Genomic DNA, 72,089 nt, shown 5'->3' on the forward strand with positions numbered 1-72,089 from the left:
GGTTAGGAAGGCTTTTATTCTGTAAAGTGACCCTAGTTTTTTATTGATGGTTTTGATAGTTTGGTTAACATGTAGGTTGAATTTTAGATTATTATCTATGATGACACCTAAAAGTTTTATAGAGGGGTCAGGGGAGATTATTGTGCCATCATTTGAATTTATGGTAAAGGTGAAAGTGGTTGACCTACGTGTTAGTGAAAATAGCCACATTTTAGTTTTTTTGGGATTTAGGATCAGACGACGTTCAGAAAGCCAGTTTTCTATTGTATTAAAGGTGGTCTGGGTAGCTGACCATAACTCTACTGGAGATGTGGCTGAGCAAATCAGAGTAGAGTCATATGTATATTGGATACAGCTGACTTTTAGGATGACAGTATAAAGGTCATTAATGAAGATGGAGAACAGCAAGGGCCCTAGTATAGAGCCTTATGGTACTCCAAGGGTGTTAGGTATAAGATTAGAGAGTTTGTTCTGCCAGAGGACAGCCTGCTGTTGACCATTCAGGTAGGATTGAAACCATTGAAGTGCTCTAGTATCTTGACAGAATGTGGATTAAAAGTTGGTGATCAACCATATCGAATGCCTTGGAAAGATCCAAGAAGAGGGCTGAGAATATATAATTATTGTTGCGATTATGGTTTATGGTGTTGATAAAGGCTAGGAGGGCTGAAGTAGTGCTGTGATGAGGACGTAAGCCATGCTGGGTGTCTGCCATAAGGTGATTCTGGATTAGGTGGTGCATGAGTTGTCTATGAATACATTTTTCCATAATCTTTGCAAGTGAAAAGAGTATAGCTATCAACCTATAATTGGAGAATTCAGTAGAGTTGCCTCCTTTGTGAAGTGGGATTACATAGGATATTTTCCAGATGTTGGGAATTTTAGCTTCTACTATGGTTTGATTGGTTAGTATTGACACATGGTAAGCAATAGCATCAGCTGATTTTTGTAGGTACTCAGCAGGGAGTTGATCAGCAGAAAGTGTAGTGGGTTTTAGTTTTTTGATCAAGGTATGGATAAGTGAAGTGGTGACTGGTTGGAAGCTGAACGCGAGTAGGTTTCTAGGGGTGGTACGTTCAGGACCAGGGGAGCTAGGATGTAGTTGGCTAGCTAGGGCTTGAATTGTCTCAGTAAAGAATCAGTTAAAACTGTCAGAAACATCTTCAGGGGTTTTATCAATAGTAGCAGCATGGATTGGGGTTGAAGTTTGTCCAGGATGTAGTAGATTATTTAAACCTGCCCAAAACTTCTGAGGGTTATTTTGATTTACTGTCTGTAAATTACAGTAGTATTGTTTTTTTGTCTTGTAAAATGGATTTTTTTAGTTTCGTTCCTGGATTGCCTGTATTTAATCTGATCTTGGGGGTCTTTAGAAGAATGCCATTGACCCCATGCTTTGTTTCTAAGGGTAATTTTGAGTTTAGACTCTTTAGAAAGCCATGGCGCAGTTTTTGCCTTTGTTCTCTTTGAACGAAATGCAAATCGAGGATCTCAAGGAATTTGTTGTTAAAGTATGCTACTGCTTCCTCTAAGGGGAGGTGTTTTAGAATAGACCAATTACATGAGTTTAGTTCTTGTTGGAGTTTGTCAGGGTCAAAGTTTTTATTGTTTCTAACCTTTCTGAGTAAGGGTCATTGGGAATTAATGGCTTTGTGCTTAATTACATATGTGAGAAGGTGATCGCTTAGGCCATCAGGGAGGGTACCAGAGGTGTACAGTTGGGGGTGACTATTTACGAGTACCCAGTCAAGTATGCTTTCTTTTTGGTTGGGTTTACGTATCCTGGTAGGGGTGGATATGATTTGTGTAAATGCATGCAGGTTAATATGGGTGGTTGGGGATTCTGAGGAACAGGTGCCCCAGTCTATGTTAAAGTCTCCAAGTAGTAGGGTTTCTTGGGGGTAGTGACATGATAGCCAGTGCAGGATATATTCAAGTGTAGATATATTGTTACCTGGGGGAATGTACATACAGATGATATTAATGCATTTATTTTTTATTAAGTTGCAATTTGGTGGCAAGAATCTCTGAGTTATTAATCTGAGGTGGTTGTATTACATCTATGGTGACATTCAACTCAGATTTATAGAATACAGCTACCCCACCCCCCTTCCTGGAAGCACGATCCAGCCTGTGTATATTGTACCCAGGTGGTAACACTTCATTGTCTGTAGTGTTAGGTTTTAACCAGGTTTCAGATAAACAGAGAATCTCGGGGAGTGGACATCCAGAAGTGCATGCAATTCATGTACCTTGCAATTAATACTTCTAATATTGAGATGACAGGCTAGGAGAGAGATAGTTGGCCTATTAATTGTAGGTTTGTAGCTTATATTGCAAGTAGAGAGGGTATGTGTATCTGAAGTGGGTGGGCCAGGGTTGGGGTGAATATCACCACCAAGTATTAGGTTAAGTCTATACTTGGTGATGAACTTCAAGAATTTGTTTATTAGTTTGTGGTAGTGTTTGGATCTAGAGCTAATGTGCCTGGGGTTGAGATGTTGATAGACTGAACAAGATGTTCGATAGGACTTGGTACTGTAAGTATGGTTGAAGGTGGGAGGAGTTACAGCTGGGGTGATAGTATGGCCTTACGGGACCTAAAATCCCGTGAGAAACTGGTTTTCATACAAGGTAAGGCGGTATGGTGCGAACAAGAGGGGTAGTAAAGAGGAGTATATCATTATTTGTGATTCAGCTAGTGAGTTAAGGAACTGTTTTACTTGGTGATGCAACACCAGAAGATAGAGTGGTGAGGTAAAGGTACTGGAAGGGGGATGGGAGAATGCCAGATGAAAGCTAATAGGTGCTATTAAAGTGTAGGTAGAAGAATGGGAGTGGGAGGTATTATCCCAGATGAAAGCAGATAGGATCTAGAAAGTGGGGGAGTGGCTATAGTACTTTAAATTTAGAGGTACTGGGGGTGGGAGGAAATTGGGGGCAGGGAGGGAAGCGAAAAGATCCCGAGCATAGTGAGGGTGAAAGTAGCGGGGTTATTGCAGTTTACAAGGTTTCCTAAGGTGTCCTAAAGCTATAAGGTAAGTATTATAGCTCTTAATGTAAGAGTCAGTTTACTTAAGTTACAAGGGAAGGAGGCAAACACTCAAGTAGAAAAAAGAGCCCTATGGCTGACCAAAATGGTGACCTGCTTAATTACACATCACTGTAAGTGAAAGCTTAACAAATGCTTTTTGTGTGCAACCTTCTCTGCTTAAATGCTGAGAGAAACTGATTTTGTTATGGTGACCAATTGCAGTCATGTAGACTGTTTTGTAAGTAAATGTACAGTTCAATCTGCTTAAATGCTGAGAGAAAGTGATTTTGTGATGGTGACCAATTGCAGTCCTGTAGACTCCGTTTTGTAGGTAAATGTAGAGTTCAATCTGCTTAAATGCTGAGAGAAACTGATTTTGTTATGGTGACCAATTGCAGTCCTGTAGACTCTGTTTTGTAGGTAAATGTAGAGTTCAATCTGCTTAAATGCTGAGAGAAACTGATTTTGTTATGGTGACAAATTGCAGTCCTGTAGACTCCATTTTGTAGGTAAATGTAGAGTTCAATTATATTCAGTTATCAGTATATTCTGATTCAATCAGTTATATGTATGTGCAAACCCTATGGTGATAAGGATGGCTGAGATACACAGTGGGAAACAATGCATATTGTATGTTTTGTTTTTGATTGTGCTGTATACAATTATACACCTGCAGCATGACTTGCCAGGTTAGGTAACTTGTGTGCCTTGTGGAGGCCTGGGCAGAAACACTCCAGACGCATGACTTTTTATAATATGCAGTAATGATACTTCACATAGTTTAACATAATTGCAAAAGTGTTCTAAGCAATTACTTGAAGAAGACGTTTTAAACCCTGGGCAGGATTCAATAAAGGCTACATGATAATTTTGACTGTGTGCACATCATGGAGTGATGTACACATGGCCACGAAAAGTTTTAATTTCAGTAACCTCTGCGTAGCAGTGGGCACTCATGCGCAAGCACAGAAACTTCCATGACATGCAAATTACAACATAATTAGCTGAAATGTATGCTCTTGAAGGAAATCAACACAGTGGAGTGATTCAACAAGCTGTAAAGTAACCATGTAGATTCCATGTTCGTGTTTTCATGTATTTGAAAGTTTACCGAATACAGCCACACAAAGGACTCTACACAGAAACTAGAGCAAGTAGTCGTCTGTACATTTGTACAGAACAGACCCTAACATGTAACCCCACACACACTATGACATTTCCAGACATATTGGATGCTAGAAAGTTATGTTATAAACAGCGACAATTTCTTATTAATTGTCATGACATAAATGCCACTTTGCACCCCCCACTTCCTAAATGAACAATGTAAATGTAACTAATGTAGACAGCTAAAAGTGTAAACCCCATGAAATGTAGAATCCCAAACCTGTTCTCATATGTACACATGAGTAATACCCTCCCTTGACTGTGCAACCCTGGGTTCCTCTTCAGTTTCCCTGCCTACATGGTTACCAACTGTGTAGATTCAGGGCTGTCAACACAGTGAAGATAAAATGGGGTCAAAACACATTAGAATTGCTGAATCCTAAAAACTCATAACCATGTACGGATGATCACTTCATGTAAGCACTTCCACAATGTTCATGTTGAATACATGGCAACAGTAAAGGATGACATTGGGGGGGGTATCAGGTTACACTTGCAGGTCTGTGAAGTGTTTGTCTGTGTCTTTTGGCTTTTCCCAGTTAGGGGTTGCCACAGTGGAACTCTGATTCGCTAATGAATGGTAGATGATTTGTACATGCCAAGTTGCCAGCCCTGACGCACAACCTTCAACGAAGGTACACCCATTCACGCATGTCTCCACGCAGAAGGCGCTCTAGCTGTGAATTGAACTGGACAGCGTCTTACTGTGAGGTGACAACGCTACCACAGCAAGGTCTGTGAAGTGTAAAAGTGATTATAAGTAGTGCGCAGTTTACAAGTTTTGTGTCATCCTCTTTATTGCTTATTAAAATGTATCTTATCTATCTGCATTACATTAAAATTTATTTTTTAATTTTTGTCCTTGTTTGAGAAATGAGGCACTTAGTGCAAGCATGGGAAATGGAGGAATGAATGGGACGTTTCTTGAGGCATGTTACATAGCTACTCTTGTGGCAGCATGTGTATGCATAGGGCTAGAGTACAGAAGGTCCTGGGTTCTGCTATAGTGCCTGCAGCCTTCCCTCTACTTTTTGAACTGCATGTTTGGTGATATAACAGGCACAGACAAAAGTAATAAGTTCCCTTGCATTCACCTTACTTCAGCATCAGTGCATGCAGTGTCAGTGCATGCAGTGGTGCATGGCTGACTAACAGGGCTCATTTATTCAGTAAAGTAGCAGATGTTTTTTCATAGCTGCTAATTATAGTATAAACAGGTGATTTCAGTATGGTGGAGCTATTCAACAAGCTCTAAAGCATCCATCTAGTCTATATTCTTCTTTTTCCTGCATACTTCCATCCCATTAGAGTATACACAAGGAAATTCTAGGCCTGCAATAAAATCAACTCAACTGCTGCATTTGCAAGGTAAGTCCTGAACCTAGAATGTATTCTGCAATAATATTATGGCATATTCTAGTATATCTTAACTAGGTGCCATAATAAAGTAAATAGTGCTGGATTTGTCCAAAATTACCAAAAAGTGCCTTAACATGTGACAGCAGACATTTATTTTACTCACACGTGTCCATTACCAGAAAGTGCCTTAACATGTGACAGCAGACATTTATTTTACTCATACGTGTCCATTACCAGAAAGTGCCTTAATATGTGACAGCAGACATTTACTTTACTCATACGTGTCCATTACCAGAAAGTGCCTTCACATGTGGCAGCAGACATTTATTTTACTCATACGTGTCCATTACCAGAAAGTACCTTAACATGTGACAGCAGACATTTATTTTACTCATACGTGTCCATTACCAGAAAGTGCCTTAACATGTGACAGCAGACATTTATTTTACTCATATGTGTCCATTTCTAAGGTTTTGTTTCTTATTCTTCTCCTTTTTCATTGCCCTTTTTTTATGTGATGCACTGCATAGTGCAACTAGCATAGGTTCATAGGTTCATAGGTTCATACTAGGCTATCTGCCCAAGGGCATTTATAAGCCTAGCCCATAGTTATTTGGCTTTCGCCACCCCTTTAGTTTGAATAAAACTATGCCTATTATTTTGCTGTGCCTCTGTCAAGCAGTGACACTGAAGTAATCCCTGGGGTATATCTGTGATCTCCCATCCATTGGTCAAGATTCCTCTTGAACAAGGCCAGCGAGGTGCTCTGCCTCACATGTACCGGGATTTTGTTCCACAGCATAGGGAGTCTCTGGGTGATGAATCTGTCCCTCCAGCACGTTCTATTAATAACCATGTCAAGGTTTAAGTCTCCCACCCTTGTGGTTCTGAGGATCTAGATTTTTGAGGTGAAGCATATTCATCAAATCTGGGTTTGACATGGCCTTATATGTCAGGCACAGGTCACCTCTGAGCAAGCGGTATGAGACTGAATAGAGCTGGAGTTCTTTCAGTCGGGCAGCATAAGACATATTTTGAGACCCTTTATCCTTTTGGTGAGGAACTTTTGGGGCCTTTCCAGCTGCTGCAGGTGTCGGGTCAGATACATTCCGAATGGGGCATTGTACTCAATCATAGGTCTAATGAGTGATGAGTACAGGGGACGATGACCTCCTTGATCTAGATGTGAATCCCTTCATGATCAGGTGGGCAATGTAGAAGGTTTTCCTAACTACTTTAGCAACATGAGTGTCAAACGAAGGCTACTGTCAACCTGGGTCCCCAGATCCCTGATGACTTCTTCTGTGCTCAGTGGATTGCCACCTATATGGTAGCTAGGGGTAACCTTGTTTTTCCCGAAGGGTATGACTATGCATTTCTTGGCATTTAACTTTAGGCCATGGCTCTGGCACCAGTTATCCGTTTCTGTGAGGCCCTTCTGAAGGATATCTGTGTCAGATGTGTTTTCGACTATGGCGCCCAGTTTGCAGTCATCTGCAAACTTTGTCAGCCATAACCCTCCTGCGTTTGCTTGTACTTCAGAAAAGTAGATGCCGAACAAGAGTGGACCCAGGACTGAGCCCTGTGGGACACCACTTGTGACAGGCTTTGAGTCTGACATGGCTCCAGCAACTCTGACCCTGTGGGTTCTGTCACTTAGCCAGTTTGCAACCCATCTTGTGATGTATGGGTTTACATTCAAGCTGATGAGTTTTTCGATGATACCTGAGTGGGGTATTGTGTCGAAGGCCTTTGCATAAGCAAGTAATGGCTGTGTTTATCAGGTTTGTGCGAAGTGCTGTGGACCACCTATGAAGCAGACAGCCAAAAATAGTAACCGGATGCGTTCAATTAATGCCCTTGGCCATTGTGAAAACCCAGCCTGGAGTACAGATGGTCCTGGCTGCTAGTACAGAGTGTCCAATCTTCATTTTACCACTGTGACATTGCAGTTTACAGCAATGAAGTGCAACATACACAGCTGTTTCTTTAACATTTTTGTGTAAGCAGTTGGAGGTGTAGGACTGGCATACACCTGGTCCTGGGTTCAAATACAATATATGCTATATAGTATTATTTTTACTGATGTCAGCAATGCTGCTTGCATTTGTGCAAAGCTTACCAACTCGCAAACAGGCATAATTCACGTGTGTACAATTTGTTAACTATCACACAAATCTGCTGCTCTCTGTGCTATGGAACTGTATATATATGATACTTTCTTATTGGTGTTTTTTGTCCATTTCCTTTGTATGACATAAAAGTACATGGGCACATTCTCAGTATACAGCGTATATAAAAAGTTTACACACCCCTGTTAAAATGCCAGGTTTTTGTGATATAAACAAATGATACCACAATAAATAATTTCAAAACTTTTCCCACCTTTAATGTGACCTATAACCTGTACAATTCAATAGAAAAACAAACAAAAGTTAGGGGAAAAAAATATAAAAAATAAAAAAATGTACAATAAGCTGGTTGCATAAGTGTGCACACCCTTAAACTAATACTTTGTTGAAGCACCTTTTGATTTAATTAGAGTATTCAGTCTTTTTGGATACACACCTGCCATCAATTAAAAAGACTGTGATTAACCCCAAATAATGTTCAGCTGTCCTAGTAGGATTTTTCTGACATTGTTTGCAAAGAACTTACAAGGCATCAAAGGGATCTCATCGTTGAAAGGTATCAGTCAGGAGAAGGGTACAAAAAAATTTCCACAGCATTGGATATGCAATTGAACACAGTAAAGACAGTCATCAAAAAGTGGAGAAAATATGGGACAACAGTGGCATTGCAAAGAACTGGACGTTCCTCTAAAACTTATGAAAAGACAAGACAAAAACTGGTCAGGGAGGCTGCCAAGAGACCTACAGCAACAATGAAGCAGTTGCAGGAATTTCTTGCAAGTACTGGTTGTGTACTACATGTGACAACAATTTCCCATATTCTCCATATGTCTGAGCTATGGGGTAGGGTTGCAAGACAGAAGCCTTTTCTTACACACAAAAACATCCAGGCCTGGATAAAATTTGCAAAACAATACATCATGTCTCCCAAAAGCAGGATGAAAAATGTGTTATGGTCTGATGAGACCAAGGTTGAACTTTTTGGCCACAATTCCAAAAGGTACGTTTGGCACAAAAACAACACTTCACATCACCAAAAGAACACCATCTACATGGTGAAGTATGGTGGTGGCAGTATCATGCTTTAGGGTTGCTTTTCTTCAGCTGGAACTGGGGCTTTAGTCAAGTGGGAAGGAATTATGAACAGTTCCATATACCAGTCACTTCTGGCCTAGGGGAAGGAATTATGAACAGTTCCATATACCAGTCACTTTTGGCCCAAAACCTTCAGGCATCTGCTAGAAAGCTGAAGATGAAGAGGAAGTTCACCTTTCAACACAAAATTGACCCCAAACATAAACCCAAATAAACAAAAGAATGGCTTCACCAGAAGAAAATTAAAGTTTTGGAATGGCCCAGCCAGAGCCCAGACCTAAATCCAATAGAAAATATGTGAGGTGACCTGAAGATGGCTGTGCACAAGAGATGCCCTCACAATCTGACAAATTTGGAGACTTTTGCAAGGAAGAGTAGACAAATATTGTCAAGTAAAGATGTGCCATGCTGATATTCTCCTACCCAAGAAGACTGAATTATGTAATTAAATCAAAAGGTGCCTCAACAAAGTATTAGTTTAAGGGTATGCAAACTTATGCAACCAGCTTAGTGTACATTTTTTATTTTTTATATTTTTCCCTTAACAGATTTGTTTGTTTTTCAATTGAATTGCACAGGTTATAGGTCACATTAAAGGTAGGAAAAGTTTTGAAATGATTTATTGTGGTCTCATGTCTTTATATCCCAAAAACCTGGCATTTTAACAGGGGTGTGTAAACTTTTTACATCCACTGTATGTCATATATTCACAATACATTCATGTGTTGTCCACCCCCAAGTAATACAACCCTGGGAGCTCAGTATTCTTTCCACACATATATCAACCAGACTGGAAAGTGTAATATATACTGTTGGGTGACAGGGCCAGTTGGTGGTGCTGAAAGCATTGGTCTGCTAAACCTAAATATCCATCTATGCTAAATAAGGGTACTTGCGTTTTTACACAGCTAGGCTTCTACACACCCATGACACATTCTACAGTTAGTTTACTTGCCTCATATGAACCTTTGAATCTATGTGCCTATGCAGGCCTCTCAACCTGTTGCCCCCCACATGGCCTGCTGATGTCATCTACCATAAGTTAACTCGCAGCCAAATATAAGTCTGACTTGTGCTGTGGTGTTTGTGTAAAGTATTGAATTCTATAATCTGTATACGTGCACCTGCCTACACATCCATTTCAGGCAGGCCTCACAACTTCTTCTCTCTAACATGCACTGCCTGTGCCATCCACTATAAGTTGACCTGCAGACATATGAAAGTCAGACTTGTACTGTGGCACTTCCATGCAGTACCATGCTCTATAGCCTGTGTGCTAAGATAGGTAGGGGTTCTGTTCTCACTGCAGCCAACTGTGTGTGTGTGTGTGTGTGTGTGTGTGTGTGTGTGTGTGTGTGTGTGTGTGTGTGTGTGTGTGTGTGTGTGTGTGTGTGATGTTACTTGACATTACAGAGATGGTTTTACATCAGCATGTGGAACACTGTTATCACCATATGCCGAACAAACAATGTTGATGGACCACCACATGCTCAACAAAGAATGCTGATGTAATATCAGATTATTGCATATTCAACCATCCCACCAGGCCAGGATCAGACATTGGCCTGGAGCCCAGGCAGATGTCATCTTAGGTTCATAGGAGGTTACCAGACTATTAGCCCTAGGGCCTTTATAAGCCTAGCCATGTTATACAATTATTCCCTTATTATTCAACTTGCATGGTCTATATTTGCATTGCAAGTGTATGATCATCATGGGCTGTCCCTATCCAAGAGAGACATGATTGACACGCCTGACATACATTTACATTCTCCCATCCAGTTTGCTAAGATTGCTTAAATAGGGTCATTGAGAAGCTCTGTTTTATGTGAACTGGGATTTTTTCATGAGGAGTGGCAATCTCTGGGAGACACATCTGTCACTCCACCATGTCTTTTTTATGTCACAGACTAGGTTAAGATCCCTAGAGTGAGTGAATCATGTTCCAAGTGAATTGTGGATGTACAGCATTTCTATTAGGCCAGGGTCTGAGACTGCTCTGTAGGCCAGGCATAAGTCACCTCTCAGCAGCCTATAAGATACAGAGTACAGTGACAAGCCCTTCAGTCTGTCCATGCAGGTCATGTGTTGCAAGCCCTGAATTGTCTTGGTGAGAAACTTCTGCGATCTCTCCAGCTGCTGCAGGTGTCTGTTGAGGTACATACACAAGGGAGCATTGTACTCTATAAGTAGTCTGATGAGGGATGAGTATAGAAGAATTATAAAATCCTTAGCTCTGGATATGATGCCCTTACTTATGAGATGTGCAGCACAGAATGCCTTTCTTACCACTTTGGACACATAGTGACTGCAGTTAAGGGTGCTATCAAGCTATGTTCCCAAATCTCTCACCACAGGGCTTCAGCTAAGGGGGTACTGTTAGGATCTATATTACAAGATTGAAACTTTAGTTAATCAAATAACTAAAGATCAATCTTGTAATATTGAAACCTAAAAATGTCAAACGGCCAATTTAACCCAGGGAAACACTTCCTTTGGCCGCATTAAAAAAAACTTTAAATCCCAGTTCAAGTGTTGGGCTTCACACCCCACACTCCCTGATGTGAGGGGGTGTGCCCCCCACCCCCTAACTAAATATACCAACTCCGAGATTGCTACAAATTGGAGAAAAGGGCATAATCCACATAACAGCCAAGGGAAGTGTTTCCCTGGGTTAAATTGGTCATTTGACATTGTTAGGTTTGGATATTAAAAAATGAATCTTTAGTTATTCGATTAACTAAAGTTTTGATCTTGTAATATAAACCCTACTGTTAATATTGCAACATGCAGGGACTTCCCCTTGGCTGTAAGGGATGATAATGTATTATTTAGCATTTATTTTGAGTCTGTGGTTTTGCAACAATCTTTTGTCTGTGTAAGGCCTTTTTGTAGTATGTCAATATTGTTGGGGGACTCAAAGATTGTACCCAGATTGCAGTTATCAGTGAACATGGTAAGCTACAGGCCACCTGTTTTCACCTTGACATCTAAGAAATATATTACAGACCATAAGGGGCCTAGCACAAATCCTTGTAGTACACCAGTGGTAAATGGTCTGTTGCTAAAGGTGGAATCCCCAGATTTCACTGTATGTGTTCTGTTGGTGATCCCATTGACTAGTGACATATGGGTTAATTCCCAGCTTTGTGAGTTAGTCAATGATGCCTGAGTGGGGAATTGTGTCAAAAGCCTTGTTTAAGTCATGATAGACTGTATGTAGTGTTTTACCTTCAACCAGGGCTTTGGTGACATTCTCAAAGTCACCCAGCAGGTTTTAATAAGCATGACCTACCCTTAATAAAGCCAAATTATGTCTAGACAACAGCTTGAAGGTCAACTGTATCTTTTCTGATAAGGTCCATGATTATTCTCTCTATGGCCTAGGAGATACAGCTGGTGAGGCTTAGGGGGTCTATAGTTCCCATGGTCGATTAATGAACCCCTTTTGAGCAAGGGAATTACTATTGCTATGTTCTACTCTGCTGGGACAAAGCCAGCACTTACACTGTGGTTGAAAGTAATGCCCACTAGTTCGGCTAGGTCCTGTTTCAGACCATTTAGTAGGCAGCCTGTGATGTTATCCATTCCCATGGAGGCTGTTTTTCTGCCCATGGACAGTGTGGTTATCAGCTGGTCTTTGCAGATACTATGTAGAGGACTAGTGACAGGTATGCTTTGAGGTATGTCTGTTGGGAAAGGTGGGGTGAAGTTTGCCCCAAGCTGTCTGGTAGTAGGTTGGCAATGTCCTCAGGGTGAGTATGAGTGGTACCCCAGGATTATAGTATTATATGATCATAGGAGATTACTAGGCTAATGGCTCTGGGGCCCTTACAAGTTTAGCAAAGAGTTTATCCCCAGAAAAGAAACCTCAATCAGCACCTGTCACCCCTGTCAATAAGGGACATAGGTGGAACGCCTAGGGCAAATTTGTGGTTGCCCATCCATTCCTCAGGGTTATGCGTGAAGAGGGTCAGTGGCGTACTTTGTTTGACATGTATGGGGGAGTCTATTCCAGAGAAGGGGCAGCCTCTGGGAGACAAACCTGTCTCTCCAGCAGGTTTTGTTAATGTCACATATTAGATTTAAGCCTTTTGATCAGGTACTCTGTGAGGAGTTAGACTTACAGATATGGAGCATCTCTAGTAGAGCAGGGTCTGAGATTACCTTGTAGGCTAGACACAGATCACCTCTGAGCAATCTGTATGATATAGAGTAGAGTGATAGTGATTTGAGCCTGTCCACATAGGACAGGTGTTGGAGGCCATGGATTATCTTTGTGAGGTATTTATGTGGCCTATCCAGTTGGTCCAAGTGTTTGGAGAGGTACATACCAAAAAGGGTGTTGTACTCAATTATTGGCCCAATGAGGGATGAGTATAGAGAGGTAAAAACTCCTTTTTTCTGGATGTAATCCATTTACTTATGAGATGAACCAAGTAAAAAGCTTTTCTGACCACTGCTGCTACATGATGGTCAAATGTGAGATTGTTGTCAACTTGTGTACCCAGGTCTCTCACCATAGGTTGTGTGCTTAGGGAGTTGCCACTAATGTGGTAATCAGAAGACAGTACAGCAATGCACACAACAGGCCAAAAATTACACATTATATTTCTAGAAAGTCATCTGCAGTAGTGAAATAACTTTATCTGGCTTACCATCTGCAGGAGGCATACATCACTGGATTCCTGATGGTCCTGAAATAATTTAAGCAAGAGGTAAAGTCAGCATCATCATTTAACAGTAAGACATGGGGTACTACATGTACTCCTCTCAATCAGCATGAAGTGTTACTTCAACAAGAACATGGCTGAGAACTCCAAATTGAGCTTATCACTGTACCAATCTTCAATCCCCACCCCTCCCAAAAAAAAACATGTGACACAGGAGTAACTTTTATTTCAATTGTTTTACTATACAACAGTATTCAACTGGTCATTTAACAAAGCCTACCTGGAAGGTCTTCCTGGGACTGAGAAGGATGGACACCCACATCAATCACATATTGTGGGCCACTCTGCAGTGAGTTGTCCTGTTGTAGAAGATTCACTAGGAATTCCTCATTGGGAGTGAGAGGTGGTTCTGCAGCAGGCCCACCCCCAGTTTCCCTCTGGTCTCAGGTAACAGCAGCTGCATGCCTGCATGCAGAGGTCATCATGTTAGTGGCCCCGTGGTGCACCTGCTCATAAGTACAACCATGGCCGCTCATGGCATTTATGTTTGCAACAATCTGCTGCCATAGTCCGAACCTCTCTGGCATATTGGGGTGACTCCTTCTGAGAAGAAAAGCATCATGTTGATGGAGCACATCCACAATTATTGCATTCTCTACCTCTGAAGAAGGGCATGTGCCTCAATGACATTTTTGGTCCCAAAAATACAACAGCTACTGAGCCCCCCAAGCCTTTCTGTGGTGGAGGGAAGCCTTCTAGCTTATCAGTGAAAGTGATAAGCACTAGGTAACTTATTTACCACATAAGGAGTGGTTTCTGGCTCAGAAATTGCAGTTATTGCCCGTTTGGGCAATTTTTCCATCTCTCTCAACTTTCTGTTTTAAAAGTCTGCATTTGCACTTGTTTCCCCCCTTTCCTGTAACTAGTCTAGTTCAGATACAGATTCTTAGTTTTAGCACTTGAATTTGCTTATTTGTGCTCAGCACTTGTTCAGAACTTGTTTTAAGCACTAAATAAGCTGCAAATTACTACAACACTCAACCTTCCTCATTACCTAGAAGAAAACAGGTTTTGTACATACTTTCCTCACTTGCTTAAAGAAAAACAGTTCTTGTACTCACTTTCTTCACTTGTCTAGTGGAAAATAGTTATTGATTCAGGCATGTCCAAGGGTCAGCCCCCAGTGTTCTCTCCTGTCTATCTGATAAATCTGGGTATCTTGGGGCAATGTAGCAATTGCCTCATGTACACAGACAGCCCTCTCCTCCTACCATCCAACACTACAACCTGTGAGAGATGCACTTATCTAGCCAAAATAGAGTTAAAGCTCTCTCCAACCAAGACTGAACTTGACAGTCAAGAGGAGAAGGTAAACACTTGCACCATACCACACTCATAACATAGTCTCACTAAACATACACCACCAACATCCACACATAGAAACACAAAAATATTCATGGAGGCTCTCAATAATAATCTGCTCAAGCAACAGAGACCTCCAAAGCATAAACGCAAGCAACCTCCACCCCCCAACACAACCTAAATGACATATAGCCCACAGACTCAGTGTGCCACTCAACCACAGCCCATAAGGCAAAACAACGCACATAACACACTAGTCATAGGTGACTCTATAGTTAGGCACACTGATGTCCCACTCACCAGGCTAAATGAGGAGACGGTTACTGTCAGCTGGTTGTAAGGTGCCAGGATCCGCCACATAACCCACACACTCAGATCACTCCACAACAGGTACAAATATGACTCTGTCATTGTCCATGTTGGTGTGAACGACATGAGATGTACCGCCCTGGACTACATGAAAAGAGACATGGAAGAGCTCTCCAATCTTGTAGCCCAGGCAGGTATGACCCTAGCCCTGAGTAGCATCCAGCCATCATCCAGAATGATTCCACAGTACAAGGACAAAATGATTGACTTCAACAATTGGCTAAGCTTCTGTTGTCATTCTAAGGGGATCCAGTATCTGTCTGACTGGGACGACATGGTCAACAGACCAGGATGCTTTGCCAGAGATGGCCTGTACCTGTCACCCCTGGGATTCCGGATACTGGCTAAGGCTCTTGCCACCCCTATAGTGCCTTTTTTAGGCAAGGTTCAAATGACAAATTCACCACTATAACAGGAACAGGCAAGCAAACAGTGAGGGTAATGCTACTCAATGCTAGAAGTCTAAATCTCAAAATGCACTCCTTTGAGGCACTCCTTAAAATGGAGAACGTGGATATCTGTGCAGTGACTAAGACCTGGTTCAAGGCTCCAGACAGCACCTCTGCATTACTAGATATAACTCATACCACACTTTTTGGCCATCTAACCTGGATCAGAACACCAAAGGTGGAGCTGTGTCCATATTCACTCAGGATATCCACACCTCCAGGCTAGTTGCTCATTATAATGTATCTGAGGTTATCCAAGTGCAACTAACTCTAGGCAAACCTGCAGTCCAAATTGTAGCTTGCTACAGATCCCCCACCATGCCCCAGGATTCCCACTCCTCTTTTCTTGATATACTGGAAAATATTAGGGTTCAAACAAGCACCCTAATAATGGGCGATTTCAACTACCCCACCATTAACTGGGAAAACTACTCATGTACCAACTCCTTCACTCAATGCTTTCTGGAATTCATAAATTCCAATGCCCTGGATCAACTTATCCACACCCCCACCAGGGGCAACAATATCCTAGACCTAGTCATTACCAACATGAGGGATCGGTGTTCCACACCTGAAGTCAACTCCTCATTGGTCAGATCCAACCATAAGCTAATCACCCTAGATGTCCACATCCCACCCCCACCCCCATTAAGGAAACCATGGTAAAAAATTTCTCCAAATCCAACTTCATGCTTCTTAAGACAGAAGTGGCAAACCTCATGACACCCATGTAGATGGACAACACAGTTATGACTGTTGCATCCTACACAAAAGCACTCTATAAGCACTTACACGAGTGCATGGATCATGCTATCCCAAACAGAACCAAGATGCTATCTTCCAAAAAAAAGAAGCCAATCTGGTGGTCCCGCCATAAACAAATTCTACAACAGAAGGAAGAAACTGTTGCAAAAGAGAGTAAAGTCCCATGAGTGGAGGAGCTCCTGGTCAGCCTCAGTAAGAAGATGAGATCCCTTATAGGATCCTTCAAAGCTAGCTATGAAAACAAAATCACCACTGATTCTAAGGGCAACCACAAAGCATTCTATAGCTATGTCAAGAATCTCGATGGCAACACCCAGATCTGCTCTCAGTTAAAGCACAATGGCATGAAAATTACATAACCAACTGATATTGCCAACATCCTGGCAGATAGGTTCAGTGCTAACTTTACCCCCCTCTCACCCCCTAAATGGCCCATATCTATACAGGAAGAATGCAGAGTCCCTGTAATCACAACTACGCAGGTAAAAGCTGCACTATCCAATTCCAAAATACAGCATCCATGGGACCGGACAACATCCCAGGCTGTGTTTTACATGAACTTCAGAATGAACTGGCTCCCCACCAATGCACCATGTTCAGTCATAGCCTCATGTCAGGCTTTGTGCCCACTGAATGGTGCACAGCAACATTTATCCCGCTCCACAAAGGGGAGCCACCACTGATCCCAGGAACTACCGCTATTAGCCTTATGAGCCTGGTCTGTAAGGCCATGGAACGATCATCATGGAACTCATAAACAAAGACATAGGTAACCTCCAAACTCTGGACCCCACCAAGTTTGGGTTTGTGAAAGGCAAATCATGCATCCTGAACCTGATCTACTTCTTTGTGGCAGTCACCAAAGTCATAGACAAGGGTAAGGTGGTTCACAAAGCCTGTCTTGACCTCGCCAAGGCTTTCAACACCATCCCCCATTCTGGAATTATAGCTAAACTCACTAAACTAGGTATAAATCCCTACATCACAAGATGGGTTGCCAACTGGCTCACTGACAGAACCCACACTGCAAAAGTTGCAGACTCCAAATCTGACTTCAAACCAGTGACAAGTGGAGTACCACAGGGTTTAGTCCTGAAACCTCTCCTGTTTGGTATCTACTTCTCTGAAGTGCAGGCTAACACAGAAGGCTTTTGACTAAGGAAGTTCGCAGATGACTGCAAACTAGGAGCCATAGTCAAGTCCCCAAATGATGTGGACATCCTACAGAAGGGCCTCACTGAGTCAGATGCCTGGTGTCAGAGCTATGGCCTCAAGCTCAATGCCAAAAAGTGCATTGTCATCCCCTTTGGTAAAAACTCTGTACCCATGAACTACCACATAGGTGGTAGTCTACTTAACATCGAATGTGTGATAAGAGACCTTGGGACCCAGGTGGACAGTAGTCTCTCCTTTTATAATCATATCGCCACAGTGGTCAGGAAATCCTTCTATGTGGCACACCTCATCACAAAAGGGTTCTCATCCAGGAAAAATGAGGTAATTGTTCCCCTCTACTCAACACTTATTAGACCCATTATAGAGTACAGCACCCGTTTTGGAATGTACCTCACAAGACATCTGCAGCAGCTGGAAAGGCCACAGAAGTACCTCACAAAGAGGATTACAAGCTACCCATCTATGTCAGGCAAAGTTCCTCATTAGCACTCTTCAAGAAAAATTCTTGATGGGTGGATGGGAAATAGGAAATACACCCCGGTGATCACTTTTGTGGCTCTGCTCAACAAGAGCACAGGAAAATAACTTTCTTGGGTGGTGTAAGCCAGGGAACCTTGTTGGCTAGGCTTACTTAGGCCATTGGGTCGACAGCCTAGTACCTAGCTATTAAGCTATGAACCTATGAAACATGCATTCAAAGGACTTGTGCCTGAAACATTTGTGCATATGTATCACACAGCTTAATATTTTCATGTAATGTCAATCATTTGTACCTCTGAAATGGCTTGACAAACATGACCATGCCATCAGGACACTTCTAACTAATGCAAACAGATAGCATAAAAGGCTTTGCTTCACATTATGCATTAAGATATTTTAGCATATGCATTATGTAGGTAACAAAATGATAGCATAACTGCTGGAGTTCAGTACTCCTCTGTAAAGATAGCTTGTGAAATATTTTGCTTTTCTTAACATGTAGCAAGTATCCTCACCATCAGTTTGACTAGCTACACTTTTGCCTTTTTAAAATAGAGTAGTTTATTAATGGATTACATATCTGTCTAAGTTGTGTTTCAGAGATGCTAATTACAGCATAAGCAGCTGAATTGCATGCTAATCAACCAATCTGGTGGAGTTATTCGAGAAGGTATAAAGCAACCGTATAGACGCCATGCTGTTTTTTCCTGTGGATTTCAAAAGTAGTGGAGTACAGACCTAGTAGGTCTACACAGACAGAATGTTCAGAGATGCTGCTGCTGCTTAACTCTATTTGTATGTGCTACAGGCTTCAGGCGATGCTGCTGCTGCTGCTGCTAATAGGTCTAGGCGAGACAGAGAAGAGTTTTCAGGCCACATTTAACTTATCACAACATACATGATATGTAAATTGTAGAGTGTTATAGGGTGGACAGGGACACAGTACAGGAACCCTGTGACCTCTGCTGGCCTCAACTCAAAGCCACAGCCTTTACCTCCCCATTTATTGGTTGTGTACTGTTTGCATCGCACTCAGCCCTGAACAAACACTGTGGCAACTGCTGCATTTACAAGGTAGGTTCTGAACATGTACTGTCTTGTATAAGAATATTATGACATGTCCTTGTATTTCATCACTTGGTACAGTAAGAACCTACAAGGTAGAAGAATTGTACAGAAAGGAATGTCACATGTGACAGCAGAGAGTTATTTGACTTGTATGTGTCCATTAGCAAGTAGTAGGCCTCAGGCCTCAAAGATTCACACATTGGTACCTCCGCAAAGCAATGATGATCATGTATAGTTCTCTCAGTTTAGCACCATATGTTTATAATGGGAAATCATAACAGAGAGAAACTCAAAAGTAATGAGGAATATAGCAGTTTCCAACTTCACCACCCTCACAAGATCAAACAAAAGGCAGGATACAAAACAAGGAGAGTAACAAGAGCAACACATCCTTGTTTTTGCCATAGCAGTAGCTCAGCCTGGGTTCACCCACTTTGAAAGAACATTATACCCTTGCATGTTCCATGACAGGAACCAACCTTGGCTCCCCACCCCAAAGCAGCAGTCTATACCTGTTTATGCAATCCAACCATCCATTAATTTTATAGCAATTGCATATCATAGTGTTCCCAGTGAATATCCTCAAACATTTTAAGGTAAATGATACAGACACATTGCATGTCTCTGTGTACTGGTCAGATAACTGATGAATGACCAAGAAACACAGAAAGGTAGGACACAGCTGTATATTTGCAAGGAATAATAATAATAGCAGGTTTTGTGATTACTAAGTGCACTACATACAAATATATCGCATAGAGTACATTTACAAATAACAGACCATGCCTTGATATCAGTGTACATTCAGTTGCACTTGGTTGTTTGAAGAATTATGTCATGTATTTGCTGCAAAGATGTTTATAGGGCAAAGATGAACAAGTCTCCCTCCTGTTTTCTGATGGTGCATTGCAGTGAGAGTTGGGATGCAGAACTATGTGGTCATATTTCATGTGTACTAACAGTTTCTAAAGTGTATGTCATAGATGATTTTCCACATTTTCACATTTGGGTGGGGGGGTCAGTGTTTTCTCCATGTGCTGCTTAGCACAGATGGCTTTGGCTGGTACATATTACGTTATCTAACTTTTAAAAGTTCAAATGTCATATGGTCGATCATCATCCAGAATGATTCCACAGTACAAGGACAAAATGATTGACTTCAACAATTGGCTAAGCTTCTGTTGTCATTCTAAGGGGATCCAGTATCTGTCTGACTGGGACGACATGGTCAACAGACCAGGATGCTTTGCCAGAGATGGCCTGTACCTGTCACCCCTGGGATTCCGGATACTGGCTAAGGCTCTTGCCGCCCCTATAGTGCCTTTTTTAGGCAAGGTTCAAATGACAAATTCACCACTATAACAGGAACAGGCAAGCAAACAGTGAGGGTAATGCTACTCAATGCTAGAAGTCTAAATCTCAAAATGCACTCCTTTGAGGCACTCCTTAAAATGGAGAACGTGGATATCTGTGCAGTGACTAAGACCTGGTTCAAGGCTCCAGACAGCACCTCTGCATTACTAGATATAACTCATACCACACTTTTGGCCATCTAACCTGGATCAGAACACCAAAGGTGGAGCTGTGTCCATATTCACTCAGGATATCCACACCTCCAGGCTAGTTGCTCATTATAATGTATCTGAGGTTATCCAAGTGCAACTAACTCTAGGCAAACCTGCAGTCCAAATTGTAGCTTGCTACAGATCCCCACCATGCCCCAGGATTCCCACTCCTCTTTTCTTGATATACTGGAAAATATTAGGGTTCAAACAAGCACCCTAATAATGGGCGATTTCAACTACCCCACCATTAACTGGGAAAACTACTCATGTACCAACTCCTTCACTCAATGCTTTCTGGAATTCATAAATTCCAATGCCCTGGATCAACTTATCCACACCCCCACCAGGGGCAACAATATCCTAGACCTAGTCATTACCAACATGAGGGATCGGTGTTCCACACCTGAAGTCAACTCCTCATTGGTCAGATCCAACCATAAGCTAATCACCCTAGATGTCCACATCCCACCCCCACCCCCATTAAGGAAACCATGGTAAAAAATTTCTCCAAATCCAACTTCATGCTTCTTAAGACAGAAGTGGCAAACCTCATGACACCCATGCAGATGGACAACACAGTTATGACTGTTGCATCCTACACAAAAGCACTCTATAAGCACTTACACGAGTGCATGGATCATGCTATCCCAAACAGAACCAAGATGCTATCTTCCAAAAAAAAGAAGCCAATCTGGTGGTCCCCGCCATAAACAAATTCTACAACAGAAGGAAGAAACTGTTGCAAAAGAGAGTAAAGTCCCATGAGTGGAGGAGCTCCCTGGTCAGCCTCAGTAAGAAGATGAGATCCCTTATAGGATCCTTCAAAGCTAGCTATGAAAACAAAATCACCACTGATTCTAAGGGCAACCACAAAGCATTCTATAGCTATGTCAAGAATCTCGATGGCAACACCCAGATCTGCTCTCAGTTAAAGCACAATGGCATGAAAATTACATAACCAACTGATATTGCCAACATCCTGGCAGATAGGTTCAGTGCTAACTTTACCCCCCTCTCACCCCCTAAATGGCCCATATCTATACAGGAAGAATGCAGAGTCCCTGTAATCACAACTACGCAGGTAAAAGCTGCACTATCTAATTCCAAAAATACAGCATCCATGGGACCGGACAACATCCCAGGCTGTGTTTTACATGAACTTCAGAATGAACTGGCTCCCCACCAATGCACCATGTTCAGTCATAGCCTCATGTCAGGCTTTGTGCCCACTGAATGGTGCACAGCAACATTTATCCCGCTCCACAAAGGGGGAGCCACCACTGATCCCAGGAACTACCGCGCTATTAGCCTTATGAGCCTGGTCTGTAAGGCCATGGAACGTATCATCATGGAACTCATAAACAAAGACATAGGTAACCTCCAAACTCTGGACCCCACCAAGTTTGGGTTTGTGAAAGGCAAATCATGCATCCTGAACCTGATCTACTTCTTTGTGGCAGTCACCAAAGTCATAGACAAGGGTAAGGTGGTTCACAAAGCCTGTCTTGACCTCGCCAAGGCTTTCAACACCATCCCCCATTCTGGAATTATAGCTAAACTCACTAAACTAGGTATAAATCCCTACATCACAAGATGGGTTGCCAACTGGCTCACTGACAGAACCCACACTGCAAAAGTTGCAGACTCCAAATCTGACTTCAAACCAGTGACAAGTGGAGTACCACAGGGTTTAGTCCTGAAACCTCTCCTGTTTGGTATCTACTTCTCTGAAGTGCAGGCTAACACAGAAGGCTTTTGACTAAGGAAGTTCGCAGATGACTGCAAACTAGGAGCCATAGTCAAGTCCCCAAATGATGTGGACATCCTACAGAAGGGCCTCACTGAGTCAGATGCCTGGTGTCAGAGCTATGGCCTCAAGCTCAATGCCAAAAAGTGCATTGTCATCCCCTTTGGTAAAAACTCTGTACCCATGAACTACCACATAGGTGGTAGTCTACTTAACATCGAATGTGTGATAAGAGACCTTGGGACCCAGGTGGACAGTAGTCTCTCCTTTTATAATCATATCGCCACAGTAGTCAGGAAATCCTTCTATGTGGCACACCTCATCACAAAAGGGTTCTCATCCAGGAAAAATGAGGTAATTGTTCCCCTCTACTCAACACTTATTAGACCCATTATAGAGTACAGCACCCATTTTGGAATGTACCTCACAAGACATCTGCAGCAGCTGGAAAGGCCACAGAAGTACCTCACAAAGAGGATTACAAGCTACCCATCTATGTCAGGCAAAGTTCCTCATTAGCACTCTTCAAGAAAAATTCTTGATGGGTGGATGGGAAATAGGAAATACACCCCGGTGATCACTTTTGTGGCTCTGCTCAACAAGAGCACAGGAAAATAACTTTCTTGGGTGGTGTAAGCCAGGGAACCTTGTTGGCTAGGCTTACTTAGGCCATTGGGTCGACAGCCTAGTACCTAGCTATTAAGCTATGAACCTATGAAACATGCATTCAAAGGACTTGTGCCTGAAACATTTGTGCATATGTATCACACAGCTTAATATTTTCATGTAATGTCAATCATTTGTACCTCTGAAATGGCTTGACAAACATGACCATGCCATCAGGACACTTCTAACTAATGCAAACAGATAGCATAAAAGGCTTTGCTTCACATTATGCATTAAGATATTTTAGCATATGCATTATGTAGGTAACAAAATGATAGCATACCTGCTGGAGTTCAGTACTCCTCTGTAAAGATAGCTTGTGAAATATTTTGCTTTTCTTAACATGTAGCAAGTATCCTCACCATCAGTTTGACTAGCTACACTTTTGCCTTTTTAAAATAGAGTAGTTTATTAATGGATTACATATCTGTCTAAGTTGTGTTTCAGAGATGCTAATTACAACATAAGCAGCTGAATTGCATGCTAATCAACCAATCTGGTGGAGTTATTCGAGAAGGTATAAAGCAACCGTATAGACGCCATGCTGTTTTTTCCTGTGGATTTCAAAAGTAGTGGAGTACAGACCTAGTAGGTCTACACAGACAGAATGTTCAGAGATGCTGCTGCTGCTTAACTCTATTTGTATGTGCTACAGGCTTCAGGTGATGCTGCTGCTGCTGCTAATAGGTCTAGGCCGAGACAGAGAAGAGTTTTTAGGCCACATTTAACTTATCACAACATACATGATATGTAAATTGTAGGGTGTTATAGGGTGGACAGGGACACAGTACAGGAACCCTGTGACCTCTGCTGGCCTCAACTCAGAGCCACAGCCTTTACCTCCCCATTTATTGGTTTTGTACTGTTTGCATCGCACTCTGCCCTGAACAAACACTGTGGCAACTGCTGCATTTACAAGGTAGGTCCTGAACATGTACTGTCTTGTATAAGAATATTATGACATGTCCTTGTATTTCATCACTTGGTACAGTAAGAACCTACAAGGTAGGAGAATTGTACAGAAAGGAATGTCACATGTGACAGCAGAGAGTTATTTGACTTGTATGTGTCCATTAGCAAGTAGTAGGCCTCAGGCCTCAAAGATTCACACATTGGTACCTCCGCAAAGCAATGATGATCATGTATAGTTCTCTCAGTTTAGCACCATATGTTTATAATGGGAAATCATAACAGAGAGAAACTCGAAAGTAATGAGGAATATAGCAGTTTCCAACTTCACCACCCTCACAAGATCAAACAAAAGGCAGGATACAAAACAAGGAGAGTAACAAGAGCAACACATCCTTGTTTTTGCCATAGCAGTAGCTCAGCCTGGGTTCACCCACTTTGAAAGAACATTATACCCTTGCATGTTCCATGACAGGAACCAACCTTGGCTCCCCACCCCAAAGCAGCAGTCTATACCTGTTTATGCAATCCAACCATCCATTAATTTTATAGCAATTGCATATCATAGTGTTCCCAGTGAATATCCTCAAACATTTTAAGGTAAATGATATAGACACATTGCATGTCTCTGTGTACTGGTCAGATAACTGATGAATGACCAAGAAACACAGAAAGGTAGGACACAGCTGTATATTTGCAAGGAATAATAATAATAGCAGGTTTTGTGATTACTAAGTGCACTACATACAAATATATCGCATAGAGTACATTTACCAATAACAGACCATGCCTTGATATCAGTGTACATTCAGTTGCACTTGGTTGTTTGAAGAATTATGTCATGTATTTGCTGCAAAGATGTTTATAGGGCAAAGATGAACAAGTCTCCCTCCTGTTTTCTGATGGTGCATTGCAGTGAGAGTTGGGATGCAGAACTATGTGGTCATATTTCATGTGTACTAACAGTTTCTAAAGTGTATGTCATAGATGATTTTCCACATTTTCACATTTGGGTGGGGGGGTCAGTGTTTTCTCCATGTGCTGCTTAGCACAGATGGCTTTGGCTGGTACATATTACGTTATCTAACTTTTAAAAGTTCAAATGTCATATGGTCGATCATCATCCAGAATGATTCCACAGTACAAGGACAAAATGATTGACTTCAACAATTGGCTAAGCTTCTGTTGTCATTCTAAGGGGATCCAGTATCTGTCTGACTGGGACGACATGGTCAACAGACCAGGATGCTTTGCCAGAGATGGCCTGTACCTGTCACCCCTGGGATTCCGGATACTGGCTAAGGCTCTTGCCGCCCCTATAGTGCCTTTTTTAGGCAAGGTTCAAATGACAAATTCACCACTATAACAGGAACAGGCAAGCAAACAGTGAGGGTAATGCTACTCAATGCTAGAAGTCTAAATCTCAAAATGCACTCCTTTGAGGCACTCCTTAAAATGGAGAACGTGGATATCTGTGCAGTGACTAAGACCTGGTTCAAGGCTCCAGACAGCACCTCTGCATTACTAGATATAACTCATACCACACTTTTTGGCCATCTAACCTGGATCAGAACACCAAAGGTGGAGCTGTGTCCATATTCACTCAGGATATCCACACCTCCAGGCTAGTTGCTCATTATAATGTATCTGAGGTTATCCAAGTGCAACTAACTCTAGGCAAACCTGCAGTCCAAATTGTAGCTTGCTACAGATCCCCCACCATGCCCCAGGATTCCCACTCCTCTTTTCTTGATATACTGGAAAATATTAGGGTTCAAACAAGCACCCTAATAATGGGCGATTTCAACTACCCCACCATTAACTGGGAAAACTACTCATGTACCAACTCCTTCACTCAATGCTTTCTGGAATTCATAAATTCCAGTGCCCTGGATCAACTTATCCACACCCCCACCAGGGGCAACAATATCCTAGACCTAGTTATTACCAACATGAGGGATCGGTGTTCCACACCTGAAGTCAACTCCTCATTGGTCAGATCCAACCATAAGCTAATCACCCTAGATGTCCACATCCCACCCCCACCCCCATTAAGGAAACCATGGTAAAAAATTTCTCCAAATCCAACTTCATGCTTCTTAAGACAGAAGTGGCAAACCTCATGACACCCATGCAGATGGACAACACAGTTATGACTGTTGCATCCTACACAAAAGCACTCTATAAGCACTTAAACGAGTGCATGGATCATGCTATCCCAAACAGAACCAAGATGCTATCTTCCAAAAAAAAGAAGCCAATCTGGTGGTCCCCGCCATAAACAAATTCTACAACAGAAGGAAGAAACTGTTGCAAAAGAGAGTAAAGTCCCATGAGTGGAGGAGCTCCCTGGTCAGCCTCAGTAAGAAGATGAGATCCCTTATAGGATCCTTCAAAGCTAGCTATGAAAACAAAATCACCACTGATTCTAAGGGCAACCACAAAGCATTCTATAGCTATGTCAAGAATCTCGATGGCAACACCCAGATCTGCTCTCAGTTAAAGCACAATGGCATGAAAATTACATAACCAACTGATATTGCCAACATCCTGGCAGATAGGTTCAGTGCTAACTTTACCCCCCTCTCACCCCCTAAATGGCCCATATCTATACAGGAAGAATGCAGAGTCCCTGTAATCACAACTACGCAGGTAAAAGCTGCACTATCTAATTCCAAAAATACAGCATCCATGGGACCGGACAACATCCCAGGCTGTGTTTTACATGAACTTCAGAATGAACTGGCTCCCCACCAATGCACCATGTTCAGTCATAGCCTCATGTCAGGCTTTGTGCCCACTGAATGGTGCACAGCAACATTTATCCCGCTCCACAAAGGGGAGCCACCACTGATCCCAGGAACTACCGCGCTATTAGCCTTATGAGCCTGGTCTGTAAGGCCATGGAACGTATCATCATGGAACTCATAAACAAAGACATAGGTAACCTCCAAACTCTGGACCCCACCAAGTTTGGGTTTGTGAAAGGCAAATCATGCATCCTGAACCTGATCTACTTCTTTGTGGCAGTCACCAAAGTCATAGACAAGGGTAAGGTGGTTCACAAAGCCTGTCTTGACCTCGCCAAGGCTTTCAACACCATCCCCATTCTGGAATTATAGCTAAACTCACTAAACTAGGTATAAATCCCTACATCACAAGATGGGTTGCCAACTGGCTCACTGACAGAACCCACACTGCAAAAGTTGCAGACTCCAAATCTGACTTCAAACCAGTGACAAGTGGAGTACCACAGGGTTTAGTCCTGAAACCTCTCCTGTTTGGTATCTACTTCTCTGAAGTGCAGGCTAACACAGAAGGCTTTTGACTAAGGAAGTTCGCAGATGACTGCAAACTAGGAGCCATAGTCAAGTCCCCAAATGATGTGGACATCCTACAGAAGGGCCTCACTGAGTCAGATGCCTGGTGTCAGAGCTATGGCCTCAAGCTCATGCCAAAAAGTGCATTGTCATCCCCTTTGGTAAAAACTCTGTACCCATGAACTACCACATAGGTGGTAGTCTACTTAACATCGAATGTGTGATAAGAGACCTTGGGACCCAGGTGGACAGTAGTCTCTCCTTTTATAATCATATCGCCACAGTAGTCAGGAAATCCTTCTATGTGGCACACCTCATCACAAAAGGGTTCTCATCCAGGAAAAATGAGGTAATTGTTCCCCTCTACTCAACACTTATTAGACCCATTATAGAGTACAGCACCCGTTTTGGAATGTACCTCACAAGACATCTGCAGCAGCTGGAAAGGCCACAGAAGTACCTCACAAAGAGGATTACAAGCTACCCATCTATGTCAGGCAAAGTTCCTCATTAGCACTCTTCAAGAAAAATTCTTGATGGGTGGATGGGAAATAGGAAATACACCCCGGTGATCACTTTTGTGGCTCTGCTCAACAAGAGCACAGGAAAATAACTTTCTTGGGTGGTGTAAGCCAGGGAACCTTGTTGGCTAGGCTTACTTAGGCCATTGGGTCGACAGCCTAGTACCTAGCTATTAAGCTATGAACCTATGAAACATGCATTCAAAGGACTTGTGCCTGAAACATTTGTGCATATGTATCACACAGCTTAATATTTTCATGTAATGTCAATCATTTGTACCTCTGAAATGGCTTGACAAACATGACCATGCCATCAGGACACTTCTAACTAATGCAAACAGATAGCATAAAAGGCTTTGCTTCACATTATGCATTAAGATATTTTAGCATATGCATTATGTAGGTAACAAAATGATAGCATACCTGCTGGAGTTCAGTACTCCTCTGTAAAGATAGCTTGTGAAATATTTTGCTTTTCTTAACATGTAGCAAGTATCCTCACCATCAGTTTGACTAGCTACACTTTTGCCTTTTTAAAATAGAGTAGTTTATTAATGGATTACATATCTGTCTAAGTTGTGTTTCAGAGATGCTAATTACAGCATAAGCAGCTGAATTGCATGCTAATCAACCAATCTGGTGGAGTTATTCGAGAAGGTATAAAGCAACCGTATAGACGCCATGCTGTTTTTTCCTGTGGATTTCAAAAGTAGTGGAGTACAGACCTAGTAGGTCTACACAGACAGAATGTTCAGAGATGCTGCTGCTGCTTAACTCTATTTGTATGTGCTACAGGCTTCAGGCGATGCTGCTGCTGCTGCTGCTAATAGGTCTAGGCCGAGACAGAGAAGAGTTTTCAGGCCACATTTAACTTATCACAACATACATGATATGTAAATTGTAGAGTGTTATAGGGTGGACAGGGACACAGTACAGGAACCCTGTGACCTCTGCTGGCCTCAACTCAGAGCCACAGCCTTTACCTCCCCATTTATTGGTTGTGTACTGTTTGCATCGCACTCAGCCCTGAACAAACACTGTGGCAACTGCTGCATTTACAAGGTAGGTCCTGAACATGTACTGTCTTGTATAAGAATATTATGACATGTCCTTGTATTTCATCACTTGGTACAGTAAGAACCTACAAGGTAGGAGAATTGTACAGAAAGGAATGTCACATGTGACAGCAGAGAGTTATTTGACTTGTATGTGTCCATTAGCAAGTAGTAGGCCTCAGGCCTCAAAGATTCACACATTGGTACCTCCGCAAAGCAATGATGATCATGTATAGTTCTCTCAGTTTAGCACCATATGTTTATAATGGGAAATCATAACAGAGAGAAACTCAAAGTAATGAGGAATATAGCAGTTTCCAACTTCACCACCCTCACAAGATCAAACAAAAGGCAGGATACAAAACAAGGAGAGTAACAAGAGCAACACATCCTTGTTTTTGCCATAGCAGTAGCTCAGCCTGGGTTCACCCACTTTGAAAGAACATTATACCCTTGCATGTTCCATGACAGGAACCAACCTTGGCTCCCCACCCCAAAGCAGCAGTCTATACCTGTTTATGCAATCCAACCATCCATTAATTTTATAGCAATTGCATATCATAGTGTTCCCAGTGAATATCCTCAAACATTTTAAGGTAAATGATATAGACACATTGCATGTCTCTGTGTACTGGTCAGATAACTGATGAATGACCAAGAAACACAGAAAGGTAGGACACAGCTGTATATTTGCAAGGAATAATAATAATAGCAGGTTTTGTGATTACTAAGTGCACTACATACAAATATATCACATAGAGTACATTTACAAATAACAGACCATGCCTTGATATCAGTGTACATTCAGTTGCACTTGGTTGTTTGAAGAATTATGTCATGTATTTGCTGCAAAGATGTTTATAGGGCAAAGATGAACAAGTCTCCCTCCTGTTTTCTGATGGTGCATTGCAGTGAGAGTTGGGATGCAGAACTATGTGGTCATATTTCATGTGTACTAACAGTTTCTAAAGTGTATGTCATAGATGATTTTCCACATTTTCACATTTGGGTGGGGGGGTCAGTGTTTTCTCCATGTGCTGCTTAGCACAGATGGCTTTGGCTGGTACATATTACGTTATCTAACTTTTAAAAGTTCAAATGTCATATGGTCGATACCATATGATTGAACTTTTAAGAGTTCAAATGTTTCAACAGTGATTTCCGTACAGTGCGGAATGGGAAGATTTCCCTTTCCTGCACTGTAGTACAATCTCAGAGTTGTTCTATTTAAAGAGTTGAGGGTGTGGGGGGTGCAGGGAGGGTTTGCCCCCTTTTTAGAATGGTCAGGTAGGTTTTTTTCTGTTTATTTTTTTTTTTTTCGCTTTTTGAACTTTTAAAAGTTTGATCTTATGGCTTCGACCATATGACGTTCGAACTTTTAAAAGTTTGATAAAGTAATATACACCTGGCTTTAGCTATGTGCATCTTGTTTGCACATACAGCAACAGTGCACAAACCAGATGAATGGGCCACCCAGGTAACAAATTCATCAATAGGTGTTACTGCAACTGCTTGAATAAAACAACAAAATATAAAGATCCTGGTGTATATTTCGTTGTTTTGTTCCACCCAGGTAACAGACAGGGCCCGGACATCCAGAAACATAAACTGGATACATTCAATTAATACCATTGTAACAACAGTTGTGCCATTGCACAAGCACATTTTCCAGCAGTGTACACTGTCACACAATGTGTTTGCATGATGATAAGTGCTGCACAACACTTTCATATGTTGCAAACCCAGAAAGTGTGCATTCCCAGTAAACGTGATACCTGCAATTTGTGGGAAAACATCATTCTACATTTGACTTGATCTGTAATAGGCATGGCAGGCTTTCCTGGAGAGTTTTTGAGATTCTGTGCTAAAAGATGGCATGTCCAACAGTCTAAAGTGTTTATTGGGCTCCTAGTGAATAAACATGGGCCCAGGCTAATGCAGAGTAACTATAATGGTTCAGATTACAAGGCAGAGGCATGGAATAGTCTGGGCCAGACTCTGACCAGAGCTACAGGTATCCCTAACACTGGAGAACACTGTATAAATCACTACAGAGTCCTCAGGATGAGGAAGAGGGATACCCTCAATCATTGTATCAAGGAATGTAGGACTGGGAGCATCCCACAGATGTCTAAGTATCACTCACAGAGACTACTTGTCAGAGTTAAAAGCAGGATACATCATCTTAATCATATTATTCTCCATGGCTTTATCCAAGCCATCCAAACTCCAACAAGAATTGACAAGCCAACTAACAAAGAATCAATCCCTGATGGGATTCTAACTAAAAAACCTAGCCATTTCTCTCTTGTAGGTTGCCTCCCCAATGGTCTAAGTGACCATCTGCCAACCTTCCTTCTACAACAACACAACCATAATCCCAAAGGTACAGTCTACCATTTTATTAAGAAAAAAATAACTTTAACCCTACCAATTTCACCACAGAACTAAAACATTGCAATTGGGTGCCCCTGAAATACCTGGAATTAAATGAGGTGGTTACTTACTTTAATATCTCCTTCTTAAATGTATTAGATCTTCATGCCCCTCCTAGAACCATAAGAACCAGATCTAATCCCACTCCATGGCTTACCAAAGAAACCAAAGCCCTTCTCAAAGCTAGAGATAAAGCATGGGATCACTGGAAAACTGTTAAGTCCCCAGCTACAAAACAAAAATATCAGGAGCTTAGGAATAAAGCTAAGAAACTAGTAAAACTTGACAAAATTAATTACTACTCCATCCTTCAAATCAAGCACCAAAATAGCCCTCAAATATTTTGGGCAGCCATTAACAAATTACACTACCATGTAAAACTGGTACCCCCTCTCCCACTTTAGTCAATAACTCAGACAGCATCCCCAGTCAATTTAATAAATTCTTTACTGATACAATAATGACCCTAGCCAACCTACAGAAAAATCAACACAAACCCTCTTCCACTGAATCCATCACTGCTCACATAAGGAATAGCTCCTTCCAATTCCAGTCAGTCTCTATAGATAGGATAAAAAAGTACCTCAAAAACGTAAGCCCACTACCCTGGTTGCTGAAAAATTACCAGGAGAATTTCTAAAATCTGCTGCCAATGCAGTGGCCTACCCTATAGCCATTCTAATTAACAGATCCTTCTCAGAAGCCACCATCCCAGAAATATGGAAAATATTTCACATAATCTCCCAACATATAGGAGGTAACTCCACAGAACTTACAAACTACTGACCTATAGCAGTTCTATCCCTTCTAGCAAAATTCCTTGAAAAGTGCATACACTTCCAAATGATTCACTACTTGCACACGCACAGGCTCTTGTCAAACACCCAGCATGGTTTCTGACCCTTCCATAGTACCACCACTGCCTTATTGTCCTTCTCCAATACAGGAAACCCTCATAGAAATGATGGTAAATTTGTTTCTGCCACCTTTCTTGACCTCTCAAAGTCTTTTGATATGGTTAGATGTGACATTCTTATCAAAGAACTATCCAAATGAGGACTCTCACTTTCCACCATAGCCAAGTTCCAAAGCTATTTAGCTGGCTATCAGCAAGTAGTCTTGTGGAAATAAGAACTCCCCCCCCTTCTCCCATAGTCTTGGTGCTCCCCATGGTTCTATTTTATCCCCTCTGCTCTTCACCCTCTGTACCAATAGGCTTGATTCCTCCACTCCCAAAGCATCTGTAATCCAATATGCTGATGATTCTATGTTAATCTGTGCAGCCTCTTCACTACAGGAACTTCACACATTAACTCTTGAATCTTTCCTCTCTATTGAAACATGGCTATCCAATATCCTAACTCATCCTAAACCCTGCTAAAACCAAACTACTCCTCTTTAAACCAACTAGGTCCACCTCATCAACTTCTACCTTTAATATCATGTCCAGTAACATAACTACTATCTCTCCCACAGAACACACCACACTCCTGGATATTCAGATTGATAACAATCTAAGATTTGATATTCATATTTCCCAGACCATCAAGAAAATTCACAAAAACTAGGTACCCTCTATAGAAATAGACAATTCCTTACCTGACAAACCAAAACTACTATAGCTCACACTCACCTAATTTCTACCCTCCTCTATGCCTCACCTATCCTCACCAACCTTAGAAAAGAAGACCTAGCTAAGCTTGACTCCTGCTATAACAAAATAACTAGATTTGCCTCTGACTCCCCATTAAGATCTCACCACTGCTCATCCTTGAAGATGCTCAAGTGGCAGGAACTTCCTCAACTCCTGCATTGCAACCCTCTCTGCCGCATAAAATTTTATATCAACTACAAAACAACCTGTATTGCAAAGGCTACTTCACCTCACACCAATAACAGAACTCTTCACTCCAGTAACAAACTTATTTTCACAGTAACTAATCAAATAATATAACAGGTGACGACCTCCTTTCTAATTATGCATCCAAAATATGGAATGCTCTACCCTATAACATAACTACTATCACTTCCTTCATACAGTTTAAAAAAGCATTAAAACTGCATCTCACTAATAACTGGCTATGCTCTTGCACTTCACCAGGCTAGACTCTCCAGTATGTTAGACCCTCCACCACATTAACTATCTCACACCTCAAGATGAATGGATAGGTCTATACTCTATTTCTGTATAAATACATACAATATAATAAAAATAGATTGTTGTTATGGTTTACACCCCAACAACTTTTAAGAAGCTATTGGTTTACACATGACACTCTCCAGCAATAATTGAGGCCATTATATATCTCTTTAGACTAATGAATCTATTACTGTAAGATTTCTCTGTTTTCACTAATTGTGGCTGCTCTTTATGAATATACTACTATTATTTTTTTTTTATTTTACATTTGTTGACCGGGAATGTCTGACTAGGTTCCACAGAGCCTGTTTTCAGCAGAGGCCCGGGGAGAAATGCTCCAGATGATTGCCTTTGGAATGTGGGAGGAAACTGGAGTACCCGGAGGAAACCCACGCGAACACAGGGAGAACATGCAAACTCCACACAGAAGGCACCCCAGCCGAGAATCGAACCGGAGAACCTCTTGCTGTGAGGTGACAACGTTAACCGCTGCACCACTGTGCCACCCATATTAATTAAGACTTGCAGCATTTTGTATCTAAATATACTTAGTAAACTTTGTAGTTTGTGTTACATGTTATCATTATGTGTGAAGCTTTTCTCCCCAGGCCTCTACTGAAAATGGACCTGTGTCCAGTGGACTATCCTGGTTAAGAAATGTAAAAAAATAAATAAATAGTCAGGATTGGTATACTTAATGATATTTCTTTCTGTTTTTTCTGCAGCTGTCACAGACGGACAACTGAATGTACAAACCCATGCCACTACATTGGCACAGATGTGAGATGCATGTGGTATGTGTGCATTCCAATAGTAGTGTAATTTTAGCATTAAAAGTTATGATGCACTTATTGACACAGTTGTATCAAATTGAGCATTTGTTTCTCAACTGTAATAGGAAAGAATGCATGCATTACTCTGGATGTCAAAACAGCAGTTCAGTATTATAAAGTAGTTGTAGGTTGTGCCTTCAAAACCCACACTTCCCAAATATACAGTACGATCAAGTTTTCATCAGTTTTGTAATGTAATGTTAGAGCTGTAAAGCAGTGTCACCACTGGCTTCCTGTAAACTGTAATCAGTATAATTTGAACATGCATATGTACAATGTATGCACACATCAAGGATTACTTACGGCAATCTGTAATATATTGCACATCTATGGAAAACCACTTTACCAACACTAAAAACTACAAACAACCAAGATAACATTCCCATACAATTTAATATATATTTCACCAAAACAGTTCAGGCCCTTGCAGATACCCAAAATAAGACCAATTACCCTGTCCCTCCACCCTTCCAAATTAACACTAACAGATAGGATAATACCCCACACTTTAACTTGCACCCAGTGTCTATCAAAGCTATTTCAAAACTCCTCCATAAACTTAAACCTACCTCCCTAGCTGCTGACAATCTACCAGCAGACTTCCTTCAGACAGCTGAAGAGGCTATTGCCTATCCTTTTGCCATCCTCATTAACAGATCCATATCAGAGAGTAAGATGCCCTCTATCTGGAAAACATCCCACATAATTCCACTGCACAAAGGAGGTAACTGTATAGAACTAAATAACTACCATCTCATCATTATGTTATCACCATTATCAAAAATATTAGAAAGAGTTGTTCACACCCAACTGATGCACTACCTCCTCAATAACAATCTGTTATCTCAGAATGGCTTCAGACCCTCTCACAGTAACACCATAGCATTAGTGTCCTTTACCAACACAGTTAACCAATACAGAAACAGCAATGGTCAACTACAATATGCTTCTTAATACAATATCCACCCTTAATATCAGTCCCTTCTCAATCTTATGGTTTAATAACTACCTATCCAGATAGCAGCAAGCGGTAGAATGTCAAAACCAACTGTTTGCCTATCTACCAGTATCCCTAGGGTTTCCTCAGGGATCTATCCTTGGCCCATTACTCATCTCCTTATTCACCAACCAGCGTTCCTCCTCCACACCTAATGTCGCTGTAGTGCAATGCACAGATGATACCACCCTTACATGCACTGCCTCCACACTAGATGACCTTCACTCCCTAACTGAAAAATGTTTTTCAGTAGCTAAAACCTGGTTCACTAACTCCCACCTAATTCTCAACCAAACGAAAACAAAACTTCTGCTTTTCAGCCCATGTAGCTCTCCCCCTGCAAGTGACAAATGTATTGTAATCTCCAACAACAAAACCAAGATCACCCCAACCACCCACACAAAACTATTAGGTGTAGAAATAGACAATAACCAGAAATTTGATGTCCACATATCCCAAACTATCAAGAAAGTCCACAAAAATGTAGGCCTCCTCTATTGTAACAAACAGTTCCTCACTAAACATACTAAAACCACAATTGCTAGGACACATCTCTTATCTACACTCCTCAATGCTTCCCCTATTTTAACTAATCTACAAAAGGCTGACCTAAACAAACTACAATCTTGCTACAACAAGATTGCCAGATTTGCTTCTGGATCCTCACACAATACTCATCACTGTGTGCCACTCAAACAACAAAAATGGCTAGAGCTGCCTCAACTTCTTAAACTCAATCAACTGTCACTTGTACATAAGTTATATTACTACCCTGATAAAATCCCAGCATAACAAGATCTAATTTAACCCTATACTACTAGTAGAACCTTGAGATCTAGTAATCAGAACCTCCTAAATGTCAGTAAATATAATAATGATGCTGGGAAATCCCTCTTTAGCTGTTCTATTTCTAAAGTTTGGAATACCCTACCTAGCTACCTAATGTCTAAGAGCTGTGTCACACAATTTAAAAAATACTTGAAAACACACTATATGAACAACTAGTCTTTCTCCTGTGACTCCCCAGGCTGAACAACTAATGTACAAACTAATATTTGCAATACCTACATTACTACCATGTTGTACTGTGTACCACATGCTACCAAATTATGTTATTGCAAATGTCTTTTTAACTTGGTTATCTGATTTATTCCTTACTTTGATATTTTATTCTGTGAATGCCATGTACTGCCTTTTACTCTGTATTATGTTTAAATGACTGTTTAAATTGGTTATATGAGTTTTTCTTTATTATGTTACTATGTGCTTCAGTGCTATGCGATGCATTATATTTCTGTAGTACATACTATCTGCTATGTATATTTGTTAATCTGGAGCTTTTCACTCCAGGCCTCTAATGAAAATGGGCCTGTGTCCAGTCAGACTATCCCAGTCAATAAATGTAAAATAAAATAAAAAAATAAAATAAATAAAATACAGTCAACTACTTGTATCAATGCTTTCTATGTCATATATGAAATTACTAATGTTCTTCCTTTTTTTCTCTCACACCAACACTTTTCTCTCTTTTTTATTTTTTTATTTCCTCACAGCACAGTTGGTAGGCCTATCCCATGGGATACTCCTGCCCCACTCCATTGGCTATGGCATCACTGCCCACCACATCTGCTGCACGACATGGTAGTACCCCCTCTGCTGCCTATGCGCTACCTGGCCTTTCAGTTAGTTCTGCCCACAGGATAGGCCAGTGGTTCCCTCTGGGAGCAGTGGCAAAGGTGGTGAATTTATTACCTGAGATAAACTGCCAGTGTTGGTGTATAGGATTGTGCACTACACAGTTGGTGCATGCCTATGCCATATGAAGACACTGCTCTCCATCACTGTATTAAATAATACAAGGAGATGCAGATGTCAGACACCGCAGCCATTGGCTCAATGAGGTGACAGTGATGACAGTCCAGTGGGTGATGACTCAGTTCTCCCTGTCACCCAACTTGATATCCATGGGTCCATGATGTCCCCACCCTAACCCCTGACTACGGGGTTGTAAAAGGAATTGGACCAAATCATATGTGTCATGAAATCATGTGTGCAAAATGGAGAGCTATGTATGGGATGTTTTATTTTTGTGGGACAGGTGTCCATTTTTTTTTTTTTTTTTTTTTTTTTTTAAGAGAAGGAGAGAGAGGAATGTTGGGGAAGGGCTATAGGAATGTCTGGGTGAGGTATGTTGGGCAAGTGAGGAAATAATTGCAGACAGACAAGACAAACAAGACAAGGGAACACCATGGTTGCGGAGGGGTGGGAAACCCAGGACCCATGCACGTCGAATTGGTTGACAATGAGAATCTAATCCTCACCCAGTGGACTCTCATCATTGTCACATCACTGTGCTGCAGGCTGCAGTTTCCAATGTCTGTGCCTCTTATGAGTGCTCTGCATGAGGATGGAGAGCAGGTGCTTCATCCGGTATAGGAGTGCACCCACAGTATGCCACGCAATCATATGCACTACTCCTGTCAGTTTGCCATGGGTGATAAACTCACCACCTCAGCCACTGCTCCTGGAGGGAGACACAGGCCTATCCTCCAGGGCAGAACTACTTGAGAGGTCAGGTAGTTCAGGGGCAGCAGATGGGGGTCCTTCCAGGTTGTGCACCAGATGTGCTGGGAAGAGGTGCTCTAGCCAGTTGAGGCAGGTGGATCCTGTGGGACAGGCCTAATCCACTGTGTTATGGGAAAAACGAAAATAAGAGTTAATTAAAAAAAGAGAGAGAAAAGGGATGGGGTGAGAGAAAAATAGGGAAAACATTAGTAACTTCATATGTGACATACAAAGCATTGATACAATTATTTAATGCTATTTTGTTACCTTTACTTTTAACACTACAAACTCATAACAATTTTTCCTTACTTTTAAGAATACCCAATTCATAACAGAGGCACAATATAGTACAAATTGCAGCCACTAAACCTTGATATGTGCATATATTGCACACATGCATGTTTCAGTTATACTGATTATAGTTTACAGAAGGTTATTCATGCCACTGGTATAGAGGTATGAAGTTACATTCCAATAATGATGGAAACTTAACAGTATTGTATATTTGGGAAGTGTGTTTTTTCAACCCACAACCAATGACTTCTCTCAAATACAGTGCTGTTCTTTTATCCTACAGACTACTGCATGCGTAGGTTCATAGGTTCATAGGTAGGTACTAGGCTATTGGCCCTAGGGCCTATATAAGCATAGCCAAACAGTACCCTGGCTTTTGCCACCTAAGAAAATTATTTTCATATGACCCTGTCAAGCAGAGACAAAGAAGTAGTCCCTGGGGTGAATTTTCTATCTTCCATCCAATCATAAAGATTTTTCTTGAAGAGTGATAATGAGGAGCTTTGTTTGACATAGATAGGTAGTTTGTTCTGGAGAATGGGGAGTCTCTGTGACAGGAGTCTATCCCTCCAGCATGTTCTGTTTATTGTGGTGACAAGGTTTAGGTCCCTAGAGCATGTAGCTCAGAGGGATTGTGATTTCATTAAGTGGAGCATGTCCAACAGCTCTGGGTTTGACATAGCTTTGTATGTTAGGCAGTGATCACCTATGAATAGGCAGTATGCGACAGAGTAAAGCTGGAGTTTTTTGAGACTGTCTGCGTAGGGCATATGTTTGAGGCCAGTAATCCTCTTTGTGAGGTATTTTTGTGGCCTTTCCAGTTATTGTAGATGTCTTTCTTGTGAGGTACATACCAAAAGGGGAGTTGTACTCTATAATGGGTCTAATGAGTTGAGAGTAGAGGGGAACAATGACCTCTTTTTTCCTGGATGAGAAACATGTTGTGATGAGGTGTGCCATGTAGAAGGATTTCCTGACTACTGTGGTGATGTGATTATTAAAGGAGAGACTACTGTCCCACCTGTGTCCCAAGGTCTCTTATCACACTTTTGGTGTTAAGTAGACTACCCCTATGTGGTAGTTCATGGGAACAGAGTTTTTACCAAAAGGGATGGCAATGCAGTTTTTGACACTGAGCTTGAGGCCATGGCTTTGACACCAGGCATCTGTCTCATTGAGGCCCATTTGTAGGATGTCCACATCGTTAGGAGTTTTGATTATGGCTCCTAGTTTGCAGTCATCTGTGAACTTTGTTAGCCAAAAACCTTCTGTCTTAGCCTGTACTTCAGAGAAGTAGAAATCAAACTGGAGAGGACCCAAGACTGAACCCTGTGGTACTCCACTTGTCACTGGTCTGAAGTTGGATTTAGAGTCTGCTACTTTCACAGTGTGGATTCTGTCAGTGAGCCAGTTGGCAACCCATCTTGTGACATAGGGATTTATACCTAGTTTAGTGAGTTTATCTATAATTCCAGAGAAGGGGATGGTGTCAAAAACCTTGGTGAGATCTAGATAGGCTGTGTGAACAACCTTACCCTCATCTACAGCTTTGGTGACTGCTACAAAGAAGTCTATCAGATTTAGGAGACATGATCTGCCTTTTACAAACCTGAATTGGGTAGGGTCCAGAGTTTGGAGATTACCAATGTCATTGTTTATAAGTTCCATGATGATACATTCCATAGCCTTGCAGAACAGGCTCATCAGGCTAATGGGGCAGTAGTTCCCAGGGTCCATGGTGGCTCCCCCTTTGAGGAGGTGGATAACCATTGTTGTGCACCATTCAGTGGGCACAAAGCCTGAGGTGAGACTATGACTGAACATGGTACTTAGGTGGGGTGCCAGTTCATTCTGTAGTTTATGTAGAACACAGCCTGGGATGTTGTCAGGTCCCATGGATGCTGTGTTCTTGGCTTTGGAGAGTGTGATTTTTACCTGTGCAGCCGTGATTATAGGAACTTTTCATTCTTCTGGTTTCCTTTTACAGTTTAGAGATGCATGCCCGTGGTTATTTGCGAATATGGCACCGTTGTTTTGTGCTACAGACTAAGGCATGCATAGTTTATTTTACAGTTGGGATATGCATGCTCAATTTGATATAACTGTACTAAATACCAGCTAAGCAGTCCTTAACTTTTAGTGCTGCAAAATTACTGTACAAATTATTATTATTTTTATTAAAATACTCTTTAGACAGTACTGTTCTGATGCATGCATATCACATGCTTCTTGCATCCTTGCTAAAAGTACTGCCTGGGACCAAACATTCGAGGCTCACTCTGCAGCAGCTGTGGAAAAAATGGAACAGAACACCATTATGAATACCAGTCTTGGCTATATTAAGCTTTTAACTCTTACAATTACTCAATGAAATTAATACTTACACATCCGGGGGGAATCTTCTGTGCTTAATTCCCCAATCCAAAGGTCAAGGGTATCCCGCTTCCTCCTCTGGAGGTCATTGATGTGATGTTTTCAAAGCTCTCTAGTGCAGGAGATATCTGTAGCCCTGGTTAAAGCCCTGGAAATACTATTATAGGCTTTGTATTTATATTCGCAGCCCAAATAGTCCAGCTGCAGCAACCGGGCCCCATGCTCTTTAACTAGGAGTTCAGCAGAAATTTTGGACTCCTGGACACTCCATCTCTGCACCCAAAAGCACACACTGTCTCCAGCAACTCCTGACATTCCTGCCATAGTTCAAGCTCAATGGATAATGAGAATTTCCCACCAGCTGCATTTTATATGCTGATGTTTTCCCACCTATTGCATGTCTTGCACTTACTGAGAGTATGCACATTTTGGTTTTGCAACATTTGAAAATGTTGCGCATCACTTAGTATCACACAAAGATGGTAGGCGAGGATGCGCACTGGTGTGCACTGTGTTTGCATGATGGTAAGCAATGTGGAACACTGGCAATGCAATTTCTAGGTTATGAGGCATACAGGCTCTTTTTAAATGTGCTAATCAAATGTACCATGTCTACAGTTCTCCTACACTTACAGCTATTACCACAAGAAGATTGACAAAACAGTCGTATATGTTGCACTTCATTGCTATAATCTGCAATCTGGCAATAGTAACACAAAACTTGCATACCCTGAATTAAAACCCCAAACCATCTGCACTCCACACCTGCAATTAACACCTGCTGCCATGAGAATAATGACACTGCAGTCTTAGTAGTTATTCTAATGTTCTTGCTGTTAACCAGTGCAATGACACTGTTTGTGTGATGCACAATATCATTAAGTCAATGCATCCAGTTTATATGTGTGGCTGTCTAGGTTCTGTCTACAACCTGGGTGGTCCATTCCTCCAGTTAGTGTGCTGCTGTGCTTCACGCAAACCAGGTAAGCACATCTAAACATGTTTATGCCAAGTGGTGCATTGAGCAAATACTGGCCAAAAAACAAAATCAAAACACAAAAGGAAGACTGTCTACAGTTTTACAGAATGCCCAGATATTTGCATCATATTGTTGGCCTGTTCCTTGTAAACTGTGTGGTTAACTGGGAAATCACTGAAGACTTAAGTCAAAATATAATGACATACATTTCTGTTTTGTACTTCATATCCTTCAGATAATGCATGCTAACACAAAGTAAATCAGTCTCAAGTTTGGCCCTTTGTTCCCCCATTACTTTAGTGTTTGTCCACATTTCTTAGGTTCATAGGTAGGTACTAGGCTATTAGCCCTAGGGCCTATACAAGCCCAGCCAAAAAGGTATCCTGACTTTTGCCACCCAAGAAAATTATTTTCTTGCGCCACTGTCGAGCAGAGCCACAGAAGAAATCCCTGGGGTGAATTTCCTATTTCCCATCCAATCATCAAGATTTTTCTTGAAGAGTACTATTGAGGACCTTTGTTTAATATAGAAAGGTAGTTTATTCCAGAGTATGGGAAGTCTCTGGGACAGGAATCTATCCCTCCGGCATGTTCTCTTTATTGTGGTGATAAGGTTTAGGTCCCTAGAACATGTAGCTCGGAGGGATTGGGACTTCTTTAAGTGGAGGATGTGCAACAGCTCTGGGTTTGACATAGCTTTGTATGTTAGGCAGAGATCACTTCTGAGTAGGCGATATGTGACGGAGTAAAGCTTGAGTTTTTTGAGAAGATCTGCGTAGGGCATCTGTTTGAGGCTGGTAATCCTCTTTGGAGGTATTTCCGTGGTCTTTCCAGTTGTTGTAGATGTCTTGGGAGGTACATACCAAAAGGGGCATTGTACTCTATAATGGGTCTAATGAGTGATGAGTAGAGGGGAACAATGACCTCTTTTTTTTGGATGAGAAACCTTTTGTGATGAGGTGTGTCATGTAGAAGGATTTCCTGACTACTGTGGTGATGTGATTATCAAAGTAGAGACTACTATCCACCTGTGTCCCAAGGTCTCTTATCACACTTTTGGTGTTAAGTATACTACTGCCTATGCTGTAGTTCATGGGTACAGAGGTTTTACCAAAGGGGATGACAATGCAATTTTTGGCATTGAACTTAAGGCCATGGCTTTAACACTAGTCATCTATCTCAATGAGGCCCTTTCGTAGGATGTCCACATCATTAGAAGTTTCGATTATGGCTCCTAGTCTGCAGTCATCTGTGAACTTCATTAGCCAAAGACCTTCTGTGTTAGACTGTACTTCAGAGAAGTTGATACCAAACAGAAGAGGACCCAGGACTGAACCCTGTGGTACTCCACTTGTCACTGGTCTGAAGTCAGATTTGGAGTTTGCTACTTTCACAGTGTGGGTTCTGTCAGTGAGCCAGTTGGCAACCGATCTTGTGACATAGGGATTTATACCTAGTTTAGTGAGTTTATCTATAATTCCAGAGTGAGGGATGGTGTTGAAAGCCTTGGCAAGATCTAGATAGGCTGTGTGAACCACCTTACTCTCGTCTACGGCTTTGGTGACTGCTTCAAAGAAGTCTATTAGGTTTTGGAGACATGATCTGCCTTTTACAAACCTGAACTGGGTGTAGTCCAGAGATTGGAGATTACCAATGTCTTTGTTTATAAGTTCCATGATGATACGTTCCATGGCCTTGCAGACCAAGCTCATCAGGCTAATGGGGTGGTAGTTCCCAGGGTCCGTGGTGGCTCCCCCCATGTGGAGTGGGATAACCATTGCTGTGCACCATTCAGCGGGCACAACGCCTGAGGTGAGGCTATGATTGAACATGGTACTTAGGTGGGGTGCCAGTTTATTCTGTAGTTCATGTAGAATGCAGCCTGGCCCCATGGATGTTATGTTCTTGGCTTTGGAGAGTGTGTTTTTTACCTGTGCAGCCGTGATTACAGGAACTTTGCATTCTTCTAGTATAGAGATGGGCTCGTTAGGGGGTGAGGGGGGGGGTAAAGTTAGCACTGAACCTCTCTGCCAGGATGTTGGCAATATCAGTTGGGTCTGTATATTTAGTGCCATTGTGCTGTAACTCAGAGCAGATTTCAGTGTTGCCATTGAGATCCTTGACATAGCTATAGAATGCTTTGTGGATGTCTTTAGAATCAGTGGCAATTTTGTTTTCTTAACTAGCTTTGGAGGATTTTATCAGGGATCACAATTTCTTACTGAGGCTAACCAGGGAGCTCCTCCACTCATGGGATTTTACTCTCTTTTGCAACAGTTTATTCCTTCTATTGTACAGTTTGTTTATGGCAGGGGACCACCAGATTGGCTTCCTTTTTTTGGAGGATAGCGTCTTGGTTCTGTTTGGGATAGCATGATCCATGCACTTGTGTAAGTGCTTATAAAGTGCAATTGTGTAGGATTCAGTAGTCATAACTGTATTGTCCATCTGCATGGGTGTCATGAAGTTCACCACTTCTGTCTTAAGAAGCATGAAGTTGGCTTTGGAGAAATTTTTTCCCATGGTTTCCTTAATGGGGGGTGGGGGCAGGATGTGGATATCTATTAGCTTATGGTTGGATCGGACTAATGAGGCATTGACTTCAGGTGTGGATCACCGGTCACTCATGTTGGTAATGACTAGATCTAAGATATTGTTGCCCCTAGTGGGGGTGTGGATAAGTTGATCCAGGGCATTGGAGTTTATGAATTCCAGAAAGCGTTGAGTGAAGGAGTTGGTACATGAGTAGTTTTCCCAGTTAATGGTGGGGTAGTTGAAATCGCCCATTATTAGGTTGTTTGGTTGAAACCTAATATTTTCCAGTACATCAAGAAAAGAGGAGTGGGAATCCTGGGGCATGGTGGAGGATCTGTAGCAAGCTACAATTTGGATTGCAGTTTGCCCAGAGATAGTAGCACTTGGATAACCTCGGCTGCATTATGCTGAGCAACTAGCCTCAAGGTGTGGATATCCTTAATGAATATGGACACACCTCTGCCTTTGTTGTTCCAGTCCAGGTTACATGGCCGAAAAGTGTGGTATGAGTTGTAGCCTGGTAGTGCAGGGGTGGTCTCTGGAGCCTTGAACCAGGTGTCAGTCATTGCACAGATATCGATATTCTGCATTTTAAGGAGTGCCTTGAGTGAGTGCATTTTGAGATTTAGACTTTTAGCATTGAGTAGCATCACCCTCGGCTTTTGCTTGCCTGTTACACTAAAAGTTTGTATGGAATGATCCACATTCAGTGTATAGGTTTTATGGCCAGCAAAACTGGTATGGGCCACGAAATCATGCTTATGTACATCGGGCATCATTAATATTCATGTGATGCTGCACGGTGTTGCACGATGAGCAGTATCACATATGCAAAACCACTCTATGTGGGCTCTGCGCTGAACCTGCATGGATTTTATTGAATTCTACCCACTATTTCAGTATCTTCTAAGGGAGCATAAAGGATTGCTAGTGAGCATGACTGTGAATTACTGTCTGTACTAGTCTTAACTGACAAAAGGTGAAAATTAATACCAGAAGAAAGGCTTGTTGTATAGATTAATGTATATTATCAGGAATGATGGCTTTTGTGCTTTTCCTGTTATCTTTAAGATCTTGACTTTGACAAAGTGCATGCACCAACATTATTAACCAGAGCAAGCTGTTAAGAGACCTGATTTGAGGGGAAGGGGCAGGGAACATATAGGTGGCCTTCTGGGGTAAGGAAAGGAGGAAATAACTATTTGATACAGATAATAATGGAGAGGGAAGGGAGTGGAAACACAAAATGTTTTAATTTATTTCATTAACTATGGGGTAGTGTATCACCCACTTAAAAATTCAAAGAAATAAGATGCTGTTTTTCTACAAGAGATTAAATTAAAAAGAAATGTTGTATTAAAGACTAGGAAAATGTAGCAAGTGGAATGTTTTAGCTCTGCAAAAGGAAAAAAGAAGTCAGAGTTCTGATAATTATAAAAGAAAGGTTGAGTGCAGTGATCACTTTTTGTTAAGAATGATTCTGCAGGGTGATGAGTAAAGTCGGGAGTAACACAGAATGGAAAATGTTAGAAGCTAGTATGTGTGTCAGGCTCTAGTATGAGTTACTTTCAGATTTCTTAAAGACTTTATGAAAACTGCAGTGGATTATCCCTCATATGGATCTAGTATTATTAGCAAAGACTTAAACATGGTGAAAAATCATGTATTGGATCACAAATATGGCAAGATGGTGGTGCACAGAATGACAAGGAATGATTTGGTTTGACATATGGAGGGCAAGGCATCCACATAAAAGACAAGACAATGTTTCCAGAAAGGAAAGGCATCAGTAGAGTGGAAGGTGATAGATGTCTGGATATAGTGGAAGCTGAAATATGGAAAAAAAGGATATTGAGGAAGAAGAGTAATGGTAGAGATGGAAATCCTGGATCCACACTAAAGAGGATAGGACAAGAGTAGCATCTGAAATCTTGGAGAAATTCTTCAGTTTAATAAAGGAAGCGATGGTGAAATGGGATATGTCTGGTGGGCTGTAATTAAATTTGCATCAAGTTTAATTGGTTGAAGAGCTACTGGAAAAGAACATAAAAAGATCTCACTAGGCTTGGGAAAAAATATAACTGGCCATTAAATTAGACCAGATAAAGAAGAAAGAAAGCCTAGAATTGAGGAAGGAAATGCAGAGATTCTTAGGCTTCTGATAAAAATTGCCTTGAAGCAATTATGGCAAAGGAGAGAAGAAGAAGAAAATAGGCACATTTTTTTACATTTAGGTAGAAAAAAGGGTAAGTTTCTGGCCCAGAGATTGAAGGAATGAAGTTTGGACACATAGAATTAAAGAAGGAAAATGGAAAAGCAGGGATCAAAAAGGTGTTGGAAGGATTTTATTTGTATGTATATGTATATCTATTTTTCTATATATATTAGTCTAAACTAAATGAATGGAACCCACCCCATTATTGATATTTTTATTTTAATCCCAGTGGGATCAAAGCAGATACTTTAGGTAATAATGGGGTGGTGGGCTGTTTGTGAATGTAATGGCTAGCACTGTTCTTTACTGTTATAATTTTGGCTTTGGAAATGAATGTGCACTTGGGTAAGGAGAGCTGGCATTCAGGCTGTGACAACAATTTTTGTGTAACAAAACTAAATGAACGCAGCCATAATTATTATTGTAATTTTAATCCTGGCAGGATCAAAGCAGATACTTTAGATAGACATTTGATACAATGTCTGAATGTTAGCCCTGTTGTTTTGTTGTTATAATTCTGAGTTTACAAGTTTAATGTGCATTTGGGTAGAGAAAGGTGGAGTATAACCTCTGGCTAATATTTATGTACATTAATGTAAACATTCTTTTTTTAACTTGGCAAAGTAAAACCAGATGCTGTGGGTGGGCAATGTGGATGGGGCTGTGCATAAATGAAATGACTGGCCCTGGTATTTACTGTTGTAATCCTGGCTTTGCAAGAGTAATCTGTATTTGATTAAGGCAAGCTAGCATACAAGCTGTGACTGCAGTTTATGCACAATAAAACTAAACTAAAGCAACCATTGCTACTACTGTTCTATTAATCCTGGCAAGGTCAGGACTGATAATTTAGGTGGACAATTCTATTACTATTCTTTTTTTCCTGGCAAGGTCAAAACTGATAATTTAGGTGGGCAATTTATATAGTGGCTGTTTGGGGATGAAATGACTGGCCCTGCTGTTTTGTTGCTGTAATTCTGGCTTTGCATGATTGATGCAGATTTTATCAGTGTTGACATAAATGCAATATACTCCCACCTCTTTTTAATTAAAAATGTCTCATTGCATTAACCATACTGCATTGCAGTTAGCCACACTCACTTGACTGCCTCCTGCAGCCCACTCCCCATGGTTTGAAGTCTCCAACTACCAGATATATACCAAAATACCAAAACATGAATACCAGAATAAAAGATATAAAACATCAAAATACAGAAAACTGAAAAAAATGAAACCTATTTTATAAAGGGTGTAAACCCCATGAATATCCCATTGTAGGATGCACCTATCAGACTCCTTAGAAATTTATATATACCAACTCCAGGATTACACAACAGTTGAGAAAAGCCATATTCCTTTTCACAACTGTACCAGCAGTTTTCAGGTTTATATTACCATCTTGACAGGTCTGTTCATCGAACACCCATATGTCAACACATGTACACCGAAACACCTAAATGTCGAATGGCCACAAAAGCAATTTTATTCCCAGAAACAAATTTGCTGTGCCATTGTTGGGAATTTGCCATTTCCTCCACTGTAGTATGATTTTGGAGTTGATATATTTAAGTACGGGAGTGTGTGTGTGTGTGTGTGTGTGTGTGTGGGGGGGGGGGGGGCACTTCATTGTGTCTGTCAGGTTGTTTTGTTTTTTGTTGACCCAGCAATTTTTTTTGCTGGGAAAAAAAAATCGCTTTTGTGGCCATTCGACATGTAGGCATTTCAGTGCACATGTGTACACATAAGGGCGTTCGATGAGCAGACCTGTCGACATGGTAATATAGACTCCAGTTTTCAATACTATGAGAATTCTATATTTTTAGCTGCAAATATAGATATTATAGATTTTTTTATATTTCATCAAATGATTGACACACCGACAGATATATTATATATATATATATATATATATATATATATATATATATATATATATGGATCTACTGCATTCTAACGAATTTGCATTTCACTACAGTGGGGAAAAGGGAATGTTCCTCATCCCCACTGTACTACGATCTCAACAACAGTCCGCTTAGTTGTACATCAACACTAAATGTTGATGTACAACTAAGTTAACATGCAAACTGCATGGTTTTTCTTTATGTACATGATTTAGTTTTTTGTTTCACCTACTACTTTACGCAAAAGTGCGTTTTCGATAAAACGCACTTTCACGTAAATCCACTCGCTAATGTCCCGTTTCGGTGAAACGGCATTCGGTTAAATCAAGTGGATCATATATATATATGTGTGTGTGTGTGTGTGTGTGTGTGTGTGTGTGTGTGTGTGTGTGTGTAGATATATATATATATATATATATATATATATATATATATATATATATATATATATATATATCACTCCATATAATCCAATGATCATAATACTGAAAACTTTTTTACTGTCAGCAGAAGTGATTAAATACTCATTTGGTCACTTCTGCAGGTGTTACTTTGTGAGAGGTCATGGAACAGTGGAAATGGGAATTTTCCCTTTTTCTAATTACCAGTATGCATAGATCACTGTACCTATCCAGGCATGTCCAAATGGCAGTTTCAGGTATACTCTCCAGTCCAACTGGTGAATCTGGGCATTTTGAGGCAATGTTACAACTGCCTCATGTACACATACAACCCCTTTCTCCTACCACCAAACACTAATACATGCGAGATATGCAGCTATACAGCCAAACCAGAGGCTAAGCTCTTTCAACCCAAGACTGGATCAGACAGTCAATAGGAGAAGGGAAATACTTGCATCACACCACCAGTCTTATATAGACCCATTAAACCAGCACCAGCAAAAAACACACATAAATACATGAAAACATACTTGGAGGCTCTAAATAAAAATCTTCAAAACCAACAGAGACCTACAAAGCAAACATCCAAGCAACCTCTACCCCCCAACACAAACCATGAAACACATACTTCACAAAACCAGTGTGCCATGCGATCACAGCCCTTAAGGCAAAATAACATACCCAACATACTAGTAATAGGTGACTCTATAGTCAGCCACACAGACGTCCCACTCACTAGGCTGAATAAGGAGAAGGTTACTGTTAGCTGCCTGTCAGGTGCCAGGATCCGCCACATAACACAAGCACTCAGGTCACTCCAGAACAAGTACAAATATGACTCTGTCATTGTCCATGTTGGTGTGAATGACCCGAGCCATACCTCCCTGGACTACATGAAGAGAGACATGGAAGAGCTCTCTGATCAAGTAACCCAGGCCGGTATGACCCTGACCCTGAGTAGCATCCTGCCCTCACCAAGAATGACACCATGGTATAAAGAAAAAAATTCTCGATTTCAACAATTGGCTAAGTTTCTGGTGTCATTCATAGGGGATCCAGTGTCTGCCCGCCTGACATGACATGCTCGACAAGCCACACTGCTTCACTAGAGATGGCTTGCACCTGTCACCCTTAGGCTTTTGAATACTGGCCAAGGCTCTTGCCACCCCCAATAGTGTCTTTTTTAGGCAAGGCTCAAAAGACAAACCCACCACCGTAAATAGCACAAGTAACAAAAAACTGCGGGTAATGTTACTCAATGCCAGAAGTCTAAACCTCAAAATGTACACACTCGAGGCACTCCTCAGTATGGAGAAAATTGATATATGTGCAGTAACAGAAACCTGGTTTAAGGCTCCAGAGAGCACCCCAGCACTACCAGGCTACAACTCATACCATACATTTCGGCCGCAGAACCCAAACCGAAATACAAAAGGCGGGGGTGTATCCATATTCATCAAGGATATCCACACCTCTAGGTTAGTGGCACAGCATGATGCTTCAGAGATCATCCATGTGCAACTAACAGTGGGCAAAACTGCAATTCAAATTGTAGCTTGCTACAGATCACCCACCATGTCCCAGGACCCCAATTCCATGTTTCTGGAAACACTGGGAAACATAAAGGTCCTACCAAACACCCTAATATTGGGTGATTTCAATTACCCAAACATTAACTGGGAGAACTAATAAAGTACTAACTCCCTTGCCCAACTTTTTCTAGAATTTATAAGCTCAAATGCCCTGGTTCAACTGTTCAACCCTCCTACCAGAGGTGACAACATATTAGACCTGGTCATCATCAACATGGGCAACCGGTGTTCCACACCAGAGATCAACCATTCACTGGTTAGATGTGACCATAAACAAATCACTTTGCATATCCATATTCCGCCTCCACCCCTGGACAAGAAAACCACCATGAAAAACTTTGCAAAAGCAAACTTCACATTACTTAAGACAGAGGTGGAAAGTTTCAAAGCCTCCATGCTGAAGGATAACACTGTTCAAGCTGCAAAATCCTTTACTAATGCATTCTACAGGCAGCTACAAGAATGCATGGATCATGCCATCCCAAGCAAAACCAAGACTCACTCCTCCAAGAAAAGGAAACCAGTCTGGTGGACTCCTGCCATGAACAAGACATACAATAGAAGGAGGAAACTAGTACAGAAAAGAGTAAAATCCCAAGAGGGGAAGACATCCATAGGTTCATAGGTTCATAGGTTCATAGGTTTATACTAGGCTATCTGCCCTAAGGCATTTATAAGCCTAGCCCAAATTTTTGTGGCTTACGCCACCCCTTATATGAAAAAATACTGTGCCCATTAGTTTGTTGTGCCTCTGTCCAGCAGTGACACAGAGATGATTCCCGGGGTAAACCTACGATCTCCCATCCACAGGTCTAGATTTCTCTTGAACAGAGTCAGCGAGGTGCTCTGCCTCACATGGACCGGGATTTTATTCCACAGCATAGGGAGTCTCTGAGTGATAAATCTATCCCTCCAGCATGTCCTATTTATATCCGTGCTAAGGTTTAAGTCGCTTGCTCTAGTGGTTTTGGTGGATTTGGATTTTTTGAGGTGGAGCATGTCCATTAATTCCGGGTTGGACATGGCCTTGTATGTCAGGCACATGTCATCCCTGATCAGTATCAGCAAGAAACTATGATCCCTCATAAAATCATCCAAGGCGAGCTTTGAAAGAAAAATTGCCAAGGACTCCAAAGATAACCAAAAGGCATTCTTTAGTTATGTCAAAAATCTAAGTGGCAATGCTCAGATCAGCTCGGAGTTAGTGCAGAATGGCACAAAATACACTGAACCAACCGATATCACCAACATCCTGGCAGACAGGTTCAGTGCAAACTTCACCCCCTCTCACCCCCAAAAGGGCCCATAACCATACCAGAAGAATGTAGAGTCCCTGAAATCACAGACACTCAGGATAAAACAGCCCTCTCCAAAGCCAAAAACACAGCATTAATGGGACCAGATGGTGTCCCAGGCTGCATCCTACATGAGCTCCAAGATGAACTAACCCCTCACCTCAACACACTGTTCAAACTCAGCCTCTCCACAGGCTACATATCCATAGAGTGGTGCACAGCAACGTTCATTCTGCTCCACAAAGGTGGAGCCATAACAGACCCTGGGAACTATTGCCCTATAAGCCTGACTAGCTTGATCTGCAAGGCTATGCAGCACATCATCATGGAACTCATTACCAGATACATTGGGAACCTCAAAACACTGGACCCTATCCAGTTTGGCTTTGTTAAGGGCAGATCATGCCTCCTAAACCTGGTGGACTTCTTTGAGACAAATACCAAGGCTATAGACGAGGGAAAGGTGGTACACACAGCCTACATAGACCTCACTAAGGTCTTCGACACCATTCCCCATTCTGGTATTATAGACAAGCTCACCAGCCTGAACAAAAAACCCTATGTGACAAGATGGGTTGCCAACTGGCTCATGGACAGAACTCAAATGGTGAGAGTTGTGGGAGCTAGGTCTGACTCTAAACCGGTTACAAGTGGCATTCCCCAGGGCTCAGTCCTAGGACCCCTCCTGTTCGACATATACTTCTCAGAGGTACAGGCAAGCACAGGAGAACTATGGCTGACTAAGTTCGCAGACGACTGCAAACTAGGGGCTATAACTGACTCTCCGGCTGACACAGACATCCTCCAAAAGATTTTCACTGGGATGGATACCTGGTGTCAAAATCATGGCCTCAAGCTAAATGCCAAAAAGTGCATAATCATCCCCTTTGGAAAAAACAAAGTCCCCACAAACTACCACATAGGTGGCAGTCCCCTAAATACTGAAGACGTAATAAGGGATCTGGGGACCCAAGTAAATAGTAATCTCACCTTTGATAATCACATTGCCAAAGTGGTTAGAAAATCCTTCTACGTGGCCCACCTAATCACAAAAGTGTTCGCATCCAGATCAAAAGAGGTCATTGTGCCCCTCTACTCATCACTTATCAGACCCATCATAGAGTATAACGCCCCATTTGGGATGTACCTTACAAGACACCTGCAACAGCTGGAAAGACCACAGAAGTACCTCACCAAGAGGATCACTGGCCTCAAACAGATGCCCTATGCAACTCGACTGAAGAAACTCCAGTTGTACTCAGTTGCATACTGCCTACTCAGAGGTGATCTCTGCCTGACATACAAGACTATGTCCAACCCAGAATTGATGGACATGCTCCACCTAAAGAAAACCTTATCCCCTCAAGTCACATGGTCTAGGGATCTAAACCTCACCACAACAATAAATAGGACATGCTGGAGGGATAGAGTCCTGTCCCAGAGACTTCCCATGCTTTGGAACAAGATCCCAATCTTCATTAGGCAGAGCACCTCGCTAACACTCTTCAAAAGAAACCTTGACGAGTGGATAGGAAACAGAAAGTTTACCTCGGGGATCACGTCAGTGGATCTGCTGGACAGAGGCACAGGGAACTAATCTAAGGGGGTGGCGAAAGCCAACACATTCTGGCTAGGATTATAAATGCCTTCGGGCAGATAGTCTAGTACCAACCTATGAACGTTTAATGTACAAAACATAAGCCTTGGGTATTTTTTTTTTTCATTATTCTGAGTTTTGAGCCTTTTACATTGATGTTTCTTTGTCATTATTTTTGTACTAAGATATTCTGAAGTAAGTATAGGTCCCCTAGCAGAAGCTCAAGTTTTCAAAAATTCAGAATTCAATGGAGATCATAATACATTGAGGATAGAGGAATTTACTCTTTTCCTCACTGCAGTGCGATCTCCATGTTGGTGTAAATATATATATATATATATATATATATATATATATATATATATATATATATATGTTATGCAAGGAGGTGGGGCTTGCCCCCCTGCACGTAGAAAAAATGTAAATTTATGTTGTTTCCCAAAGTTCAGGTTTTCAGAAACTCGAACATATAGTCTCGACAAGCTTCTGATATAGACCCTGATATATCTATATATCTACCTATATCTGTCTATATCTCTCTCTCTATATATATATATATATATATATGTATATATATATATATATATATATATATATATATATATATATATATATATATATATATATATATATCTATATCTATACATATATATGGGTCTACCGGATCAAAGTGGCACATCATTGAAAACTGCTTCATTCAAATGATATCCTCGACACCTCTAAACATCGAGCACCTGGAACAATAAAAAGAATGCCGGAGAAGAGAACCACTTCACCACCATGGTGAACCTTGCCCTTTCCCCACTGTAGTGTGATCTTGGAGTTGGTATATTTAATTAGGAGATGTCCACATCAGGGTGTGTGTGTGGGGGGGGTGAAGGACCCCATTTTGGTCTGTTTTATTTGATTCATTGTTTGCTTTGTTGTCCTGGTGGCCAAGTGGTTCCCTTCTCAAGGTTTCTTTTCCCGGTTCCGGGTGTTCAGAACAGTGAATTCACATCCTCAAAATGGCAGAAAGTCAAACTCTATAATATAAAAGACTGGAACATCCAACATTCTTGTTTTTGCAGGGGTATGGCCCCACACTTCTGCTAATTATATATACTAACTCCGAGTTCATATTGCAATTGGGAATGGGCAAAACCTCAATCCTAGCAGTACAGTGATCTTGCACAATCACACACTTCCAATGTTTTGAACATTTATTGTTCAGAACAGTGAACTCACATTTTTGAAATGGCAGAAAGTCAAACAGCTATGTCATAGAAGATCAGAACATCTGGCATACTTTTTTTGCAGGAATGCTGTCCCACCCCCCTTACTAATTATCTGTACTAACTCCAAGATATTAATACAGTTGGGAATGAACAAAATCCCAAACCCAGCTGTACATCAATCTCACACAATCGCACACATCTGCTTTACGATGTACACTCATGCCAGTGGTTTCAACAGAAATGGCTTATATATAGCTGCTCTGTTACTAGAAGGGTTAGCATTAGTTTGCTGCATAAAGCAAGATGTACTTAAATCCATAGCTCTCTGTAGTATCCATTAAAATATGCTGTTTACACAAATTTAATTATCAGCTGCATGCTAACTATACTTATTGCCTTCAGAATTCTCTAGTAAACAAAACAACTCCTACTTTTTCAGAATATTGGTTTTTAGTTTCCCACAACATTTTGCTAAATGGAGTAAGACTAACACATACAAAGACAAACAGTATCGTCAGTCTTAAACAATGTTTACCTCTTAAAACAGGCCCAGATGAGGCATGACTAAGATTCCACAAGCATGTTCAATGTTCCAATCTTTGATGTTACAACCATTTGACTTCGTGCCACTTCCAGGTTATAGGTTTGTTGCTCTGAATCTTGATGTTTTGAACATTTGACGTTCAGACAGGAAGCCATTTAATGCATATATATATATATATATATATATATATATATATATATATATATATATATATATATATATATATATATATATATATATATATATATATATATATATATATATATATATGGGTCTATGTCAAATAAACGAACGCTTGAAATGTCAAACATCATATGGTCGAGACCATATGATCGACATTTCAAGTGTTCAAAGATTTACTTTAATGGCGCCGTATGGTGCAGAATGGGAGAATTTCCCTTTTCTGCACTGAAATGCGGTCTCAGAGTTAGTATAGTAAAGTATGGTGGGTGTGGGGGGTGCAGGGGGGCTTGCCTCCCTTGCTTGCACCGTTAAGGTATGTTTTACTTTTTTTTTTTTTTTTTTATTGTATATTCAAACTTTCAAATGTCGACCATATGGTCTCGAACATATGGTATTCGACATTTAGAAAGTTCGAATATATAACATAGACCATATATATATATATATATATATATATATATATATATATATATATATATATATATTTAATTAAAAAACTTCGAAACTAATAAAAACTTCTCGAACTTACTTTCGCACTTGAGAAGAAAGAAAAGAAAAGGAAATAATGGAGTTAGCCATGATCTGGGCTACCATCCTATTAAGGAACTGGAACATCATTAGGTCAGACCTCAACACTCACACCACTCACAGAATCCTACACAGTACCCCTTTTTTCCAAAGAAAACTAGGGCGGCAGCTCAGACCCTCAGATGAAAGTATGAACCTTATCCCCGATGCCTGACCCCTGACCCCCCATATGACCCTGTGGCAATGTGGCAGTGCGTGATTCGCCGTTACACACAGGTGACCACTTCAACTTCCTTCACAATGGCTACACCTGGCTACACGAGATTTAGAGCCAATAAACGCCATGACTGCTTACGACGCTGGTGTGATCACGCTGCCCCTCTGCAACCCCTCCTTCTACGCTTAGAGAATCATCAAAGAGAGATATGATGGAGAGTCTGCATTAGGTCTGGGAGCCATTAGAGACGGAGCATTCCTGGTAGTTGAACAAATCCGTCATTTTTACGGAACTACAACACTCTTCCTGAACTAAAGCTTAAAAGAGCTTAAATGGCAGGTGCGACTCTCCCCAGGCCCAGGCCTTAAATGAAAAAAAAATGTTAAATGCGGCTTTGAAACAACTAACTAACCATTCAAACATCCACCACTTCCCTGACAGCTTAGCCATTCAAAACCCTCCCCTCAGGCCTTGCCATTGGTCCTTTCAGCTAGCATATATATATATATATATATATATATATATATATATATATATATATATATATACACACAAATATACATTTATATATATATATATATATATATATATATATATATATATATATATATAGATATATAAATATATATATTGGTTTACCCTTAAAATTCGCAACACACTTGTGCGACTGTTCAGTTACCTGACTCAAAAGTCAGAAACTGCACCGTTGAGAATGTCGACTTTGTACAAAACACCCATCACTTCTGGATGTCTCTGATGACTGTTATGCAGGGAGGCAAGCCTCCTTACATCCCCCACACCCCATGGTAATTATATATACCAACTCTGAGATCGCACTACAGTGAGGGAAGGGGTACATGTCCTGATCTCCACTGTGGTGTGATTTCCCTCAGAATGCCAAATTCACAAAAGAGCAAATGCACACTGGCGTTCACTCTTTTCTTAGTTCAACAATTTTTAGTTCGCTAATATGAACTTTTGAAAACTGCCTTTCACACATGTTACTGTCACAGATGTGCACCTCAACATTGTGAAGTAAACCTATACATATATATGTGTATATATATATATATATATATATATATATATATATATATATATATATAGATATATATATATATATATATATATATATATATATATATATATATATATATATATATATATATATATATATATAAATATATATAAAGAGAGAGAGAGAAAAATATATAAATAAATATAGATATGGGAGGGGTTCAATAAAGTCTACATGGTCATTTTTGACTATATGTGTGTCACAAAGCGATGCTCACATGGCCATGAATATTTTTAGATTTACTAAACTCCACATAGTGGCACACACTCAACGGCAAACATGGCAATTTCTGTGGCATGCAAATTACAGCATAAGTAGCTGAATTGTATGCTAATGAAACATACCAACATGGTTGATTTAACAATCTGTAAAGCAAATGTGTAGATTCCGTGTTAGTGTTGCCCATGTATTCCAATGTTTTCTTGGAACAGCCATGGAAAGGAGTCTACACGAAACAAGAGCAAGTAGAAGTTCCTACATTTGTACAGAACTGACCTTAACATGTAACCACATGCACATTATGATATTATTAGACATGGTGGATGCTAGAAAATTACATTAACAATAGCAACAATTCCTTTTTAAGTAGCATGTCATGAATGCAGTTTTGCTCTCACACCCTCAAATGAAGAATATACTCGCAAATAATGTAGAAAGTTAAAAGTGTAAACCCCATGAGACATACTATTCATACTGTTATGTAAGCATATGCAGTATGTACAGTATCTGATGGAATGCAGTCAAATTTTTATCAAAACCTATATTCCTCTGTGCAGATATATAGTGAAGTAATACCCTCCATGTATGTAAAACATTGGGTTCCCCTTCAGTTTCATTGTTGGCAGCATGATGAAGATGCAAATTAAATTAAAGCTTATTAGAATTGTTGAATCCCAAAAACATGTAACCATGTAGGATGTTCAGTTCATGTAGACACTTCCACAATGTTTGTTTTCAATGGATGGCAACAGTAAATAATAACATCAGAGGGGTATGTCAGGTTACACTTACAGAAGTGTACATGTAGGTCTCTGAAGGTGTACATGTAATTAGTGCACAATTCGCAAGTTCTGTTTCATCATCTTTATTGTTTGTTAATATGTGTCATCTCTGTCTGCTTTAAGTTAAATTTTTTACTTAATTTTTGTCATTGCTTACATGATGCAATACTTAGAGCAACCACAGGAAACAGAGGAATGAATGGCAGGTTTCTTGGTGCTTGTTACATAAATATTCCTGTGGCAGCATATGTATGTGTAGGGCTAGAGTATAGATGGTCCTGGGTTCTAGTACAGGGTCTGCAACCTTTCTTTCACATTTTGAGCTGCATGTTTGTGCAATATCACAGGAACAGAGAAAATTAATAACACAATTACCTGTGTTTACCTTATTTAAGCATCAGTGCACCCAGCAGCACATAGATGCACACTATGCACTAATAAGCACCAATGGAGTTGATATATTCTGTAAAGCAGCAGATGTTTCTCACAGGTGCTAATTACAGCATAAGCAGGTAATTTTCAGTATGGTAGAGCTATTCAACAAGCTATAAAACATTTGTGTAGCTTCTATTCTGGTTTTTCCTGCATACTTCAATACCATGGGAGTAGAGACAAGGAAATATTAGCCCTGAAATAAAATTGTGTCAACTGCTGAATTTGTAAGTTAAGCCCCGAACCTAGAATGCATGCTTTAATAATATTATGGAAAATCCTTGTATTGCTTTTAACTTGGTGCAATAATCAAGTAAATAGTGGTGGATTTGTACAGAAAGTACCTTAACGTGTGACAGCAGGCATATTACTTGTATGTATCCATTGATAATCCTATTTGTCTTATTCTTGCGGGCTTTTAATTGCACTTTTTGTATGATGTGCCTCATAGCATAAACAGTGGAAGTTGGGAATAAATACATTTCAGGTTTGGCTGTGTTTATCTGGTTTGCCCGGACCACAGGAGACCACCTAGGAAACAGACAGCCCATAATAAAAAAAACAGATACATTCAATTAATGCCCTTGGCCATTGTGAAAAACCAGCCTGGAGTACACATGGTACTGGGTTCTAGTACAGAGTGTGCAACATTTCTTTTACTGCTGTGACATTGCAGTTTACAATAGTGATGTGAAACACAAACAACTGTTTCCTCAACATTTTTGTGGCAATAGTGAAGTGTAGGACTGCCATGCACATGGTCTTCAGTTCAAATACAGCATATCCCATACAGTATTACTTTTACTGATGGAGTAATCTATGTATTATTACATTTATCATCATATGTATGACTGCAGGTATACTGTGTAATATAGTCCTGTAAATGTATTCTTGCTGTCTGGACAGGCATGGCCTTAACTTTCTGTGAAAAACACATACATAACTGCCTTTTCGTGCAACTGTTTGCCACTGTCGCATTCTGCTTGTCAGACATTAGCAATGTGGCTCACATTTGAGCACTGCTTATCTACTCGCAAATAGGTGCAACTCGCATGCGTGTACACTTTGTTAATCATTTCTCAAATCCACTGCTTACTGTGGATGGAATGGTATATATGATGCTTTCTTATTGGTGTTTATTGTTCATTTCCTATGTATAACATAAAACTTCATGTGGAAATATTGCAATATAAGGGCATAATCTAACTATACATCATATATTTACAAACATCCATGTGTCGTCCCCCCCCCAACACGCAGTACAACCCTGGAATCTCAGTATTTTTTCCAAAGATATACATATGTGCTACAAACTTTAATATATAATGTTGTGTGCTCCCTCATGGACAGGGCCATTTAGTGGTTCTCACAAACTCACTCTCCTAAACTCAAACATCCAACTATGCTTAGTAAGGGTACTTGTGTTTTTACACTGTTAAGCTTCTACACACCCTAGTGCTGTTAGGCTAATGGCATCATATGAACCTATGAATCTATGTGCCTATGCAGGCCTCCCAACTTATTGTCCCCCACATGGCCTGCTGATGTCATCTACTGTAAGTTCACCTGCATTCTTATAGAAATCAGACTTGTGATGTGGTGCTTGTATAATGTACTGAGTTTTGTTGTCTGTGTACCTAGATAGGCAGGTGTTCTATTCTCAAAGGAGTCAATTGAGCATGTGTGTGCATGTCCTGCAGTTAGCACACCAATCCGATAAATTGACAGCATTTTGATTCTTGCACCTGCCTACAGATCCATTTCAGACAGGCCTCCCAGCTTCTCTCCAACATGCACTGCTGATGTCATCCACTATAAGTTGAGCTGCAGCAAGTAAAAATCAGGCTTGTGCTGTGGCACTTGCATAACATACTGTGGTCTGTAGCCTGTGCACTTAGATAGGAAAGGGCTCTGTTCTGACTGCAGTCGACTTGATGTATCTGCCTCTAGTCATCTTACAAATACATCTCCAATTGTATGGCTTGCCAGTATTTTGATACTTGCGCAAGTCTACACATGCATTTCATGCAGCCCTCACAACTTCTTGTCTCCCACATTGCCTGATGATGTCATCAACTATAAAGTGACCTACAGCCATGTAAAAGTCATACTTCTGCTGTGGCACTTGCATAATGTACAGTGTTCTGTAGTCTCCACATTTAAATAGGTAGGGGTTCTGTTCTTACTGCTTCACCTTGGTGTGTTTCTCTAGTCAGCAGAATAAACATGTTAACCTGCAGTTATGACTTGCCAGTATTTTAATACTTGCACAAGCCTACACATCCATTTTTTGCATCCCTCACAACCTCTTGTTTCCCACATGGGCTGCTGATGTCATCCACAATAAGTTGACCTGCAGCCATGTAAAAGTTAGACTTGTGGTCCTTGTGTAACATACATATTTCTGTAGTCTGTGCACCTTAGATAAGTAGGGTTCTGTTCTCACTGCAGTCGACTTTGTGTGTGGGTGTGTGTATGTGAGCTGTTACTTGACATTATGAATAGCATTTTAGACCAGCATGTGGGACATTGTTATTACCATATACTCGACAGACAAAGCTAATGTCATTGCCTATATCAGATTATTGCATATGCAGTCATCACACCAGAGCATGATTAGACACTGACCTGGAGGCCAGGGAGAGGTCAACTCATCCAATACAGAGAGATGACAGTGACATGTCTTTTAATCTATACACATACATCATGCCATGATTTGTAGGCCCTGTTGATAAGAAAGTGCTGTGGTCTGTCCAGCTGCTGCATGTGTCAGTTGAGGTACATGCAAAAGAGAGAATTATATTGTATTACGGTTCTAATGATATTTGACTACAGTGCTGTCATACAATTCTGAGATCTGAATGTGATGTCGTGACTTATGATGTGCACCATACATTTGTAATGGAAAGTCATTATAGAGAAAAGTTAGAAAATAATGAGACAAATTGCAATTTCTGACTTCACAACCCTTACAAGAGAATACACCATAAAGTACTAAACTGGTGATGCTATCCACTTTATAACTTGGCAAGTCAAATATAAGTGACAGGTAAAATTATCAGTTCAGCAACATAAATGCAGATATACTAAGCACCAATGTAGCTATGTACCCTGTGTATCAGACACAATGCATATGTACCTTGAATCCAAAAGAGAGAAAACAAAGATATGGCACAATTATTATCACTTGAACATGGTGTTGTGTGTGGGGGTGGGCAGGATGCCTAGGCTGACACAAAAGGTCAGTGAGTGTGCATTAGTAGGAAAGGGAAGCAGGCAGGTTGAACCATGTAACGTTTGTATGTGTGTCTGTAGATATCAGTCATGTGAAAGTGGTGTGCAAAAGTCTGCATGAACACAGTCAAGCTCAGTGCTAGCTCTACATCTTGGTATGTCGGTATAGGTCATGCATGGTAGAATTGGCAGTTCATCCTTGTCACACCTGACCATGAGAACTGCCTCTGACAGGAGATGCAGTGACACCTCCCTGCCCAAGGTCAGAAGCAGTGCTGCTACCTGAACATGATTGCTGTATTTTGGATGTGGTAAATTCATGAGATTGGCCAGGACCACAACCCCATGGCCTGTCATGTCTGATTGTGAACAGCGCACTCACTGAATGAGCAGTGGAAGTATTGCCACTATGGCAGCATGATCAGGCACAGCCACATTGGCTATCAGCAAATGTTGTGGCTGACTTATGCCTACGAGGATGCTGTTCCCCTCCCAGAAGATGTTCCATCACAGACACTGCAAATTCCATGACATACACCCCTCAGACCATCATAAACATCTTTCATTCCAATTTGTCATTCTTTTGATCCAGTGAATCATCAACATGGTGGAGGCAGTCATGATGTCAGCCTATGCCACATCTACAATCTTGAGCATTTGTCTGGAGTACCTTTCTGAACATGCTTATGCCTCCATGATGGCCCTAAACATTTGCTCAGTGACACAGGAAGAGACACCTGATGCAGGTGGAGGATGGACAGTAGGCCCCCTTTGAGTAGCCCTATCAGCCCTCCTGCATGGCACCTTGCCCACACTTTAGCTATGGCCAGAGTCAACAAGCACTGTAGCTGCAGTAGCCACACTTCCATGATCAATGTCCTCATCCTCCACCTGTCTAATATCTGTTGGCTCAGTGGACTGGGTATGTGTAGGCCAAATAGCTGTGTCCGGGAAAAATGAAGGGGGTGGCTGGATGTCAAGCTCTGTGTCAGATTTAACCTCTGCAATCCTCGACTGTGTATTAGTTTGGCCACCATCATCACCAGTGTCTGTTGAGACACTGGCATGAGGTGTCACTGGGCCCACAGTTTCAGTGTCATGATCACCTGTGATAAAAAGGAAGAAACACAGAAATACATTAATACCTGCACTACTGTGGTGTAACATATGCCAAACAGCCAACAGTGCTTCTATTATTACAGACAGTACAGTAATACACACAACAAACATAAAATGACACATGATGATATTTCTTTAAATTAATCTGCAGTACTGACAAAATTATTTGGCTTACCATCTGCAGGATGTACATCTTACTGGATACCTGAGGGTCCTGAAAGAAGTTAAGGAAGAGGAAAGGGGAAAAATCATCACATTTAACAGTAATATATATACTCCTCTTTATTTCCATTAACTCTACTTTCAACAAGAATGTGGTTGACAACTTTAAACTAAGCTTATGACTGTAGCAATCTTCAACCCCCCCCCCAAAAAAAAACACATGTGACACAGAAGTAACATTTAAGTCAATTATTTTATTATATAACAGTATTCAACTGGTCATATAACAAAGCCTATCTGGAAGCTCCTCTTGGGAATCAGAAGGAGTAGAGCCCATGTCAAGAACATACTGTGGTCCACTCTGCTGTGAGCTCTCATGTTGGAGGATATTCACCAGGAACTATTCACAGGCGCTAAGAGGTGATTCTGTATCATTCCCTCCCCTGGTTGCCCTTTGGTCTTGGGCAACTGCAGCTGGACATCTCTGTGTAGTGGCAATCACGCCAGTGGCCCTGTGGTGCACCTGCTCATAGGTTCAGTTGTAGTCACCTACAGAATTTATGTTGTCAACAACCTGCTGCATAATTGGAGCATGTGTGCCATATTGGGCTACCCCTTTCAATCAGAAATGCCCCACATTGGTGGAGCGCATCAAGAATTAAGTTGTTCTCTGCATCACTGACTGGGGGTCTATGCCTTACTGACATTGTTTGTTTCCTAAAAAAAAAATAACAGAATAATACACATACGTTTCACATAACTACAAAGCAACTGTTTCCAGATAAAACAATACAAGTAACCAGTCAGTATTACCCACTGAAAAAACCTAAAAAAAAATCTACAGATGTGAAATACTAACAACAGGCAGGATGCAAAACAAGTAGAAACAGCAACATATCCTTGTATGTGCCATGGCAGTAACTCAACTGTGCTCCCCCACAAAAGAACAGTCCATTCTAGTTTGTGCTATAACAATAACTCTTCTTTGCTCCCCCCACCCATGAAAGAACAGGCAAATGAACCATTGTGCTAATAAAGCATCTTTGTAATGTTAAATGTGCTTTCAAATTACCTGTCCCTGAAACATTATTGCATATGTATCACATAGCTTTCTATTTTCATGTATCGTCAATCATTTGTACCTCTGAAATGGCCTAAGAAACAAGGCCATGCCATCAGTACATTTCTAACTAATGCATACAGATAAAAGTGTAAAAGCCATTGCTTCACATTATTCATAAATATAGTCCAGAGTATGCATTATGAAAGTAAAAAAAAATGGGAGCATACCTTCTAGAGTTCAACACTCCTCTGTAAAAATATCTTGTGAAGAAATAAACTTCTGTGAAGTCCTGTAAACATGTTGCAAGTGTCCTTACCATCATTTTGGCTAGCTACACATTTGCCTTTTTATAATGGAGAAGATTATTAACTGATTGTATCTGTCTGAGCCTGTATTTCAGAGATGCTAATTACATCTGAATTGCATGCTAATCAACCAATCTGGTGGAGCTATTCAACAAGTTATAAAGTATCCACGCGGACTCCATGATGTTTTTTCCTGCGGATTTCAAAAGATGTGGAGTACAGACACAGAAAGTCTACACAGAGAATGTCAGGAGCTCCTGCTGCTTTAATCCATTTGTATGTGCTAGAGGCTCCAGGAAGTGCTGCTGCTGCTAATAGTACTAGGCTGAGACTGAGAAGAGTTTCAGGCCACATTGAACTTACCACAACATACACAACAACATACATGACATGGACATTGTAGAGTGCTACAGGGTGGACAGGGACACACTACAGGAACTCTGCAACATCTGATGGCCTCAAATCAGAGCCAGAGTCTTTACCTCCCCATGTATTGGCTATGTACTGCTTGCATCACAGTCAGCCCTGACCTAACACTGAGGCAAGTCCTGAACATGCACTGTATTGTATAATAATATTATAGCATGTCCTTGGATTTCATCACTTTGTACAGTAAGCAAGTAAAACTTGGGAACTTTGTGCAGAAACTAATGTAACATGCTACAGTAGAGAGTTATTTGACTTGTAAGTGTCCATTAGCAAGTAATAGGCCTCAGACATCAAAGATTCATGCATTCATACCTCTTCAAAGTACTGATGATCACTGCATGCCCTCAGTTTAATGTCATACATTTGTAATGGGAAATCATTACAGACAGATGTTAGAAAGTTATGAAACACATTGCAGTTTCTTTTTTTTTTTTTCAAAACATGTTTATTGTTTTAACATACAAGAGAAATAGCATAACAATTTTATACAAGTAATTAAAAATAGATATGATTATAACATTCAACGAAACAACTATAGTATTTACAAAGACATCCACTACAATCAGATCAATTAATTAAACTAAAATACCATGCTATTGAAATTAGGATTTTTTTAACAAATTTTGTAAATTATCCCATACAATATAATAAGATGTTTTTCTAGTTGTTCTTGACCTAATTGTGTTTATTTCCATATGGCACACTATATTCATAACATTTTTAAATTCATTGAACGAAGGAGGTGTATCTATAATCCAATTTCTGGTTATTATTTTCCTAGCCACTGCTAGAATAGACCATAACAAGGGAAGTTTAACCTTTTTAACATTTTGAGGTACAGATGTGTTGAATAATATAAGAGATTTAGAAATAATGAAATTATCTGTAAAAAGAGCCTGCAAAAATTCATTAATTGACTTCCAGTATTCTTTCAATTTTATACAGTCATAAAACATATTAGCCCAGTCAGCATTAATTTCTACATTACATCTCTTACATAGATTATCTTTATTATTTATTTTATTCATCATCAAAGGTGTATAAAAAGATCTATGTAAAAATTTCCATGTATAAAGTCTCCAGACAATGGAAGACGTAGTTCTATAGGCAGATTCCAATATATATTGTTTATCTTGTTGATTTGGTGGGTCCCCATTAATAGAAGTGAAAAACACATTGCAGTTTCTGACTTCACAAACCTCACACTATCAAACAGGCAGGATGCAAAACATGGAGAGTAACAAGCGCAACATATCCTTCTTTGTCCCATAAGACTAGCTCAGCTTTAGTCCTCCCCTTGAAAGAACAGTGTATCCTTTCATGCACCATAACAGGAGCTCACCTTTGCTCCCCCCAAAAAGAGCTGCTTATGCTTGTTTATGCCATCCATCCTGCCCTTCATTTGATGGCAACTGCATATCATAGTATTCCCAGTTAATATCCTCACACATTTTAATATAAATGATATAGACTGGCTTACACACTGCATGTCTCTGTATACTGGTCAGATAACTGATGCACGACAAAGAAACACAGAAAGGTAAGACAGTGCTGTATATTTAAAAGGAATAATCATAACAGGTTGTGTGATCACTAAGTGCACTACATACAAATATATTAAATATAATAAATGTACAGCTAACAGTTTATGCCTGCACACCCTTGTGCAATTATGCTTTAAAGAAAAGAAATCGGAAAGACAGAAAAGTGGTGAAATGGGGAGCAAGCAGGGGAAAAACAAAATGAAAGGAGGCCAGGAATGTGCAAGAGGGATATAGGAAAGAACCATAGCTATACATTTCTTCAACAGTAAAACATGATCATATATGCAGCGCATTAGCTGAATTTGGACTGTCACCTCCTGAATGAAGGGTTACCACAACACAAATAATGTTGTATAGCCAATTGGACTGAATCAAGGATGCCAAGAGGACACATGTATGAAATGGAGAGCTATGTATGGGACAATTGTTTTTGGGACAGGTGCCCCCGGTGCCCCCTTTTTTGCAGAGAGAAAGAGAGAGAGAGATAGAGATAAGAAGAGAAAAATTTTGGAGAAGGAACATAAATATGTCTGGGTCAGGTAAGTTGGGTAGGTGAGGAAGCAATGGAAAACAGACAGGACATATATGACACAGAGATGGTGAAGGACACAAGAGGGGGGTGAACCCCATGGTTGGGGAGATGGTGGGGAAATTGAGGTTCCATGCATATCAATCTGGGTGACAGTGAGAATCTAGTACTCACACAGTTGACTGTTATCACTGTCACCTCACTGCACCACTGGATGTAGTGTCCAACATATGCATCTCCTTTGGGTATTCTGAACCAGGATGGAGAGCAGGTGCTCCATCCAGAGTAGGTGTGCACCCACAGTGCAGCGCACAATCCTAAACACCATCCCTGGCAGTTTTTCTCAGATAATAAACTCACATCCTCTGCCACTGTTCCTGGAGGGAGCCACATGCCTATTCTCTGGGGCAGAACTACCTGAGGGGCCAGGCAGTGTAAGGGCAGCAGAGTGGATGCTGCCAGGTCATTCTCCAGATTGCTGTGCAGTGGTGCTGTAGCCACTGGAGATGGGACAGAGGATCATGTGGGACAGGCCTATCCCACTGTGCTGTGGGAAAAAGAAAATAAAAACAAAAAAAATAGAAAATTAGGATTGGGGTGACAGTAAAACAAGGGAGGACATTAGTAATTTCATATGTGACATACAAGGCATTGATACAATTATTTGACTCTATTCTGTTACCTTCACTTTTAACACTACCTAGTTCATAACAGAGGCACACTATACTACAAATTGCAGCCAGTAATCTTTGACGTGTGCATATATTGCACATATGTGTGTTCCAGTTATACTGATAACAGTTTACAGCAGGCCATTTGTGCCACTAGTACAGAGGTCTGAAGTTACATTGCAATAATAATGAAAACCTACAACTAGTGTATATTTGGGAAGTGTGATTTTTGAACCCACAACCACTGACTACTCTCTAATACTGTACTGTTATTTTGTCTTACAGACCACTGCATGCATACTTTCCTTTTACAGTTTAGCAATGCATGCTCAATGTTCTTTGAGAATATGGAGCTGTTACTTTGTGCTACAGACTAAGGCATGCATACTTTCTTTTACAGTTGATATATGCATGCTCAATTTGATACAACTGTATTAATTACCAACTAAGCTGTCCTTAATTTTTAGTGCTAGAATAAGAGTACTGTTCTGATGCATACATGCCACATGCTTCTTACATCCTTGATAAATGAGAGGCATGGAACCTCACATCTGATGCTCACTCCATGGCAGCTGTGAAAAAAACAGAACAGAACAGAATACCATTATGAATACAGGTCCTAGCTATATTCAGCTTTTAACTCTTACAATTAGTCACTGTAATTGATACTTACACATCTGTGTGGTGTCATCTATACTAAATTATCTGATCCAATGGTCAATGTATCCTGTTTCCTCCTCTGGAGGTTATCAAAATGATGTTGGCATTGTTCAGCAATGCAGGGAATACCTGTAACACTGGTCAAAGCCCTGGCAATACTATTCCAGGCTTCAGACTTGTATTCTGAGCATTAATAGTTCCACTGCAGCAACTGGGGTCTATGCTGCTTAACTAAAAATCCAATAAACACTTTGGACTCCTGAACACCCCACTTCTGCACTCAGAAGTGCACTCACTCAACAGAAACACCAGACATGTCTACCATAGCTCAAGCTCAATGTAGAATGAGCATTTCCTACCAATTGTATCCTGATATTTTCCTGCCAATAGCATGTATTGCACTTACTGAGAGTGTGCACTTTTTAGTTTTGCAACATTTGAAAAGGTTGTGCATTGCTTAGCATCATTCAAACAGGGTAGTCAAAGGTGTGCACTTCCGGGCAACGTGTTTGCGAGATGGTAAGAGATGAGCAGTAGTGCCAAGCAATGCAATTTTTAAGGTTATTTAGTATACAGGCACTTATGTAGATGTGTTAGTCAAATGGACCATGTCTACAGTAGTCCTACACTTACAGCTGTTACCACAAAAATATTGAGAAAACAGTTGCATATGTTGCACTTCATTGCTATAATCTACAATGTCACAACAGTTAACAAAGTTTGCGGCCCAGTGCTAGAACCTTGGACCATCTGCACTCCAGACCTACACTTAACACCTTCTGCCACAGGAATAGTTACATGACATTCCCTATTTTACTAATCATTCTTAAGGTGTTGCTGTTAACCACCACACAATGCCTCTTACTGTGTTTGTGCAATCACCAATAGAATTAATTGAATGCATCTGGTTTATGTTTGTGGCTGTCTGGGTCCAGTCTGCAACCTGGGTGATCCACTTGTCCAGTTTTGCACTGCTGCAGTTCATGCAAACCAAATTAGCACCGCCAAACACATTTATGCTAAGCGGCACATTGGGCAAGCACTGGTCACAAAAAATAAATAAATAAATAAAAATAAAAAAATTAAAAAATGGATATATAGTTGAAATGAGGAAAAACAATCTACAGCAGTGATCCACACAAATTTTAACGAAGAAAACTCAAGTAAGGGAAAAGCAATTGCTGTGCTGTCCTACAATCAGCTTCCGTGGTTAATCTTACATGGAAATGCTATTCTCATCATACCTCCCAACTGTCCAGATTTTTGCAGAATGTCCAGATGTTTGTATCATATTTTTGGGCTGTTCCTTCTTAAATTTGTGGTTACATAATGACATACATTTGAGTTTTGTACTCCATATCCTTCAAAAAATGCATGCTAACACAAATCCTTTTATTCTAGCTACTTTCTAAGTTCATAAGGACAATATTGAAAATCTGTCCTATTTATGGGCCTTTGTTCTCCCCCATTATTTTAGTCTTTGTCCATATTTCTTGCACTAAAAGGTTGAGAGGTATGACCCCAGTTCATATTAGCGGCTTCATGGTGAGCAACATTGGCACAAGCCACGGAACCTTGCTTGCATCAATATACATGGCCCAATGCTACTCAAACAACATTGTGTATGTGAAATTACTGCATGTAAGCATTTTTTTTTAATTTTTGTTCATCTGCAGTTTCATTTAAATGGTCTCGGCAATGTGAGATTCAGACATATGAGTTTCTGATTATTTGAAGTACACCTTTATGCAGTCCTATGATTGCAGATCTCTACATGTAATCAATTTCAAGGAGGGCCACACCTCTTTCAGAGTGGGGAATATATAGTCTTTGTATACACTGATTTTTATAAAGAATTTTATAAAGCATATAAAGTATCCTTCTTGTTTTCTTGTACAACCTATTCAATACCTTTTGGGGCCAGTCAATCACTCTAAAACTGTAAGTTAGGACAGGAAGAACAACTTGGTTTATAGCTTGGACTTTGTTCCTAGATGTTAGCCCTGTTTTCAGTATTCGTTTTAGTCTTCTAAAATTTTCCTTACTAAGTTTTATTCACATTTGTTCATTTTTTTGTTGATCCTTCATCTGATCAGAATTATTTATACACTCTCTATTGCTCAAGTTCTTTTATATCACATTCCTGTCCCAGGCTAATGTTTTCTTGGTGCTGCACCTTTCCTGCTTTAACGTTTGCTTTTGCACATTTATCAAGATCAAATGACATTCTTATATAATTTTTATATAATCTGAAAAAGTTTTGACCACTTGCAGTTGTGCATTCAGTTCCTCATCTGATACACTATACAGTTTTAAATCTTCCACAAAAAGAAGATGAGAAGTGGGAGACTGGCCTAATGGTTAAGGTGTTTACCTGGCACACACAAGGTGCAGTGTTTGAGTCTCACATGGGGTAACTGGCTAGGCTTAAAATGGCTCTAAAGGGCAGGTAGCCTAGTACTAACCTATGAGCCTATACTTTGTTCATTTTCTGAGAGCCAAGTTGTAGCCATGTCCTAATCTGTTAAGTAGACAGCTTCATGGGGTAAGGGCAAGGCAAACAAGCAGCGGTTCACCACAGAATATCCCCTTTGTTTTTGATCTCTGCAATAATAATTTGTCCTTTATCATGGTTTAACTGCAAAGTGGTTTGCCACTGTTTCATAGTCGTTGTAATGTAATCAGTTGGTGTAGGGTGTACCTTACACATTTTTAAGTGCTGTTTCTTTTGTTCCCCTTTTGTCTTATTGCCATGATTGAGTTTTCTTCTGAATCAATCTTCTGATCAATTCCAGTGTATAGTTCATATGTAGTCATGGTTTAACTGCAAAGTGGTTTGCCACTGTTTCATGGTCGTAATGTAATCAATCGGTGTAGGGTCTATCTTACAAATTTTTGAGTGCTGTTTTATTCATGAATATAGAATACTATCAGATTGTTTTGTAGTCTATCCATGCCATACTTAGATTCTTTCCCTTTTTACAGTTCTTCATTATGACTTTATTTAACAACAAACAATCCTTTGTTCCATGTGACCTTCTTTTGTTCCCCTTTTGTCTTATTGCCATGATTAAGTTTTCTTCTGAATGACTGTTGGCATCAATTCCAGTGTATAGTTTATATGTAGTCGGAAGGCAAGTTACTGGTCTATAGTTTTCAGGATAGCTTGTAGGTTCACTCTTAAGTAGGAGTATTATTTTTCCTGTTCTTAACCAGGTTGGTGTCAATTCAGGCATGTATATAAATAGTTCTTACTCATGGATAAATCTTCATTTAAAGATGTTACTACTTTTAGTCTGGGGTTTTCCTTTTAGGAGCTTTTCTTGATTTTGTTTCAATCTCCCTGGCCATTACTTCATCCCATTTCATATTCTTTCTTTTACCTCTACTCATTCATCATCTTTGTTATGTTCCACAGGACCTTCATAGATATTTCTCCAAAATGTAGCTTTTTCTTCTTTATTTGGTGGTGTTTCAATTCCTTTTGCCTTGTTTCCTTATTCTTTGTAAAACTTTTTTTGGGTCATTAATAAATTGCTTATTTTGTACTTTTCCTTTATGTTTATTTGCATATCTTCTATGTTTTTCTGCCTGTGCTGATATTTTTAGTTTATTATTTGAGACAGTACACAATAGATCCTGATCTATTCTGATACCGTGCATTGCTTTTATTATGTCTGTCTTTCTGAGTATTTTTGTTCATCTGTTCCCTATTCTATATTCTTTTTCCAGTGACACTTCTTGTCTTAATTGCTTTACAGTTTTCTCTATTTGATACTTCAATGATGGCATTTGATTTTCCCCCTTCCTTTCTCTTACTATCCTATGTTTTTATGGTAAGACTACATGTGTTATCAATTTAGCTGCACAGTACTATATCTTTTTTTTTTAACCCAGCCATTGGGGATGCACAAGCCATTGCATTTCTTTGTGCAGGTCCCAAGCCTGTATAAATGGGGAGAGTTACATCAGGAAGGGCATCCGGTGTAAAACTTTTGCCAAATGACATATATGGACAAAAATACAGATTTACATACTGGTTTGGTTGAAGTCTGGGTTAACAATGACTGCCACCAGCACTGTTAGCCAACAGGGTGTTGGTGGAAAT

Source organism: Protopterus annectens, chromosome 7.part1 (genome assembly GCF_019279795.1).
Source record: "Protopterus annectens isolate FY-2018-M chromosome 7.part1, PAN1.0, whole genome shotgun sequence".
NCBI classification, from domain to species: Eukaryota; Metazoa; Chordata; order Ceratodontiformes; family Protopteridae; genus Protopterus; species Protopterus annectens.